This window comes from Pelophylax lessonae (assembly GCF_965119305.1).
Source record: "Pelophylax lessonae genome assembly, chromosome: 4".
Lineage (NCBI taxonomy): Eukaryota > Metazoa > Chordata > Amphibia > Anura > Ranidae > Pelophylax > Pelophylax lessonae.
Window position 1 is genome coordinate 169,388,780 of NC_138771.1, and position 72,089 is coordinate 169,460,868.

Sequence of the window (72,089 nt, forward strand, 5' to 3'; positions counted from 1 at the left end):
ACACAGCAAGAGTAAGTGTGAGGGCTTGGTTAAGGTGTTCAGGCACCACCAACAGCAAAGGCCCAATTTTTGGCACCTGAATGACAAGTACATGCGATTTAAAATTTGTATGGAATTCTTACCAGCAGGTCTCATTCCTGTTCCCAGCAAGAGTAACTGTGAGGGGTTGGTTACGGTGTTCAGGCACCACCAACAGCAAAGGCCCAATTTTTGGCACCTGTATGACAAGTACATGCGATTTCAAATTTGTATGGATTTATTAGCAGCAGGGCCTGTTCCTGCACCCAGCAAGAGCAACTGCAAGGGGTTACGGTGTTCTGGCATCACCAACAACCAAGGTCGAATTTTTCTGCACCTGTATGATAAGTACATTTGATTTTAAATTTGTAAGTATATTTGTATATGACATTTTTTGCTTTTGAAATGTCAGTATTGCTGCAGAAGGCTACATACATTACAGAGATGCACTACTTCACAGGCACATTCAGGGAACCCCCCAGGCACGATATTTGAAGGAATATTTCATTTTTATAGTTTCACTTTAAGCCTCATTAAAATCAGTAAATCACTGCTCCATTAAAAACAATTGTTTTTAAAAACATTTTTTTCATTGCTAAATGTTCTCCAGGTAAGTACCCGGAACCCCATACACTTTTTGGGGGCAATAACTTGCATTTAAGCCTTCAAAATGAGGCCGTTTGATTTTCGAAGTTAGAGTCCAATAGACTTCAATGGGGTTTGTTTATTTGAACAAACTTTTCCTCTGTTTGTGGTGTTCTGGTGCGAACCGAACCGGGGGGGGGGGGGGGGGGTTCGGCTCATCACTGGTGGTCATTCCATACTTTTTTGACAAGGGTTGTATACAGGTGAAGCATATAACTTGTTTTAAAGGTGAACTTATCTTTTAAGTATCCTTTTAAATGCATCTGGGTTAAGTACCTAAATAGGACTTGGAAATAGCTGTTGGCATTCCACTGCATAAGTAGAATAGTGTATTGCACAGTACAGCAGTAATGAGTGAAATGTAATATATAAAAAGGTACTGCGCTAACCTTGGGTGAATTTTGAGGACTTATTAAAGTGCTATAGTGATTTGAAATACTAGCACTTTGCGGTGAAACGCATGGTCGCAGAGATCACTACAGGGCCGGACTGGCCTATCGGGATAGCGGGAGATCTCCCGGTGGGCCACCGGCCCTGGGGCCGCTTTGAGACAAGGCCGCCAGCAGCGCCGCTTTAAGCATTGGCGGCCGCTGCATTGATTGGGGCCGGTCGCCGCTGATTATGGTTGGCCGTTGCAGGCCTGCGCTGCCCCGCCCCCCGCTGGGCTCCGTCTCTTCTACGTCAGCCGCTGTGAGCGGCGTGACGTCACGAGGCGGCTGCCCCTGCGCGGCGGATCGCCGGGCGGTGCTGGTGCGGTGCATGAGCTGAGGCGAGCTGACTGGCTGTGGCTGGCGCGGCTGCTAAGGAATGTCTGTCACGGCGCCGACAAGGATGGTCCCTCTTCCTGTGAAACAGACAAGACGTCATGCTCCACATGTGATGTGATCGCAGGTGAGGGGGCTTACTGAGGGGTCTGTCTGTACTGGGAGGGGGCTTACTAAGGGGTCTGTCTGTACTGGGAGGGGGCTTACTAAGGGGTCTGTAGTGGGAGGGGCTTACTAAGGGGTCTGTAGTGGGAGGGGGGCTTACTGAGGGGTCTGTTGTTGGTGGTGGGGCTTACTGAGGGGTCTGTAGTGGGAGGGGGCTTACTGAGGGGTCTGTACTGGGAGGGGGGCTTACTGATGGGTCTGTACTGGTAGGGGGGCTTACTGGGGGGTCTGTACTGGGAGGGGGGTTTACTAAGGGGTCTGTACTTGGAGGGGGCTTACTAAGGGGTCTGTCTGTACTGGGAGGGGGCTTACTAAGGGGTCTGTACTGGGAGGGGGCTTACTAAGGGGTCTGTCTGTACTGGGAGGGGGCTTACTAAGGGGTCTGTACTGGGAGGGGGCTTACTAAGGGGTCTGTCTGTACTGGGAGGGGGCTTACTAAGGGGTCTGTCTGTACTGGGAGAGGGCTTACTAAGGGGTCTGTCTGTACTGGGAGGAGGCTTACTAAGGGGTCTGTACTGGGAGGGGGGTTTACTAAGGGGTCTGTACTGGGAGGGGGGTTTACTAAGGGGTCTGTCTGTACTGGGAGGGGGCTTACTAAGGGGTCTGTACTGGGAGGGGGCTTACTAAGGGGTCTGTACTGGGAGGGGGGTTTACTAAGGGGTCTGTACTGGGAGGGGGGTTTACTAAGGGGTCTGTCTGTACTGGGAGGGGGCTTACTAAGGGGTCTGTCTGTACTGGGAGGGGGGTTTACTAAGGGGTCTGTCTGTACTGGGAGGGGGTTTACTAAGGGGTCTGTCTGTACTGGGAGGGGGGTTACTAAGGGGTCTGTACTGGGAGGGGGGTTTACTAAGGGGTCTGTACTGGGAGGGGGGTTTACTAAGGGGTCTGTCTGTACTGGGAGGGGGCTTACTAAGGGGTCTGTACTGGGAGGGGGCTTACTAAGGGGTCTGTACTGGGAGGGGGGTTTACTAAGGGGTCTGTACTGGGAGGGGGGTTTACTAAGGGGTCTGTCTGTACTGGGAGGGGGCTTACTAAGGGGTCTGTCTGTACTGGGAGGGGGTTTACTAAGGGGTCTGTCTGTACTGGGAGGGGGGTTTACTAAGGGGTCTGTCTGTACTGGGAGGGGGCTTACTAAGGGGTCTGTACTGGGAGGGGGCTTACTAAGGGGTCTGTACTGGGAGGGGGGTTTACTAAGGGGTCTGTCTGTACTGGGGCTTACTGATGGGTCTGTACTGGTAGGGGGCTTACTGATGGGTCTGTACTGGGAGGGGGGCTTACTGGGGGGTCTGTACTGAGAGGGGGGCTTGCTGAGGGGTCTGTACTGGGAGGGGGGCTTGCTGGGGGGTCTGTACTGGGAGGGGGGCTTACTGGGGGGTCTGTACTGGGAGGGGGGCTTACTGGGGGGTCTGTACTGGGAGGGGGGCTTGCTGGGGGGTCTGTACTGGGAGGGGGGCTTGCTGGGGGGTCTGTACTGAGAGGGGGGCTTGCTGGGGGGTCTGTACTGGGAGGGGGGCTTGCTGAGAGGTCTGTACTGGGAGGGGGGCTTGCTGAGGGGTCTGTACTGGGAGGGGGGCTTGCTGGGGGGTCTGTACTGAGAGGGGGGCTTGCTGGGGGGTCTGTACTGAGGGGGGCTTGCTGGGGGGTCTGTATTGTATTAGGTATAGGGGGGGAACAGCATTGTATTAGGGGGAGGGAGGGTCAGCATTGTATTAGGGGGAGGGACGTTGCGCTGGTATAATGACGCAATGCTATGGGGCTGGTATGTCATTTTTCCAGGGCTGGTTTTCATACCCAGTCCGGCCCTGGATCACTACACCAGTATTATTTGCACTTAGAAGACTTTACAGCACAATTGCACTTTTTCTTCTTTTTTTAAGCAGTATCAAGGACTTTTATTGAAGCAATTCACCATCACTTTATATTACTGCACATTGTTTATTGCACTTTTTAATCAGCATTATCACGGACTTTTATTGAAGTAATTCAACATTATTGTATATTTTAAATGTCTTAATCACTTTGTATTGGCATTATTTATGCACATATATATGCACTTTTTCATGTTTTGATGTATGTGAATTATCGCAATATTTCAAATCACTATAGCACTTTAATAAGTCCTCACAATTCACCCAAGGTTAGCGCAGTACCTTTTTATATATTACATGCTCAGTCAACTATATTTAATATAGTAGACTTGTTAACCTGCTGCTTCCCTCATTTAACACCGAAACCTAGGCGCGAGTAGAATACCCATTTAAACAATGAGTGAAATGTACCTGGGTTTGGTTTATAGGATGTTTGTTTAACTGCTTGAATGTTAGTCTGAACCGCCTTGAAGTCTATGAGAGACAAATCTTTAAAATCAAGTCTTTCAAATTTCTAAGGGTAATAGGCAAAATATATTGGCACTTACCTGTTGACATGTACTAAAGTCAAAGAAATAAATCATATCCATTCAGTTCTGAAAACAACTCCTTAAAATATATTTAAAGTAAAATATTATAAATGCTTAATTCCTTTAACCGCTTCCTACCCGCTCCCCATCAAATGATGGCGGAGCGGTGCATCCATTGTTCTGGGACGCCGTTATATGACTGCGCACCAGAATGGCCTCTCTCGCGCGCCAGCGGGGGTGCGTAGAGTGGCGATCGTGGCCATGCCGTGTTGCTAGGACACAGCGTGCCCCCGATCTTGGCAAGGAGTCAATGACATGACTCTTTACCCATGTGATTGTGTGTGTCCAATCACAGCCGGTCACATGTAAATGAGGAAGTGCCATTATTCCGCTCTCCTTGCCTCACACTGTCAGAGTGTGAGGCGAGGAGAGCTGATCAGCAGCTCCTCCTCACAGGGGAGACAAAGACAGGTAATCAGGACACTGATCATCAGTGCCCTGATTACAGAAAATTGAAATAAAGTGCCAATCATTGCCAACCATCAGTGCCCACAGTGCCCACAATCAGTGCCCATAGTGCTGCAAGTCAGTGTCCATCAGTGTCTGCTCATATAGGCACTGACTGGCAGCACTATGGGCACTGATTGTGGGCACTGATGGTGCTGCCCATCAGTGCCACCTGTCAGTGCCACCTCTTATTGCCCATCAGTGCCACCTCTCAGTGCCGCCTATCAGTGCCCATCAGTGTGGCATATTAGTACCGCCTCATCAGTGCCACCTCATCAGTGCCCATAAGTGCCACCTCACTAGTGCCCATAAGTGCCACCTCATCAGTGCCCATCAGTGCAGCCTATCAGTGCCGCCTCATCAGCGCACATCAGTGAAGGACAAAAATTATTTATTTTTAAAATTTACCCCAAATTTTTTTTTCAAAATGTTCTGTCTTTTTTTTTGTAAGAAATAAAAAACCAAGTGGTGATTAAATACCACCAAAAGAAAGCTCTATTTGTGTGAAAAAACTTATTCAAATTTCATATGGGTACAGTGTAGCATGACCACGCAATTGTCATTCAAAATGTGAGAGCGCTGAAAGCTGAAAATTGGCCTGGGCAGGAAGGGGGTGAAAGTGCACTGTATTGAAGTGGTTAAAGAACATGCTTAGGGGTTGTCCTAAATTTGCCTGTGAAGTGGAATATGTAGGATTTTGTAAGATGCACTGCAAAAAAAAATCAACGTGGATTCATGAAAGACAGAAGTTGTCAGACAAATCTGATTTTTTTTTTTATGAGGAGGTAAGCAAAACCCTAGACATTGGGGTGGCTGTGGATGTGGTATACTTTGATTTTGCAAAAGATTTTGACACAGTTTTCCACACACAGCTAATATGTAAGGTTAAGTCTACAGGCTTGGAAAAATCAGCTTGTAAATGGATAGAAAACTGGCTAAAATACCAAATTCAGAAAATAGTGGTTAATGATTCATGCTCTGAATGGTCTAAGGTTATCAGTGGTGTACCCCAAGGTTCAGTGTTGGGACACTTACTTTTTAATGAATTTATAAATGTGATAGCGTCTGGAAATAAAAGTAATATTTCAGTGTTTGCAGATGACACCAAGCTAGGCAGTGGAATAACATCCTTACAGGATGTCTCTAACTTACAAGATAACTTCAATGCATTGTTTAATTGGGCAACTATGTGGCAAATGAGGTCTAATGTTGATAAATGTAAAGGAGAACAGCTGGGGGAGTCAATGGTGGAGAAGGATCTAGGTGTTCTGGTAGATCATAAGCATTAAGAGAGGTATGGACTGTAAAGAGAAAGATATAATTTTGCTTCTGTACAAATCATGAGGAAGACCTCATATGGAATATGCAGAGGGGGGTGTGGCTTGGCACAAGGTGTGCATGGCTGCTTTCTGAAAGAGCTCCTGCGTCTATACAGTCCCCAAGATAGACAGTGACCTGCAATCTGCAAAATATAGGCAGAATTCTTAAATCTGGTGCACACAACCAATCCCAGCACATGGCATCTACCCCATCTGAAAAGCAGATCCCTGAAATGTAAAAAAAACAGTCTTTTACAAGACACAGCAGTGCTATAGACAAGATGGTGCCATCTCACAGAACAACAGAAGGGGATGATGAAGAATTTGATGATATTTCACTTCCAGCTTCAGAAGATTCGTAATTACAGTGTCTCATGTTTCAACAAACGTCTACCATTGGTTATATTTTACCCTTATTCATAATGCGTCTTTCTGCACTCCTATAGCAACAATGAACTACTCCAGAGGGTCCTCTGCAACATCAATTACCATCTCCCAATCTTCACATCATAAAGGGTAAGCAGACAGTAACAGACACATTCTCAACAAAAACTAAACATAATCACACTCCACCACTCAACCTTCCACACCCTTCTTAACTTGGAGAGAAAGGACACCACAAGAAATCGCCACAACTGTTTCTGACTTTTAAAACCCTGAGATGTGTTACATCACTGTTAGGCCACTAATGTTAATCCTTTCTCTCATATTACCCTATAGATTTAATGGTTTGGACCTCCAGGGCTAATTACATTATGTTGTTAAGGTTTATTTGACAATCTCTGATTGCCTGACTCCAACAGAGATATTTAGTCTATTGGTGATGTACAATCATTGCTTAACCACTTTCCGAGCAGCCGCCATAGTTTTACTATTGCGTGAAACTACGTACCTGTAGGTTGCTTCCTGCAATAGCCAGTGAGGGCACGCTAATTGGCCAGAGAGGTTGCCAATCTGCGGGACACCCGCAATCGCTCCCTATAGAGACAGAACAGCGGTCTGTAAACAAGGCAGACTGCCATTTTGTCACAGATAAACACATTCAGTAACACAGGTCTCTGTGTTCATCTAGTGAGTCCATCCCCAACACAGTTAGAAAGCATCCCCTAGGGACACACTTAACCCTTTCATCACCCATGGTGTTAACCCCTTCACGGCCAGTGTCATTAGCACAGTATCAGTGCAAATTTTTAGCACCGATTACTGTAGTAATGTCCTCTCAAAAGTGTCAAAAGTGTCAGTTAGGTGTCTGATCTGTCCGCCACAATGTCGCAGTCCTGTTAAAAACCACTGATCACCACCATTACTAAATGGTAAAAAAATAAATAAATAATACAAATGCCATACATCTTTCCCCTAGTTTGTAGACTTGAGAACTTTTGCGCAAACCAATCAATATATGCTTATTGGGATTTTTTTTACCAAAAATATGTGATAGATCACATATTGGCCTAAAATGATGAGAACATTTTTTTTTTTAAAAGTCACTTGCGGGACCCAAGAACATAAATGCGCCCTGTTTGCTGACGAGTGATGACCTCCTGCTGTTCATCACATCTCCTCTTACATCCACGCCTAACCTTCTCAAACTCTTACATACATTCTGCCAAATCTCGGGCCTCCACATCAACACCGCTAAATCAATGGCACTGAATATCTCCATCCCTGCTAGTTCATTAGACAATCTTCTGACTTTTTTTCCATTCACCTGGAGCTCTCATCTCATCCCCTATCTTGGGATCAACCTACCTAGCTCGATCGATAAACTTTATGAAGTAAACTATCCCAGCACCCTTAGAAAATTGGAAGAAGACCTTAAGTCTTGGTCCAAACTTTAGCTTTCCTGGATAGGGAGGATCAATACGGTCAAAATGACCCTGCTGCCACGTATCCTTTACCTATTTAGGTCTCTCCCAATCCTCCTTAAAAAATCACAACTGTCACCACTACAATCCAAAATTATTCACTACATTTGGGGCAACAAAGGTCACCGCTGCCCGCAATCCACTCTTTTTCGTAGGAAAGATAACGGGGGCTTGGGCCTCCCCTCCTTATGGTGGTACTACCAGGCGGCTTAACTCGCCCAGTTCTCAATCATATACTCCAGGGGCCAGAAACCCGATTGGGTGCATATTGAGAGACAAGCGGTCCCCCATCACACTATTGATTTCCTCCTCTGGTGTAAACCTAAGATTCGACCCCCTATCCTTTCTCCCAATCTATCACACTCCATATCTCTATGCGATAAACTGTACAAACTCTCAGCCCTGACGTCTGATCTGAAACCCTTGGCCCATCTATTTAACAACCCAGACTTCCCACCAGGACTGGATATTGGGGCCTTTAAATGGTGGCTCAACAAAGGCCTATTTAGAATAGGTCATTTTTTTAATCAAATGGGCCCCCTCACTCACGCCCACTGCACGAAACTCCTTAAGATGCCCCCCTCTGAAACCTTTCGTCACACACAGATATCTCACTTCCTTCACTCTATTTGGTCCAATACACACGAACCCCCTTGACTCACTCCGTATGAGAATTGGTGCTCTAACATTCTGGATTAGAGAGGTGGTATTTCCACTATCTATGCCTCCCTGGCGGCGCCGGGGACAAACCATCTTATGCTGCCTCCTGGGAATCAGACCTGAATGAATCGTTCTCGCATGAAATATGGACCCAATGCTTCCTCCGCTCCTATAGGGGTATTTTGAATGTTGCTCTGATAGAAGCTAACGTGAAAATCTTTACTAGGTGGTACAGGGTCCCGACCAGATTGGCCTCGATGTTTCCCAACGCTTCTCCCTTATGTTTCCGCAATTGTGGATTGACTGTTCCATACTTGGTGGTCTTGCCCACACGTTAGATCATATTGGAACAAAATCTTTCACCTAATGGGGAGAATATTGGGCCTCGCTATTCCATAAAATCCCAAAATAGCCCTCCTAAATTTTCCCATCGCACTTGCCCCTAATCACTTAACCAGACTTCTTTTTTTCATCCTGTTGGGTGCTAAAATGACTTTGGCTAGGTCTTGGAAGCGGGATACAGTCTCCTTCAATGCAGCTAAGAGGAAAATTTCCTGGCTCATGACCCAGGAGAAATTGGCTAGCATACTACTTGATAAAAAGGACACATTTGAGAAAGTTTGGGAGCCTTGGGCAGTATATAAAAACACCCCCCTTTATCCGGGTCATTTATCGTCAGATGCTGGGAATCTCTGATCTGCCTGCACTATTATAACCCCTCCTCCCTCTTTCTCTTCTCCCCTGCCTGATCTAAGATGAGCCTTTCTATCCCTCCTTTTCTTCTTTCCCCTTTCTCGCTCCCCCTTTTTTTTTCTTGTTCTCAGTATCCTGAGAACCCACTTCACATTACGGCCCTCCTTTTTTTTTTTTTTTTTTCATATTTTCTTCCCCACTTCACGGAATCTTTATGGTTGAAAGCTGGTGATAGAGGTCCCCCCTCTCTCTGGAGACAGTTAGTGATCCCAATGGGGGTCTCCTGGGGAGGGCCTTCCCCGCCCCCCTATATGATAAAAAATTTCTCCCCCTTTTTTTTTTTCCTTATGCGGTCTAACTTCTGCCTCATGATAACATTCTGGTTAAGTTACTATTTGATTGTATTGGTGTTCTCTTGTGATACCCTCATGATCTGTATTGTTCTCAAAATTGATCCTGTTTTTGTTCACTGATTAATGAAAAATAAAAACTTTTTGCAAGTAAATTGATAGCTAATAGATTATCTGATATCATACCATCCCTGATCCTACCCTCCCAGTCTGGCTTTACTAAGGGCCGCTCAGCCACTTCTAACATCAGAAAGGTATTGGCAGTCTTGCACAAGGCCCACACGGACCCCCACAACAACATGGCCATAATTACGTTAGATGCAGAGAAGGCCTTTGATAATGTCAGCTTTTCCTGGCTCCGGATGGTCCTGGAGAAATTTGGCTTCGGTGGCTCTTTTCTGCATCTAATTTCTGCCATGTACTCAGCCCCCGGGCGAATGTGGTTGCCTGCGGCCATGTTTCGGATTCTTTCCCTCTCTACAAGGGCACCAGACTTTCCCCATTGCTCTTCAATATTGCCATTGAACCCCTCTCGCGCTACCTGACATCACATCGATCCCTACATGGTATCCACATAGGAGAGCAGGAGATTCGTACGGCGCTATTCGCGGATGACATATTAATCTTCACCTCCGATCCTGCTTCGGATGTTCCCCTTATCCATGATATCTTTATGAATTTCTGTGAATGCTCGGGACTTCGCATTAACTTTACTAAAAGTGAAATTCTCCCATTGTCCCATTCCCCACACCGACCATGGTTGGAGCACTCCATATTCTCTATTGCCAAATCCCACATCAAGTATCTAGGTATAAGAATAGGTAGACTGCCATCCTCTATATACACACTGAATTTCCCTCCAGTGGTGGAAGCAATCAAGAAGCAGTTGGAGTCTTGGTCAGAATTGCCCCTCTCCCTCCTGGGCCGATGTCACTTGTTTAAAATGGTCAGCTACCCAAAATTGCTATATCCCATGCAGACCATTCCTCTTCTCTTAAAGCATAAGGACGTTCAGATTCTTTATAAAGCACTTTCCCAGTTTCTTTGGCACAACAAACGTCCCCACATCTCATTGAAGAAACTTCAGAAGCCCAGGAGGGGAGGGGCGCCAATATTCCGGATGTGAGATTGTATAACCTGTCATGTCTTTTGAGGGTGTGGATTGATTGGATATCCGAGATACCTAGATTTTCAAATGTAGCCCTTGAAACCCAAACAGTAGCACCCTACAGGCTGGGAGCAATCCTCCACTGTCCATTGTATGCCTTGCCAGCCAGCATCAGGACCAACATTCTTCTGCGAGATACCATAATAGCCTGGCGGGAAATCAGCAAGAAACTGAGTCTATCCCCATATTTCTCAAAATATCTCACCATCATGGGTCACCCCTTATTTTCCCAAACTAGACAATACCGGGCCTTCGCCCAATGGTCATCTGGCGGCCTTACACACTTTGCTCAACTCTTTGACCCACTTTCTGGGCTTCCACGCCCCCAATCGGATATCCACACGCCTTCAGCATTCCAAGGAAGCACTTCATTCATGTTCAGCAGGCGATCTCATTCGCCAAAGACCTCTGCCCACGCCAGTTCAAACGCACCGGAGATTCTTTGTTGGATGTACTACTGCTGAAACAGAAACTTACACTTTTGGACGTTTATAAGCCATTATTAAATCTTCGATCACAGCAGCCCATCTCTCCGTCCTCTTCTCCATGGAACAAAGACTTTGATATACCAAACATTGGGGAGTACAACCTACAAGGTTACAACCAGACGTGCAAATTTAATATTAACGAGTTTTGGAGGGAACAACAACTAAAAATCCTTCACAGGGCCTATTCCCCCTTTTCTTTCTCAGCGACTACGACGGCCGCCCAGTCTTGCTCTTGGTGCCTTACCCAGAGGCCCACCCTGGCCCATAGACTATGGTCCTGCCCGCACATCTCGGCAACAGCTGACTCTCTAAACCCCAGTACTGTCTCCGACAAACAATCCTCTCCTCCTGCTCTTTGGCAACTTGCATGGCCCCACACTGGCGGTCGACCGATCTCAAACTATAATCCTGAACACCCACAAGGCATGGATATCAACCTGTCTCATGATAGCACGGAGAGCTATACTTTGGAAGTGGACTGTTCCTCACCCCCCCCCCCCCCCGTTATCCAGGATGTTATGGAAGAACTTGTTAGGCTTTATACCAAAGAGCTTTTGGATTCCAAGCTTCTCTCAGGCCCCTCAGAACACCTCCTTTCTAAATGGTCCCCCTTTCTGCTGGCACACCCCCAGGCCATCCCCAACCCTACCTGAGGTATTGCGAGAATCTATGTTAGCTGTGTCCCCTTGTGAACGTCTCCAGATTAACTTCTAGGTTTCTTTCCTCTGGCCAAGGTATTCCCCCCCCCCTCATGTTGGTACTTATGATGAATACCCCTTTTTTGTTTTCTTCTGCCTTCGGGCATTATTGTTGTTATTAGCAACTTATGTCCAGACAGGATTCATCACGTGTTTCTGCTTGTATTATTCGTTGTAACACTGAAAAATCCAATAAAATTAAAAAAAAAAGAAACTTTTCTTATAATATTTATATGTTCCCCAATACATACACTGAGTTTTTGAGTGCTGCATCCCATGTATTGATACCCACAATCACATTCCAACACATAAGTTACGTGTGTTGTATTCCAAGTAATACATTTTCTAATTTCATATTATTTGCCCATCTGGTTGGATCCACATTTTTCCTCATCTTATTGTTCCTAGAGACAGATTTACAAGCAGGACATCTACCACAGCTATAAAGGGTATATTATACACCACTTTTTAACCTCAAATTGGGGGCCCTCCTGTAGATGAATTGTGGTCTCTTAGGATCTTTCCAAAAATAAGATCCCTATGCAAAATAGGCCAATTCTTTTGTATGCCCCTTCCAGTTCTTTAAACTTGTAGTTGTACCCAGTAATAAATGCCCATTCTTGATTACATTCTCTTTTATTCCTACCTAATAATAAAGTGACCCTTTACATCTCCCCTACTTGTTTTTGGACCTGTATCAGCTTACAGTATCTTTCTTATATCCTTATCCACTAGTCTTTTGATAAGGATATCTGTCTGTTCCATGTAATTTATCATTCTGTCACAATTCCTTCTAATTCTAATGAGTTTTCCTTTAGGTATCACATTTTTCCATTTAGGGTGATGACAACTATTGATGGGTATGTATGTACCCATTCCTGTCAATACCCTTAAAGTGAATTTCGGTATACAAGGATCTCTGTGACTTAAAGATTACCAGATCTAGGATATACACACACTCCTGTTGGATATTGACCATAAACCTGATGCCATATTTGTTGGAATTTATGTAGATGATAATCTTATCCAACTCCTCCCTAGAACCCTGCCATACCACTACGATCTCATCAATTAATCTTTTATATAGTGCCAATTCTGTACATGCTAATCCAAAAATGTCCCCTGCTCTTACTTGTTCATGAACACTTTAGCCACACTGGGGGCTTATTTAGCTCCCACAGTGACTTGTTTCACTTCGTTATAACAGACATGTTCAAACTGGAAACAATTACTACTCATGGCCAGGTCCAACCGTTTCACTATATACTTCTGCTGTTCTGTTTTTCTTGTAGAGTGATGCACTAGTGGCCACATAACTGATTCTAAAGCATCCTTTTGTTGGATGTTAGTATACAGTGATTCCACATCCATGGTTATGAGTAGGCTATGGTCAGCTACCTTTAGATCATTCAATAAATGATTTAGATCCCCACAATCTTTGAGATAAGCAGACCATTTACTGGCTAAAGGTTGTAAAAATATATCTAAATACTCACATAATCTGGATAACAGTGAACCAGTGAGTGCTTTATGTGAGTCCTTATGGATCTTAGAGACCTGGTACATTACTGGTAAATGTGATGCATTGAGTACTAAATATTTTTTCTCTTTAAGATTTAAAATATTTTTCTTATATCCTTTTTTCACATATTCCTTCAATTTGCTTTCATTGTGGCTGGGATTACTTATGACATGTATTGACACCTAGCACTCATTCATTTTGGCATACAAACCATGGAAATTGCCTTGACCAATCAAAAGGTGATAACCTGATTGGAAGCCTTTTTTCCCCTTACTTACACCTGCAGGCAACAAAAACAGATGGCCAGATGCTATAAAGGAAGCTATAGACTCTAGGTATGTCTGAAGGTATTTGCCCACATCTAAACTGCTAAACTGCTTACTTGCTCTGAATCAGACTAGAGAAAGGTAGGAAGGATTATGTTGTGCTTTAGTTGAAAGTCCAAAGTCAATTTGGGTGTTGATTCTAACACTGGAATTAGAACCACCCTGTCAGCAAACCTGTCAAAAAAGAAGGCAATGAAGGATACCCCTTATGACAAAAAAGGTGGTCTTCAATGTATAATGCCACACCGAAACCCTGCCTACAGGGGAACATTATTTTGAAGAGAGGAGATCCAAGACTAGTGGTCTTCTCACCACTGCCTTTAAAAATTGATTGATACATTAATTGGATGACTATTGAGTTCTTGAGAAGACCAAGATAGCTGAAACATATCCTTTTAATGTATTAAGGCTGAGGCCCATATTAATGTATTTTTTTCTAGCAACTCTAGCAAATTGTGCACTTGAGAGTCTATTCACAAGAAACCTTGAGCAGCCTCAACCAGTTAAAACTGTTTCCACAAACTGTTATAGGTTTTGCAAGTTTTTCCTGGGCTTTAGAATTGTATCCACCACCTTGACTAAATAGCTTAAGCTAAGCAACCTCAATCTATCAATATCCATGCCTTCAGGTGGAGTTTTGCTGGAGCAGGGTGACAGATGACACACTGGGCCAGGTGATTTGGAGGTATTGGTAAGAAATACTGATGCTTAGCTGTAGTAGAAGTGGATACCATGGCCATCTTAGCCAATCACAGGTTATCTCCATGACAGTACTTCCTCTCCAGTCTCCAAGTACTTTTTTCAAGGCCAATTTCAAAATTTGAAGAAATTAAGCAGAATTGGGGGGAATCAGGGAAGCAACACTCTATCCTCTATTTGGCCCACTGATTGTGGGCATGTGACTCTTGAGTCAAACTTCAGAAGCTTTGCATGTGATAGGGATGCAAAAAGATCTATCTCCAGCAAGAAGCCCCAGAGCTTCACTCTCTCTAAATTTTCTAATTGAAGTGACCTTGCGCACCCTGGATAAATAATCTGCTTGCACATTGTCTATCCCAGAATGCATATTACTGATAAATGCAGAGGATTAACTTGGACCCACTTTATTATAGTGGCAACTTCCCTCAGTAACATCCAGCTGCCAGAGTCCGCTTGTCACTTTATATAAGAAACAGCCATTGTGCTGTCAATTTCTAGCAACATTGACTGGCCCCAGATCTTCTACAGAAAAGCTAGAACAGACTGATGAGCTGTCCTCAGCTCCAGATTACTTGAACCCATCTATCTTGTGGAGAAGGTTTAAGCTACCAGGGCTGACTGTACCATATACTCAGTTCACTATCCTCTTCTACTGACTTCTGTTGTAATCACTATCCGCTGGATGGGACAAAGCAAATTGCAGCTCTACATATTTGCTTTTTCCCAACCACTATCAGACACTCTGGGGGTATGTACTAAAAAGGTGCACACAGAATCTTGTGCAGCTGTGCATGGTAGCCAATCAGCTTCTAACTTCAGCTTGTTCAATAAGGTTTGGCAATAAAACCTGGAAGCTGATTGGTTTCTATGCGGAGTTGAACCAGATTTTGTACTCTCCAGTCTTAGTAAAAAACAGGTTTCTGTCTGAAAGATGTTCCAGCTTCCATTAGTATAGAAATCGCTTCTGGAAAGGACGGGGCATCCACTGCTCCCATTTCACCATCGGTGTGAAGGACATCATTGTTCCAACAATCTTCTAGTACTGCAAAGCAAACAGAGATATTGCTTTCTCAGCTACTGAGATTCTTCCAATGATGATCTGTATCTTCACCTGAGAAGGTGAAACTGCATGTACACGTACGTAGACTGGCCTCCGGGTAGACTAAAATCTTGTAAGGGAGAAAAATATATTTTTTAGTTTATTCATCAGACAGCTAAACATTTCTAAGATTGACTGGACCAAGGCTTGTTGGACATAGACCAGCAACTGCACAGATAGACATGAATCTTTCAGGCTAATATGAATTTTAAGGAGGATGCCCACAGAAATCTCAAGAAAAAAAAGCATGAGGTTCCCCTCCCCACAAATCAGACCTTTACCTGGGCATGCAGCCTGGCGGGCCATTATTGAGCTATGCGTGTGATATCTTCCTCTCCTAAAAATTAATAGGAAGATCTCACTGACAAGGGCCTAATCGCCAAATCCCTGGCCTGATGGCTGTGGGGTTTTGACAAGTACTTTAGTAAAAAACAAAAAAAGTCTCACAATGTACATCAACCACATTGCCTTGTAAGATCCACGTCAATCACAATGCCTGCTAATCTAAAAAAAAAAAAAAAAAAAAAAGACCGTAATCTGATCCAGTTACTTCCCTCCCAGCTCTGGAGGTTAACAGCTGATAAAACCAAAGGTAGATGTCTACCAGGTGACAGCATTGACCAAAGATGGGCATGACCATATTTGGTCAATAACATCACAGGGATGCCACTCCCCTTTATTTGCATTTGAACTGTGGGGACAGGGAAATGTCATCCAATTGATGGAAGCACCAGGAACAGATGTGTTGAAGTCTGTCGGCAGGCATAGGGCATTTTTATTGACGTGAATCTACATTGCTGGACAACATGATGGATAATGTGTATAGATCACAGCACATTTGATTGTCTTGTTTGTTAAAGGTCTTGTCAAAAACTGTGTATGTGTGTTTATTCATAATTTGTTTTGCGTGTGAATGAGTAAGGGTACTATTTATTTGGGGGACTTCCCACTTGAATTTCATCCAGGGGCAGTGGAAGCTTTCAGAGGAGTGAAGGGAGTAGTCTTCCTATTCCACCTGACAGCAGTGTCCCATGGGTGCAGGCCATAGCTATCCTCAAGGCCATGCCACATATCCCAGCAGTTTGGTCCTTTTTTACACATCTGCTCCCAAGAGCACTCTAATGGTTTTCAGTGTCTGTACAAAGTGTGGTAAATCTACTAGTCATTTGGGTACCACATGCATGAGGAAACACACAATTCATCATAATAAAGCTTGCTGGGAGAAGGCTTGAATCTTACTGTAAGACTTTTAATCTTACCATGCCAACACCACTAACAACCTTCATTAGGCAAGGGTCTCTGCTGGAGTAGAAGAAAAAAAATGTCCTCCATTCACCTCCATGTCCAGTTACAGAATGCTGCTCCCATTCCAGCTGGTGGAGGTAGCCCCCTTTTGAGAATGTATGGCCAGTACTACAACCCAGTGGCAGGTACTCAAATGCCAAGAAGGCCATCCCTGCCCCTCATTAGCATGTGCAAGGTAATATCTTTTTGTCACCAGACTACGCTGTCAGTGGCAGGACCCACATGACCACAGACATGTGTTCTTGTAAGCATGGGAAAGAAAGACACATCTACTTTATTGCCCACTGGGTACCTTCTCTGTCATCTGGCATCTGGAAGATGGGCTGGAGCTGATTGTACCCCATGTCCTGCACATTATTGATGGTGACAGTGCAGTCACCTCTACCTCTTCCTTCTCAGTGGCCTAACATGGGGGCTGCTTACAACCACCAATTTCAATCAATCACCCTAGAAACTATGCAATGGCCCAGTAAAAAAAAGCCCCTATGTGATTTTGCTGCTAATTAACCTACTGTGATCTCTGTCCCCCAGGCATGAGATTTTGTGCTTTGCCTGGCCCACATCCTGAACCTGATGGTGGAGTGGTTTCTGGTTATGTGGGAGGGAATATTGACATTGATGAACGCAGAACAAAAATGGGAATTTTTCAAAAAGACTTTATGCAAACTCAGGGCAAAGTATATTCCCATGGGCGATAAGGTTAAAAGGCTAAAAATAAAACCTATATGGCTCATGGCTAGGGTTGAGCGAACACGGACTGTATTATTCGTGTTCGTACCGAATAATTGGATTTTTGTTACCCAAACACGGACCCGAAAACTTTACTGTATATTCGGGTAAAAATCCGTGTTCGGTCGTTTTATTTCCGGGTTTTGCATGCATTGGCGCGCTTTTCATGGCGGGCTTTCAACAGCCAATCAACAAGCGTTTAACTGGTGTGCCTGAGCCATCCCAGCCATGCCTACAAATGTATTAGTAGCTGTGATTGGCCATCTGAAGCATGTGACCAAGTCTTTATAAGTTCGAGGCAGCTCCGCTGCGGCGTCATTCTGCTGTTTAGTTCAGGGACAGAGCACACATCAACGTGCTGGCTGCTGATTAGGGACAGACAGGAAAAAAAAAAACATTTGTGTCCGGATAGAATTGAGGGACAGGTCGGAGTGTGTTAGGCAGGGCGAGTTGTAGGCATTTTAGGGCGAGGCTGCTGCTGATTTTTAGGGTCAGACAGTGTGTTCTACAAACTACAATCGATATTGCTGTGTGGGGTGGGGTTTGCAGTCACCCGATCTACGATCTTATCAATCCTTTTAGGGAGAGAGTCTGCTGATTTTTAGGGTCAGACAGTGTGTTCTACAAACTACAATCGATATTGCTGTGCGGGGTGGGGTTTGCAGTCACCCGATCTACGATCTTATCAATCCTTTTAGGGAGAGAGTCTGCTGATTTTTAGGGTCAGACAGTGTGTTCTACAAACTACAATCGATATTGCTGTGTGTGGGGGGGGGGGGGGGGTTTGCAGTCACCCGATCTACGATCTTATCAATCCTTTTAGGGAGAGAGTCTGCTGATTTTTAGGGTCAGACAGTGTGTTCTACAAACTACAATCGATATTGCTGTGTGGGGGGGGGGGTTTGCAGTCACCCGATCTACGATCTTATCAATCTTTTTAGGGAGAGAGTCTGCTGATTTTTAGGGTCAGACAGTGTGTTCTACAAACTACAATCGATATTGCTGTGTGGGGTGGGATAGGAGATAGGCAGGTGTCAGTGGTCCACATCCATTTTGCTGTGTGTGGGGTGCAGTGAACACAATCTTTTTGGGGTGCAGTGAACACAATCTTTTTGGGGTGCAGTGAACACAATCTTTTTTGCCCACTGAGGAGGAGGGAGAAAAGTATTTTTCTATCAGTCACTGTGTGCAGCATTTTTCCTTCAGCTGTGCTGTGCTGACTGATCATACACTGCTGTGTTCAGTTCACATGTGCTATTATTGAGTGGTTTCAAAAATCATACACTTTTTTTCTATTCCACTATTCAATATACAGCCTTGGGTTAAAAAAAAAATTAAATTGTGGCCTGCAGCAGAGCTGAATGATATTTGGGGTTTTTGGGGTTCATCTCATACTTCCGAAGATTTGAGGGTGCTGCCTGTTCCAAACTCCTCCTACTCCTCATCCTGCCTTTAGGGGTACAAACAATAGTAATTGGGGCCTAGTGTGCTTCTGTACGTGTGAGATACATACACTTTTTTTGATCATATTTTCTATTCCGCTATTCAATAAAAACCTTTGGGGATCAGTTAAATTGCGGGATAGTCTGTGTTGGTACGTGTGACATCCACCTTTCTAAGTTTTTGGGGTTCATCTCATACTTCTGAAGATTTGAGGGTGCTGCCTGTTCCAAACTCCTCCTACTCCTCATCCTGCCTTTAGGGGTACAAACAATAGTAATTGGGGCCTAGTGTGCTTCTGTACGTGTGAGATACATACACTTTTTTTGATCATATTTTCTATTCCGCTATTCAATAAAAACCTTTGGGGATCAGTTAAATTGCGGGATAGTCTGTGTTGGTACGTGTGAGATCCACCTTTCCAAGTTTTTGGGGTTCATCTCATACTTCTGAAGATTTGAGGGTGCTGCCTGTTCCAAACTCCTCCTACTCCTCATCCTGCCTTTTAGGGGTAAAAACAATAGTAATTGGGGCCTAGTGTGGTTTTGTACGTGTGAGATACATACACTTTTTTTGATCATATTTTCTATTCCGCTATTCAATAAAAACCTTTGGGGATCAGTTAAATTGCGGGATAGTCTGTGTTGGTACGTGTGAGATCCACCTTTCCAAGTTTTTGGGGTTCATCTCATACTTCTGAAGATTTGAGGGTGCTGCCTGTTCCAAACTCCTCCTACTCCTCATCCTGCCTTTAGGGGTACAAACAATAGTAATTGGGGCCTAGTGTGCTTCTGTACGTGTGAGATACATACACTTTTTTTGATCATATTTTCTATTCCGCTATTCAATAAAAACCTTTGGGGATCAGTTAAATTGCGGGATAGTCTGTGTTGGTACGTGTGAGATCCACCTTTCCAAGTTTTTGGGGTTCATCTCATACTTCTGAAGATTTGAGGGTGCTGCCTGTTCCAAACTCCTCCTACTCCTCATCCTGCCTTTTAGGGGTAAAAACAATAGTAATTGGGGCCTAGTGTGGTTTTGTACGTGTGAGATACATACACTTTTTTTGATCATATTTTCTATTCCGCTATTCAATAAAAACCTTTGGGGATCTGTTAAATTGCGGGATAGTCTGTGTTGGTACGTGTGAGATCCACCTTTCCAAGTTTTTGGGGTTCATCTCATACTTCTGAAGATTTGAGGGTGCTGACTGTTCCAAACTCCTCCTACTCCTCATCCTGCCTTTAGGGGTACAAACAATAGTAATTGGGGCCTAGTGTGCTTCTGTACGTGTGAGATACATACACTTTTTTGATCATATTTTCTATTCCGTTATTCAATAAAAACCTTTGGGGATCAGTTAAATTGCGGGATAGTCTGTGTTGGTACGTGTGAGATCCACCTTTCCAAGTTATTGGGGTTCATCTCATACTTCTGAAGATTTGAGGGTGCTGCCTGTTCCATACTCCTCCTACTCCTCATCCAGCCTTTTAGGGGTACAAACAATAGTAATTGGGGCCTAGTGTGGTTTTGTACGTGTGAGATACATACACTTTTTTTGATCATATTTTCTATTCCGCTATTCAATAAAAACCTTTGGGGATCAGTTAAATTGCGGGATAGTCTGTGTTGGTACGTGTGAGATCCACCTTTCTAAGTTTTTGGGGTTCATCTCATACTTCTGAAGATTTGAGGGTGCTGCCTGTTCCAAACTCCTCCTACTCCTCATCCTGCCTTTAGGGGTACAAACAATAGTAATTGGGGCCTAGTGTGCTTCTGTACGTGTGAGATACATACACTTTTTTTGATCATATTTTCTATTCCGCTATTCAATAAAAACCTTTGGGGATCAGTTAAATTGCGGGATAGTCTGTGTTGGTACGTGTGACATCCACCTTTCTAAGTTTTTGGGGTTCATCTCATACTTCTGAAGATTTGAGGGTGCTGCCTGTTCCAAACTCCTCCTACTCCTCATCCTGCCTTTAGGGGTACAAACAATAGTAATTGGGGCCTAGTGTGCTTCTGTACGTGTGAGATACATACACTTTTTTTGATCATATTTTCTATTCCGCTATTCAATAAAAACCTTTGGGGATCAGTTAAATTGCGGGATAGTCTGTGTTGGTACGTGTGAGATCCACCTTTCCAAGTTTTTGGGGTTCATCTCATACTTCTGAAGATTTGAGGGTGCTTCAGTCTGCCTCCTGCCTGTTCCGAACTCCTCCTCCTTTAGGGTACAAAAAATTGTAATCGGGGCCTAGATTGTGTTTGTACGTGTGAGTAAAATTTGTCCTATTCCGCTATTCAATATACACCCTGTTTGAGTGTAAAAAATTAAATTGCGGGATACTCTGTATCGGTACATGTGAGATACACCTTATTAAATTTGTTTGGCGTATCTCCTTCTACCGCCGAGGATTGCAGGGTGCTTCAGTTTGGCTCCTGTTCCCAACTCCTCCTACTCCTCTTCCTCATCCTGCCTTTAGGGTACAAAAAATTGTAATCGGGGCCTAGTCTATGTTTGTACGTGTGAGATACACCGTATTATAAAATTTTTCTGATTCCGCTATTCAATATACACCCTTTTGGAGTGTAAAAAAATGTAATTACGGCATAGTCTGTATCGGTACGTGTGAGATACACCTTTTAAATTTGTTTGGCGCATCTCCTTCCCCCCGCCAAGGATTGCAGGGCGCTTCAGTTTGCCTCCTGTTCCCAACTCCTCCTACTCCTCTTCCTCATCCTCCCTTTAGGGTACAAAAAATTTTAATTGGGGCCTAGTCTGTGTTTGTACGTGTGAGATACACCGTTTTTATCCCATTCCGCTATTCAATATACACCCTTTTGGGGTAAAAAACATTAAATTGCGGCATAGTTTGCATATTTGACTGTGAGATACACCCGTGCGATACTGTTGTTGTTTTGTTCCGCTATTCAATAAACACCTTTCTAGGGCAAGATTTTAAATTACAGAAATATGAGGAGACCGTCAAATAGGGGCCGTGGCCTGGGTCGTGGTGCTGCTGGTAGAGCTCCTGTTGCAAGGAGAGGACGTGGTCGATCTGTGCCAGCTACACGCACAAGTGAAACACCTTCCTCAAGTGTTAGTAGGCGACAGAACCTGCATCAGTATTTGGTAGGGCATCATACGCCTCTAGAAGTGATGAGGCCAGAACACAGAGAGGCGATAGTAGATTGGTTTGCTGCTGACAGTGCCTCCAGTTCCTTCACATTGTCTCCCACCCAGTCTACTGCAGAAAGGTCAGAGTTGGCACCTGCAGCTGATGTCCAACCGTCTTTCACCTCACCCCCTTGCAAATCAGGCAATCAGTCTGAGCCCCAAGCCATACAGCAGTCTCTTCTTCTTTTTGAGGACTCTGTCAGCAGGGTTTCCCAGGGTCATCCACCTAGCCCTGCCCCAGAAGTGGAAGAGATTGAGTGCAGCGATGCCCAACAACTTATTTCTCAAGATGAGTACATGCAAGGACCATCGCAGCACGTCTCCGATGATGACGAAACGCAGGTGCCAACTGCTGCGGCGTTCAGCATTGTGGAGACCGACAAGGAGGGCAGGGGTGAAGACTGGGTGGAAGATGATGTGGAGGACGATGAGGTCCTCGACCCCACATGGAATGAACATCATGCAGGTGACCTGAGTAGTTTGGAGGAAGAGGCGGTGGTCGCACAGAGCCACCAGCACAGCAGAAGAGGGAGCAGGGTGCAGAAGCGGAGCGGCCGTGCCCTAGACACTACGCCTGCTATTGCCCAACGCAGCAAGGGAATGAGCTCAAAGGAGTTCTCTAGTGTGGAAGTTCTTTAGAAAATGTGCTGATGACAGGACACGAGTGGTTTGCACCCTGTGCAATCAGAGCCTTAAGCGAGGCATAAACCTTCTCAACCTGAGCACAACCTGCATGATCAGGCATCTAAGTGCAAAGCACGAGCTGCAGTGGAGTAGACACCTTCAAAACCAAGAAACGTCTCTGGCTCATCCTGCTTCCTCTTCTGCTGCAGTCTCGGCCGCTCCAGCCACATCTGTAGTGATACCGGCACCTGCCACCCCGCAAACAGAGGATCTGTCAGCAACACCACCACCTGGGTCACCAACCATCTCCACAATGTCCCGTGGAAGCGTTCAGCTTTCCATCTCCCAAACACTTGAGAGGAAGAGGAAGTACCCCCCTACCCACCCGCGATCCCTGGCCCTGAATGCCAGCATTTCAAAATTCTTGGCCTTTGAAATGCTGTCATTCCGTCTGGTGGAGACGCACAGTTTTAAAAACCTTATGTCGGTGGCTGTCCCACAGTACGTCGTGCCCAGCCTACACTACTTTTCCAGGCAAGCCATCCCTTCCCTGCACAACCAAGTGGGGGAAAAAATCAGGTCTGCACTGTGCAACGCCATCTGTGGCAAGGTCCACCTATCTACCGATACGTGGACAAGTAAGCATGGTCAGGGGCGTTATATCTCCCTAACGGCACACTGGGTAAATGCAGTGGCGGATGGGCCTGAGGCGGATAGCAATTTGGCGCATGTCCTTCCACCACCGAGGATTGCAGGGCGCTTCAGTTTGCCTCCTGTTCCTAACTCCTCCTACTCCGCTTCCTCATCTTCTACCGCCTCCTCATCCGGACAGCGTAACACCTTCACCACCAACTTCAGCACGGCCAGGGGTAAACGACAGCAGGCAGTTTTAAAACTTGCCTGTTTGGGGGATAAACCACACACCGCGCAGGAGTTGTGGAGGAGCATGGAACAGCAGACAAATGAGTGGTTGCTGCCAGCGAGCCTCAAGCACGGCCTGGTGGTGTGCGATAACGGGCGAAATCTCATAGCAGCTCTGGGCCTAGCCGGTTTGACGCACATCCCTTGCCTGGTGCATGTGCTGAATTTAGTGGTGCAGAGGTTCCTTAAAAACTACCCCGATATGTCAGAGCTGCTGCAGAAAGTGCGGGCCGTCTGTGCGCACTTTCGGCGTTCTCACCCTGCTGCTGCTCGCCTGTCATCGCTGCAGCGTAACTTCGGCCTTCCCGCTCACCGCCTCATATGTGACATGCCCACAAGGTGGAACTCCACCTTGCACATGCTGCAAAGACTGTGCGAGCAGCAGCAGGCCATAGTGGAGTTTCAGCTGCAGCACGCACGCGTGAGTCGCTCTGTGGAACAGCACCACTTCACCACCAATAACTGGGCCTCCATGCGAGACCTGTGTGCCTTGTTGCGCTGTTTTGGGTACTCCACCAACATGGCCAGTGCCGATGACGCCGTTCTCAGCTTAACTATCCCACTTCTATGCCTCCTTGAAAAAACAATTCGGGCGATGATGGAAGAGGATGTGGCACAGGATGAGGAGGAGAAGGATGAGGAGGAGGAGGAGGAGGATGAAGAGGTAACATTTCCAAGGCTTTCAGGGCAGTCATTCGCAAGGGGCTCCGAGGGTGGGTTCCTGCACACACATACGCCAGAGACACAATTGTCCAGCAGGGGCACAGTTCTGGAGGATGAGGAGGATGAGGAGGAGGAGGAGGAGCTGGAGGAGGAGCTGGAACCATGTTCACAGCAGGGTGGCACCCAGGCCAGCTCATGGCCATCACTGGTGCGTGGCTGGGGGGATACAGAGGACACGGACGATACACCTCCCATAGAGGACAGCCTTTCGTTGCCTCTGGGCAGCCTGGCACACATGAGCGATTACATGCTGCAGTGTCTCCACAACGACCGCCGAGTTGCCCACATTCTAACTTGTGCTGATTACTGGGTGGCCACGCTGCTGGATCCCCGTTACAAGGACAACGTACCGTCCTTAATTCACTCACTGGAGCGCGATCGCAAGATGCGCGAGTACAAGCGCACGCTGGTAGACGCGATGCTGCTGGCATTCCCACCTGACAGCGGGGCCACAGTGGAAGCACAAGGCCAAGGCAGAGGAGGAGGAGGAGGAGGAGGAGGAAGAGGTCACCAACGCAACCAGGGCACCGCCAGCACCTCTGAAGGCAGGGTTAGCATGGCCGAAATGTGGAAAAGCTTTGTCAGCACGCCACAACAAACAGCAGCACCAGCAGCTCATATGGAACGTCTTAGCAGGAGGCAGCATTTCACCAACATGGTGGAGCAGTATGTGTGCACACGCCTAGACATACTGAATGAGGGGTCTGCCCCCTTCAACTTCTGGGTCTCCAAGTTGGGCACATGGCCTGAGCTTGCCCTTTACGCCTTGGAGGTTCTGGCGTGCCCTGCAGCCAGTGTATTATCTGAACGGGTATTTAGCACGGCTGGGGGCGTTATCACAGACAAGCGCAGCCGCCTGTCCAGAGACAATGTGGACAAGCTCACGTTCATTAAAATGAACCAGGCATGGATCCCATGGGACTTTTCCGTACCTTGTGCAGAATAGCGATGGATACCGACCTTACCCAGCCATTGTTCCATTTTTGCTCTTTCTCACTCTTTTGGGGTGTACCCTCATTTAAAATTTGTGAAAAGAAGCAGTGTTGGCTACCTCGTCCTCCTCAGGGCCAGATTAACGTAGGGGCTTTTGGAGCTGCAGCTCCAGGCCCCTACCTTTATATAGGCCCCGGGTTGGCCATATTCACTTTTACCGCTCTTCTGTCACTTGTAAACACAGAAGTCTGGCTTCTATGCTCGCTTCCCCAGGCAGCTCCCTCAGAACCTCCCCACACAGCACGAAGGCCGGACAAGGAGGGACAGTTGCCGATGCATGGATGTGTTTATGGGCTTCAGAGACAGCATCCCATGTTGAATTAGGCATGCATGGCTGCACCCTTCCTCCTCTGGGTGCATGCCAAGGCACGGCCCTTAAGGCCCTTCAAAATCCTCAGCACTAAGCCCATGATGCTCTTAATCCGGTCCTCCTCCACCGCCGCTTTCACCTACACCGCCCATAGGTGTGCACAGCCTATTGCATTAGGGTGTGCACCCCAAAGTTGAAATACACATGCATGTGTTTGCCTACATGTACATGGCCCCGATACATTACTCTCCCTGCTGGCAAAGAGAAATAGAGCAGAGCAGGTCCGAGGGAGATCTTTCCAATCTCCTCACTGGCAAACATAGCGATAATGCTATGTGCCCTAGGTGATTAGGGTGTGCCCAGGCACATCCTGTGCGCACGCCTATGAGACCGCCACATCCACCACCACCTCAACCTCCCTCCTACTCCATATGGGCCTCGTCCTTCAGAGATGAAGAACATTGTTTTATTTTTCTGTTTTTTTTTTTTTGTTGTTTTAAGTTATTTCCCTATCCACATTTGTTTGCAGAGCACTTGCCATGCTCTTAACAACGTTTTGCTGCCATTTGCAGCACTCTAGCCCTTTCCATTGGTGTTTTAGAGCCATTTTAGTGCTTGAAAGTTCAAGCTTCAATGGGGTTCGGTGTCCGGGAAAAGTTCGGCAAAAGTCCGGGACACGGACCCGGACTTTTTTTTAAAGTTCGGCCGAACCCGCTGAACGCGGACATCCAGGTGTCCGCTCAACTCTACTCATGGCCAAAGTTAAAAAAGCTATAAATAATAAGAAAAGAGCTTTTAAAAAATATAAAAATTAAGGAACACTATCATTGTTTAATTGTTACAAAGAATGTAACAGAATATGTAAAAAGGAAATCAAGGACGCAAAAATTGAAAATGAACAACAGATTGCAAAAGATAGTGTGAATTGTGCAGAAACTGCTCTAAATTCCACTGTATTTCTAGCTGCTCGCACTACAATGGACATGTCATTGCAATAAACAGATAATCAAAGAAAGTGCAGCGCTAAACCATATCGCAAAATAGATATCCCATAATAAACTGAACAAAAAATGTGAAGAAATATATATAATAACAGCAATAACAAAATGACAGAGCAGTCCAAGGGAATAAAGTCAGCAGAATAGAAAACATATATCCCAGTGCAGTGAATAATCACAGAACAGGGTCGTGGCATCTTCTGTGCTCCAATTCTCAATGTGAAAACCTTCTACCACTTGTAAAAATGACTGCTTACCAGAACATATGGACTCAGTTACCCATACAGGTACTGGGTTAACCACCTTTTGAATGTGTCCAGGAGTGGTCCAAGAAGACTCCAAACGTTTCCACATGTAACAACGTGATAAATCTGCTCCACATAGATTGGTGTCAAAACAGTGCGTTGGACCATAAAGATAAAGAAAGACTCCATATAGTGTAAAACTGTACTTCCAAAATGTATTTAAAAAAGTAGAAAACTTACATCATTCGCAATAAACAAGCGCTTGTAACATCATCCAGTATATAAGAACATAATGCAATGGCGAGAGGTGGAGGATGTTGTCTATTTGCTCCCAGCCATGCAAACCTCTTCATGGTCAAGTGGGAGGATGATGTTTTTTTTTGTCCTTAAGAGACCACATGTGACCTCATGTGACATCAGAAGGGGGCTGTGCCACTGGGTGATGTAACCGGGTGACCTCGCCCCTTACCTGTCAAAGCTGAAATGCGGAATACGACGGAAAACCTCAGAAGAGGTGAAGCATTATTTATTTTTGTTCTATTTTTCGGGTCGGCGGGCATTGTGATTGATGATAGATATACATCGAGGGACACTATTTTTACCCGATACACATAGGGGGGGGGGGGGATCTAGGGGTCCCTGCACCGTTTTTTTAAAAAATCCATACCAAACCCGAAAGGCCAGGTATGGACTGGGGAGAGACCCTACGATATTTTTTCATGTTTTTTATCTGTATTGCCGACAATACATTACAACCACGAGCAAGTTTATATTTCATTTTTTCCTTTAGAAATGTCAGTATTGCTGTAGCTGTCTCCATACATAGTACAAATGTGCCATTTTACAAGCACATTAAGGGGACTCCATGGGCACGATATTTAAAGGAATTTTTCATTTTTATTGTTTCACTTTAAGCATTATTAAGATCACTGCTCCTGTAAAAAACAATTGTTTTAAAAAAAAAATTGCATTGATACATGTCCCCCAGAGCAGTACCCAGGTCCTCATACACTTTTTATGGCAATAACTTGCATATAAGCCTTTAAAATGAGGAGGACTTTTGATTTTTCATGTTCGTATTCCATAGACTTTAATAGAGTTCACATGTTAGCTAGAACTTTTTCCCTGTTCGAGATGTTCTGGTGTGAACCGAACAGGGGGGTGTTTGGCCCATCACTACTTAACATAGAAGGAATCCCTTTACCCATTAGAGGTGTTGTTATTCACATACTAATAGCAGCAAAACACCTTCTGATACATAGATGGAAAACCATCAATACCACCCTGTTCTCAAATGTTTTGGACAAGTGAATTTATACTGTTCTTATGAAAAAATGCTGGCCTTCAAAAAGGACACTTTACATAAATTCTATCATGTATGGGATGCTTGGCTTAAATACCCTTACTGGGAACTGTAATATTTATCATTTTATTATTCTCTTGAAATGGCACACTCACTACTGTTGATACTTCTCTTTATGCCTATGGTACATTGTTTATATATAAGATTGTAACTCATACTCATATTATTTATTCCCCTGAAAATGTTGTTGTACTTAGTAACCATACTTGGTATTTCTCCCATTCACCTCCTTTTTCACATATGGAGGAAGTTATACTTCGTGTACAACTGTTTGTTACTGATATAACATTTAAAAAGATATATTTGAACTAAAATCTACAATAACTTCAAATTGCTTGCAAGTTAAACCCCATACAAGTCCATAGAGCCTTATTAATTTCAAAATTAAACTTCACCATCACCTATAAGTCTGGCACCAACAACTTGCGGGTGGATGCCTTCTCCATGTCTCATTCATCGTATAAATCAAATATATATATATATATATATATAAAAAATAACAATAATAATTTGTTACTGAGAAGTTGTATTGTATGCCCCTGTGGATTGATATACTATCCAATGCCATACATCAAAATATCTTTTGTTTGCATGTATATAGGAAAAGAAACAAAGCTAAACAGTTATTCAACTAAACTTGCCAATAGTACTTCCAGGAAAAGAGTAATTTTTTCATGTTCTCAGGGAAGCACCCTTCGATTCCATTACTATTTCTAACTTTAACTAAACTACCACCTGCAACTCAGGCCCTCTAGTCTATGAATTAGATTTGGTCTCAAGTCTCTGATTCTTTGCTGCAGGCCACCCAACACCAAAAAGAGTTTCCTTATTTTCACAGAGGAGCTGTCCCCTATCCTTAATCCTGGCATTTAAGTCAGGTTTCCTACAAGAAATATTTGCCTTAAGGTTCCCTCCGTCAAGTTTTCCCTCCCACTTTATTGGTCCCTATAGAGTTCTTTTAGAATTAATCCAGTTACTTAATAATTATATCTTCTCTTCTAGCTTCATATCTCTAACTCACTTCATGTTTAGTTAGTTACTGAAACCCCTAAGTGATATTTATACTTTTTTGGAAATTAAATTCGGGAACAACAAGTTCTGGGTGCAAGCATATGATGTTTCTGTCCCACACCACACCTCACTTGACAGTTTCATCAGTGCCTACACTTGAAGCTCAGTTCCAGACTGCCTCCTACAAAAAAGGGAGGTACTATCACAGATCAGCTGTAACACAAACATGTTAACAAACCGATAATTATTGTAGGCAGTGCTATGGAAAAATAAAAACTTTTTTTGGGATAGAGTAAGGGAGGGTTATAACCCCATCAGTTTTTCTTAGCCATCTGTCTCCCATTGCAAGATTGCTCCTCTATTACTTTTGTGGGGACAGCCCAAAATTTGAGATGTTCTTTTACTTTTAATGATAATGACAAACAGGACAAATATAGAGAGGGTGAATCTCCCTAATGGGGGTACAGACAACAACAAAAACCTGGTTTTAAAATCCTCTACTCTATCAAAAACTGAAAAAAAAGTTTTTTCTTTAGTTATACTTTGAGTAAATCAACTATTACCGTTGAGAGAACTGATCCAAAAAGGCAGAGACCACTCAAAATTGGCTATTATATTTTTACATTCCTTAACCTCCCTGGTGATATTCTCGAGTGTGGCTCAGGGTGGAATTTCAGTGCCATTAGCAGTAACCCCGAGTCACACTCGGGGTACTGCCAGGGAGAAGTCGCTGGATCCTGGAAGAGGTTACTTACCTTGTCCCCAGGATCCTGCGATGTATTTCCCGGCAGTGTACGGCGGCCGGATCTTCTGCCTGATGCGTCGCAGGGGGGTGGAACCCAGTGGCAAATTCAAAAAGTGAAACACACAAACACACTGATATATTGTAATCCTATTGGATTACATTACTAAATAAAATAAATTGACGTTAGTTTGCCCCCCAGTGCCCTTGCCTGCAGTTTTACTGTACTGTCTATCTATCTATCTATCTATCTATCTATCTATCTATCTATCTATCTATCTATCTATCTATCTATCTATCTATCTATCTATCTATCTATCTATCTATCTATCTATCTATCTATCTATCTATAGATACATAATATATGTATCTATATATACATATACTTATATATATAGATACATATATACATATACATATATACATATATATATACATACATATACATATATATATATATATATATATATATATATATATATATATACAGTGGAGGCTGGTGCTTAGAATTTGGGGGGGGGGCACAAACAGAAAAATTTAATAGGCATTGCTTTGCGGCAAAAAACGCTGTAAAAAATTGCGTGACTTTGAGGTCACAAAAGTGTGAAAGGGGCCTTTAGTAATTAAGGTATAGTGTGCCCCCTTCAATGCAGAGTGACCATCGCGCCCCCTTACAATGCAGAGTGACCAGCATGCCACCTTTCAATGCAGAGTGACCAGCGTGCTGTGCCCCTTTCAATGCAGAGTGACTAGCATGCCGTGCCCCTTTCAATGCAGAGTGACCAGCGTGCCCCCTTTCAATGCAGACAGACCAGCGTGCCCCCTTTCAATGCAGAGTGACCAGCTTGCCCCCTTTCAATGCAGAGTGACCAGCGTGCCTCCTTTCAATGCAGAGTGACCAGCATGCCACCTTTCAATGCAGAGTGACCAGCGTGCCGTGCCCCTTTTAATGAAGAGTGACCAGCATGCCGTGCCCCTTTCAATGCAGAGTGACCAGCATGCCCCCTTTCAATGCAGACAGACAAGCGTGCCCCCTTTCAATGCAGACAGACCAGCGTGCCCCCTTTCAATGCAGAGTGACCAGCTTGCCCCCTCTCAATGCAGAGTGACCAGCGTGCCCCCTTTCAATGCAGACAGATCAGCATGCCCCCTTTCAATGCAGACAGACCAGCGTGCCCCCTTTCAATGCAGACAGACCAGCGTGTCCCCTTTCAATGCAGACAGACCAGCGTGCCTCCTTTCAATGCAGCCAGACCAGCGTGTCCCCTTTCAATGCAGACAGACCAGCTTGCCTCCTTTCAATGCAGACAGACCAGCTTGCCCCCTTTCAATGCAGACAGACCAGCTTGTCCCCTTTCAATGCAGATAGACCAGTGTGCCCCCTTTCAATGCAGACAGACCAGCGTGCCGTGCCCTGCCCCCTTCAATGCAGACAGACCAGTGGACTTAGCTGCAGTGGCGGCTTCTCCTCAGTGCCCTGTGTCTCCTTGAATCCTCCCGCCGCCTCCTCTCGGCCAATGGCATGGTTTTTGTCTCAGACCGCTTCGATTGGCCAGGAAGAGGATCCGTGTGACAATAGCAAATTTTCATTTGCTATTGTCACACAATGGGTGGGCTCGGGGTCCACCCTTTTCTGAAGCCTATTAGAGCCTCTGGCTCTAATCAGGTATAAAAAAAGAAAACCCCATTGAGCTCCATGCGTCCGGCGCCCCGCATGCAGATTAGGGGGCCGGACGCACGGATAGTGGGGGCAGCGCCCCTGCGCCCCCCAATGCACCAGCCACCACTGTATATATATATATATATATATATATATATGTATATATACTTTAACTTATTTATAGTTATTCATTATATTATAATTTATGATTTTGTGTTTCAAACTTTATCACATCTGGGATGTCTACTAGAGTCTTGTTTGGTCAGGTTTAATTAAGTAATTGCTAAGAATTGTAGGCCTACAATACATAACACCAAATTTCCATGCAAAAAATTGTACTGCTTTTAGTACAAAATTCCTGACATAATCATACCGCCAGGGAGGTTAAAAATTGCATACCTGGACCAATAGCTTGTTATCAAATGCATTTAAATATTTGTTTCCTCCTGTGATTTTACTTACCCCTTTTTATGCGGTATTTGCTGACAGTTTTTAGTGTTTTGCGGTGAATGAATTGACAGTTGCAGGATCCCATGCAATATTTTGGGAAAATGTGTCTGGACACCTACATACCGCATGCTACCTGGTTCTGTAAATGAAGCACAGTATGTGAAATGTATTATTTGATGTTGATTGTTGAACTATAACCCTGATATGTTATGTCTATTATGTGTATTAGGATTGCCCAACTGTATTTTATTTGCTGTACAGTACTTGCATATGGCAATAAAAAATTTAGGAAAAAAAAATCAGTTTTGGACAGTGTAGAGAGGGATTAGAACATCTGTTATCATCAAAGTCTAAAGCAAAATGAAATCTCACATTTTGGTAGGACACCAGAAATGTAATAGTAGGTATATCTTCTATTGGGGGACACAAGTTCTGGAGACCCTGTTGACACTCCGAGATACCCTTACTTAGGAGGGATTTCCTCCCTTTTCCTGTTTTGACTCTGAAAGAAGTGAAGGGAAATCTCCCCAATGTGACATATATGGTAAAAAAAATACGGGGGGCGTGGCTTGGCGCGCACGGGAGATGGCCGCTTGATCAAGGAGCTCTGAGAGCGATCCGGTCTCCTTTGCCTCATCGGACTTCTCAGCACTAAAATATGGGCAGAATTACTAAACCTGGACACAGCACCAAGACTCCCAGATCCAGAACCAGCGGCTCGGCGAAACACATCCCCGATTTCTTCATCTCCCAGGGCTCAGGCAGAAAGGGCTCACAGGGACACAAGATGGCGCGGGCTGCATCTCATGATGAAGAGAGAGAATACGAAACCGATTCGGTGGCGGATACAGAGGACACGGTAGGCGAGCCTGAAATATCTGATCTACCTCTCACATATAAAGGCATGACTGCAATTGCTGCTGATATAAAAAACTCATTTGCAGCTGCAATTATCGACCTAAAGGCAGACATAACCAGACTCTCAGACCAGATGTCTGCTGTGGAGAAGGCGGGAAGGAGCAGGGACAGAGCTATTAAAAAGCTAGAAGATGTCTCCTTATCACACTCCACACACCTCATAGCCATGAATAGGCAGATTGAGGATCTTGATAACAGGGGTCGTAGGAATAATGTCCGTATCAGGGGGGGAATAATGTCCTGAATCATCCTGAATCCTGAATCATCCTGCTTTATCTGCTCTCTATCCTGAATCAGTGGATAGAGAGCAGATAAAGCAGATAAAGCCAGCTCTAAGGTCCATCTTTAACAATTTACTGGAAAGACCCGAGGAATCCCCCATTGACTTTGAGAGGGCACATAGGGCACTCCGTCCCAAGGCACCAGATGATGCCCCACCCAGGGATATAATATGTTGCCTCTCTAGCCACCCATTGAAGGAGGAAATTTTATTGAAAGCTCGGCAAAATGAACGTATACTGTTTAATGAACACAATATACAATTATTTCAAGACCTCTCTCCTATTACATTGAAGAATAGAAGGGCACTCAGACCCCTGCTGGAGACTCTCAGACAAAAGGAATTACAGTACAGGTGGAAATTCCCCTTTGCCTTGCAGGTCACACAAGGGGGGAGACAACATTTGCTCCGCACGCCTGCTGACCTCCCTGACTTCTGCTCCAATTTGAAACTGGGAGAAGTGGAATTGCCGGACTGATACGCTGAATTCCTGCTGCCTCACTCACAAGGCCCCCCACAGGAAGGTAATGAGTTTTCACCACTTCGCTCCCCACATAACACACGTGGGAAACACCTGATGAAACGTGAATTGATCTCTTTATTTGGGGCTTCCCCAAAAACACATAAAACCTCTAAATCCAGAGACCGCCCTTAAAGGAATTGTGTCTTTTTTTCTTTTTTTTTCCTCCTCCTGCGAGGAATATGTTTTCTGGTTCTCTTACCCTTTTCATAAAGTTACACTGTTGTTCACTGATGGATTTTACTAAAAACGTTTGCAGACCGCCCATGTCTGACTTGACTGTTCTTTTCTTTTTTTTTTTTTTTCTCTTCTTCAGAAGTCCGAGAATACTCTCTCACTTATGTTTGCTAAGTTTCTCGATTTGGCCACTAGATGGCAGCAAATACTTAACAGTCTTCAGAACCTGTTCAGCTATGTGAACAATGAATAAGTTGCAGTTTTCCACCACTTTTGTTTATACCTTATGCTTCTACCCTCTATCAGGACTACAACCATGCACGGATATGATCGTAAGTACTTCTCCCCAGCCAAAGAGACCTTTTTTTTTTTTTTGAAAAACATTTTATTAGAGTTCAACTCTGTACAACAACAATAAACAACATGACCACACGAGAATATACAGCGGGTGTGGTGCATACAACATGGTATAACAGAGTGCATAACGGTCATAACAGTTAACCTGAGAAAACTTTTGAGGAACTGCACGGGAGGGCGTTATTGAAAGGGGGGCATGGGTGACTGCGGTAGCAGAGTTCCCAGTTTCCTGTATAGTAACAAGGGGAGTATGGTAGAGGGTAGTAGGAGGGAGGGGAAATATGGGAGTGGAAAGGTGGATCTGGGTAGGGGGAGGGGGGGGGAAGGACAGGGAGGGAAGAGGGCAGGGAGAGGGAGGAGGGAGGGAGAAGGGTGAAGCTAGGGAAATTATTACGCAAAATCAGTAAAAGCAAAAGAGGCGGGTTCAGAGCCCGCCTTGAGAAGCATACAATGACATGCATGCAAGTAGTAAACATTGTAGGTCACCGTCTCATTTACCCTTTATGACAAGAATACCTGAGATCACCTTTCTAGATGCTGGCGAAGAGTGATGACGCTCGGTTCCCATATAGATCAGCGTGAGTGTGAGAGCGGAGCGTGATCAGCCTAAGGAAAAAAGTAAACCATCAAACATTTCGTGTCATAACATTCTGGGTCAGGTCAGATCACAGAGGGGGTGCTGTCCCCCAGGGGGGGGGGAAGCAGACCATTTTCTGAGCAGGCGGTTATGTCCACTGGAGGAGGAATATTGCAAGCCCACCAGCTCCCTATCCCTGAGAATAGATAAGTCATTATGTAATTCGCGGACGGTGGGAGGTTCGGAGGTCATCCAATGCTTTAGTATTAATCTGCGTGTTACCATGAGGCAGGTTAGTATCCACAGTTTGTAGTCCAGTAGGGGTTTCCTTGAGTGTTTGGGCAGTGGCAGTATTTGCAGTGAGAGGTCACCAAACAGCAGGAGATAGATGTCTTTTGGTAGGGAAATCCCCGTGTATCTGGCTATGTATCGTAGCACTTTGTCCCAGTAGGCGGATATAGGAGGACATTGCCAGAACTTGTGAAGCAGAGAGGGGAATTGTATCTTGCACAGTGTGCAGAAGTGATGAGAAATGTCCGAAGACCATCTTAAATGAGGGAGATATGCTCGGTGCATGATCTTAAATTGCTGCTCCCTCCAAAACTCATTGGTTATAAAGCGGCATGTGGTCAGGTACCCTGACAGGATGCGGAGGTGGGCGTCGTCGGACTGAAGCTGAGCATTCCATGCCCTAGCAACCTGGGTGGAGGTCCCCTGATAGAGTTCAGAGTGCAACGGTTTATACATGTGGGATATTTTGTGCTTGTGTTGTTGTATCCAAGTATCCAGGACGGAAGTTCTAAAGCGGTTCAAAGGTGTGTGGCAGAGAGAGTCCACAAAGCTTACACACTGATGGAAGTATAAAAAATGGTCAGACGTAAGGTTGAACTTTGCCATGAATGCTACAAAGGGAAGAGGTTTACCAGTTAAGGTATCATACAACTGCGCAAATTTAGTGATCCCTCGCCTTGCCCACTCCTCATAAGCCGAGCACTGCTGTGCCTGCGGGAACATGGGGTGGTTACGGATAGGTAGATAGCTGGAGAGACGCTGGGGCAACTTAAAGCGTTTCCGCAGCTCCCTCCATGCCATCACAGTGTCCCTGAGCAGAAGATTGCGTCCCAGAGACACAGGCAAGTCCGCGATCCCGCAGTGCAGCAGTGCTGTGAGATCATAAGGGGCAGCCAACTGCGATTTCAGGGAGAAGTTGGTGTATCTCGATTCGCGGCTCAACCAATCCATACATGATCGTAGCAAGCAGACCACATTATATATGCGGGTGTTCGGAAGGTCCACACCCCCCTCTCGCGTAGATAAGTGTAGCTTAGACATTGAGATTCTGGCCCGTTTCCCCTTCCATAAGAAGAGAGATACAGCTCTATGTAACTTTTTGACGTCAGTATGTTTTAGGAGAAGTGGCAGTGTTTGAAGAGGGTAAAGCAATTTAGGGAAGGTAGCCATTTTGTATAGGTGGCATCTGCCCTTGAACGATAGCGGGAGATCTGCCCAATTCTTCAGTTCGGCTATCATCTTGTCTATAACAGGAGTGAAGTTTAGCCTGTATAAAGAGGACGAGAAGGGCCCTATGTTAACTCCCAAGTAGGTGATGTGGCTTGTGGTGATGCGAAGTGGAGAAGAAGACGCCCATTGTGGGGTTTGCGTGGTGTTCAGGGGGAGTACCTCGCTTTTAGTGAAATTGATGCGGAGGCCCGAGCAATGCCGGTAGTCCGCAAAAATTTGTTGTATGATAGGCAGGTCGTGGCCAGGGTCTGCAGTAAATATCAACACATCATCGGCGAACATCGCCGTACGTAGCTCTTCCTGTCCCACCTCAATACCCCGGAGCTCAGGGTGCGTCAGCATAAATCTGGATAGTGTTTCCAGAGCCAAGTTAAACAGCAGGGGTGACAATGGGCACCCCTGCCTAGTACCTTTAAACAGTTGAAAGGGTTGCGAGGCGTGGCCGGCTACTACCACCTGAGCTGCGGGGGAGGCGTACATGGTCCTGATCATGTGTAGGAAGGGGCCCGAGAAGCCGAAGCAGGACAACACCTTATCTAGCCATTGTATATTAACATTATCAAAAGCCTTTTCGGCATCTAGGGTGATAATGGCTGCCTGGTTGTTTGGGTTCAGTCTTGAGACCTCAAGTGCCAGTAGGACCTTCCTTATATTAGATGTTGCTGACCTGCCTTTGGTGAATCCTGCTTGGGCAGGATGTATGAGCGTAGGAAGTATGAGCGCCAGTCTACCTGCGATAATCTTGGAGAGCAGTTTGGAGTCTATGTTCAATAGGGAAATAGGCCTATATGATCCCGGGTCTCTGGGGTCCTTACCCTTTTTATATATCAGCTTGATATGGGCTTGGTAGCCCGTGGGCAGATAGGGGTGACCAGTCAAAATGTGGTGGAAGACTGACTGGAGGGTAGGTGCGAGTAGGTCCCTAGCCAGTTTGTAGAACTCGGGAGTGTAGCCATCAGGCCCAGGAGATTTCCCGGGTGACAGCCCTTGAATGGTGTCGCGCACTTCCTCCAATGTTATCGGAGCGTTCAGAGATGCCAGTTGATCAGTAGTTACCTTGGGGAGGTCAACCGAGGACAGCCAGCGAGAGGCCACGGCCTCGTCGCAGGGTTCGTGGCTATACAGTGAGGTGTAGAAGTCCGCAAATACCCTATTGATGTCTGAAGGGGAGTCAACCAGGTTGCCGTCTGAGTCTCTCAGGGAGGTGACGTGGGTAGGTGTAAAGGGGGCCCGGCATAGGGAGGCTAGTAGCTTTCCCGGTTTGTTCCCAAAGGAGTGATATTTCCACTCCTGCTGGGTTCTATAGAGGCGTTCCCTGGTGTCGGCCCATTTGCCAAAAGCTTCCTTCGCTTTACGCCACGCCTCTCTGTGTTCAGGGGTGTTAGTGTGATATAGGGTCGCCTGAGCTTCCCTGAGGGAAGTGCTGGCAGTCACATAGGCTTGTGCAATGCGTTTCTTGTAAGCTGACGCGTAGGAGATGATGCGGCCCCGAAGAACCGCTTTGCCCGTTTCCCATAATAGGGTAGGGGATATAGAGGAGGAGGCATTGGTGTCCATGAATTCCGACCACGCGTCCTGGATGAGCGTGACCACCCCTGGGTCTTTGGCTAGATATGAGGGGAATCGCCAGTGTTTGAAGGAAGGTGCGTGGGCGAATATGGAGATGTCTATCGAGATGGGGGCGTGGTCCGAGATGGCAATGTCGTGTATTTTAGGTGCGCCAGTGTATGGGAGCAGTTTGTCATTCGTCAATGTGTAATCAATCCCCGAGAGTGTACGGTGGGGGTGGGAGAAAAAAGTGAACTCTCTGCCCGTAGGGTTAGACAGACGCCAGGCATCCGTCAAGTGTAGGCTTTCCGTCATATGGAGTAACAGGGGGGAGTGATAGTGGCGTGAGGCAGGTGAAGAGCCTATTGCATGAGACCTATCTTCTGATGGGGACATAAGTTGGTTAAAGTCACCTGCCACCAGTAATGGCAGGTGCAGAAAGGGGGCCAAGTCATGAGACAGTGTCTGAAAAAACGTCGTTGAGGGGGTCGTAGGAGCGTACACCCCAGCCACCACCCAGTCTTGATGAGAGTCGGTGAGATGTAGTAGAGCTATACGTCCTTCCTTGTCAAAGTGGGCGTGTTTTACCGTGGCAGTATAGTTCTTATGAATAAGAATTAAGACTCCCGATTTACCCTTAACTGCCGGTGAACCATATACCTGCCCTACCCAAAGTTTTTTCATTCTACAGAAGTCGCTCTCCTCCAGATGGGATTCCTGTAATATGGCTATGTCCGCCCGTAGACGCTTCAGGTGTCTAAGGACGGCCATCCGCTTATGAGGCGACCTGAGACCCTTAACGTTCCATGAGACTACGGTCATGGGGGATCATGTGGGTAGGATTGAGCCGCGAAGCAGTACAGAGCAACAAGGGTAGTGAGACGGTGCCATGTGTAGTATACCAAGGTAGGCAAGTGACCTATACACCATGGGAATGAGTCATTGGATCCTAGCTTACAGGTAGGTACAGGGAAGGGGTAACTTGACCCAACATGGGTCAGAGGAAGGAGGTAAAGGGTGGAAAACCAAAAACATCGGGACTTCACTTTTTTCCTCATGTAGGGAGACATGCTTATGGACAGCGTTACCGGAATCCCTATGATCTACGTCTGGGTCAAACCAAAAGCGTATAGGTTGGATCGACCGCTTAAGCCGGATGGAAGCGATGATCATAGATGCCAAGGGCTAGGGCAAGGCTGGATAACTGTAAGGCTGTGCATAATCGTAACAAAAAGGAATGAATAGCGTCAGAGCAGATAACATAACATTTCATCAAAGATGAAGGAACCAATGCAGTAGAACATCTCAAATATCATACGACCTTATGTAGATCCGCAAAGGTGAACGTGAGTGTACAGTTCCGTGTAGTGCGGATCACAAAAGAAATATTGCTGAGAGCATGCAGGTCAGCAATATAGCGTCCCAAACCGTAGGGTGCAGTGGCAGTCGTGGTGTTTGAAGAGCAAACCATTGCCAGCGCTGGTGCCAGCAATGTCCCAAACAACGGTACTAAAGGATAGGATAGAAAAAAGGCATCCAATACTTGGAAAGGGTGTCGTCACATCAAAGGAAGATCAAGGCGCTCAGCGTTGTCTTTGGCGGGACGCAGATCCATTGGTGCGACGCTTTTTCGACGGGTCTTTCCTCGGGCTGCGTTGTTCTCTAGCCCCCTGCGGGCGTTGGGGAGAAGGCGTTGCAGGCATATCCACCTGGATGTTGAAGTGGCGCTCGAGAAAATGCATGGCTTCCTCAGGATACGTGAACGATTTTTGTTCCCCTGACAAGTCCGAGAAACGTAAAGTAGCAGGGTATGCCAAGGTGAATTTAATAGATTTTCGGTATAGTGCTTGGCAAAGCGGCTGAAATGCTTTTCTACGCCTTGTTACCTCCTGCGAGTAGTCTGCAAAGACCAACAACTTGTGGCCATCAACTTGGAACGTTTTTGCGTTGCGGAATGATTTGAGGATGTTTTGCCGATCCATATAGTTCAGATATCTCACTATAACAGGGCGAGGTGTCTTCCTGTCATTGGACGGGGCCCCCAAACGGTGGGCCCTCTCAGCCGTGCATGTGGTATGGATCCCCAGGGCCAAAGGGAGACGAGTAGTGACTATGTCCATGAGGGTATCAGCCCCATAGGTTTCAGGGAGGCCTATTATCCGGAGGTTGTTCCTTCGAGAACGGTTCTCTAAATCGTCCAATTTGTCTAACAAGTATCTCTGGGTCTGTCTGGCTTGTTGGTCCATGGAGAAAGAGCCCTGTAGCTCGTCCTCCACATCAGACAACCTGTGCTCCAATTCCTGCAGTCTGTGGGAGTGATCCCCCAGTTCCTTGCGGATCTGAGCCATTCCTGAGGCTATTGCTTTGTCCACAGCCTCGGTGATTGTGGGCGACAATAGTGCGGCGACAGCCTGGGCTAATGAGGCAATTTGGGTGTCAGGCAGTGGGGATGGAGACTGACCTTGCCGGGCCGTTGAAGATAAAGGCGCCGCATCCGCCATGACGGCCTCGTTGCAGGCCGGAGTTGAAGCCGCGGTCTCGATTGGCGGCGGTGCGGCGGAGCCGTTCGGGCGAAGGTATCGATCCATCCTGCGGTGACACCAGAGGTCCGGGAGTGGGTTGTGCAGTCGAGAGGTTCGTCCAGACTCTTGGGGAGGGTTAAATGTGCGGGTTAGTGCCGGAGCCGGTGTCCCTCACAGCCTCTTACATGGGCGCCGGAACCGGAAGTCAAAGAGACCTTTTTACAGGCGGGCAGATGCAATGGCTGACGAAATTCCGATAAAAACCACGGATGTGTTCGCATCCTATGTACTGCTGATGAGAGTATAGTTTACGAATGATTCTGATCTTACAACTGACTGTATCGCTGTATTTAAGAGGACACATTGAGCCACTTTTCTTACAGATACATAAGAACTTTTCTGCTTAGCCTCTCCTTAACCTAGGGCCCTAGGTAGGAGGTCCTAGGACTGGGGCCCAGAGCCCGCTCTATGCCATAGAGGTGAACATTGGCTCCACATGTCCTTTTTCCCTGTCACTAAATACGTGATTGCTGATCACTATGCAAACGATGCATGCTATACTCAGTTAATTTGCATTTTACTTGGCTCCTGAGCTGATACATCCGGAGACATAGTAAAGGTGCTCTAAATGTTTCCTTGTTTATAGATTATCATAAGTTCAACTTATTCAAATACTCTAAGTGGTAGATTAAAAAGGTTAAGGAGCTACTGTTGGATCCCATTTTTGCATAGGCAACCACTATCTCCTTCTGCTTATTTATATGGAGACACGGACCACTCTTTGCTCAATTGTTGAGTGTTTTTTGGTTTATTTGACTATTGGCTGCCTCTTGGTCCGCCTTTCACGACCTCACCAGGAAATTCACAGATTTTTCTATTGATATATCATTTTACTGTATCCTACATACTAGCGATCTCGACGAGACCTCCATTTGGGTCTAGATTGACATTGCACCACCTCGAGTCTTTCTCTCTTTCTATTTCTTTCTTTCTATTTTTTCTTACCTTATGTGTCACTTCCTCCCCCCCTGGCTCTCCTCCTTCCTTTTTTTTTTTTTTTTTTCCAAAAAATTTTTTTATTATTGAAAAAAAAAACAATCATAGAAATGTAAGGAATACATACAGTCTCTCAAGAAACAACGTATAAACAGTACGTTCAATTTACAGCAACATAGCGTATTTGAGAAACATTACAGAAAAGAACTATGCATAAACAAATGTGTATGCGAAACACGCAGCGAAAAGTTCGACCTTTTTAACAGACGAGAGACTCAACAGGAGTGGCCTTCAAAACTGAGTCAATAATGAGATTCAAAACAAATGACAACTTGAGGCATCTTTGTAACAAAGTTAGAAGTATTATTCAAATCATATTACGATACAATATGGAATTGTAGTAACCTCTCGGCGTATGAGACTTTAAAGTAAGGCACAGGGAGTATGTTGCATGTTAACAACTATAGTGTTATAAAAAGGTTGATATGAAAATAAGTAAGGGACAGTGCGAATATGTAAGACTATATGTATGAGTGAGACGGTCTGGTAAGAGGTGTCCAATGTGGGGAAAAGAGGTCACCTACTTAACAAATTCGTGAGAAAAAAAAAAAAAAAAAAGAAAAAAGGGAAAAGAAAAAGGAAAGATCAGGGGGTGAGGGGTATGAAGGGGGGAAGGAGGAAGGGAAGAGAAGAGGGTAGAGAAGGGTGAGGGGTCATTGGCCTCCGCCTCGCAAGTCTGGGGGGTTAGGAACGCTGTGGAGACCGGTAATAAATGATGGTAATATGAGGGAGTAGCGTTTTAGGCTTATCGCATTGTGTTCTGTAAACCCCTCTCACTCACAGCCCTTGTTTAGGGGTGAGAGGAGCTCGCCGATATGCTAACAATCTTGGTATGTGCGCGAGAAGCTAAAGATTCACATGATGTGTGGGGCAAAGTATTTGAGAGAGAGACAATTATGGGGTAGAGACTTAGGGTTCTCGAAATAATTTCCAAGGGGCCCAGGTGTGAGCATAGGAGATAGTCCTATCTCGAGCGATCGCCACTAGTTCTTCTAATCTCGAAATTTTGTCCATTTTGTTAAGCCATTCCCGTTTATGTGGAATTACGTCCGATTTCCAATGGATTGGTATGCATGCTTTGGCTGCATTGAGTAGGTGTGGGGTGAGAGATTTGCAGTACCGGTGTGGTGGGATACAAGTGTAGTTTAGTAGATATTGGGCAGGAGAAAAAGGGATGTCAATATTTAGGTCCTTCGTGATAATGTCATGAATAGATAACCAGAACGGTTGTATTTTTGGGCAGGACCAATAGACATGGATGAGAGTTCCTATATCAGAATGACATCTCCAGCAAATATCAGTGATGTCTGAATTATATTTGTGTAGGAGAGCAGGGGTTCTGTACCATCTAGTCAGCAGCTTGTAGCAATTTTCTTGTGTGGATACATTGAGGGAACTCTTATGGGCAATATGGCAAAGATTTTGCCATTCTTTTTCAGAAAAGGAGAGGTCGAGATCTGATTCCCATCTGGGCTTAGCTTTGTTGGTGTGTTCTCGGGTCTCAGAAGCTAGAAGATTGTATGTTACCGAAATAAGGTGGCGTTGTGATGTATCGCATAAACAAAGTTTCTCGAATGGGGTAAGGTCTCTTGATAGGGCGCCGTTAGGATTTAGAGATTTAAGGAAGTGTCTAATTTGGAAGTAAGTCCAATTGGGTATTAGGGAGGACGTGGTTGGTGATTTAATCTGGGGACGTTCTAAAAGGGAACCTTTGTCAAAGAAGCGGAAAGCTCCGATGGAGTCATCGTTCCAGAATTCTCGTAGGAAGGAAGGGGACATGCCCGGAGGAAAATCTGGGTTGTATTTAATTGGGGTCAGGGGGCCTGGGTTTGAAGAGATAGATGTTTGTTTGCAGGCATCCCTAAAGGAGGCTAGGGTGGTATTCAAGAGGGGATGATTCTTTACGGATAGAGGTGTATACTCAGTATTAAGCCATAGTAAGGTCTTGAGGGGAATATTGCAGAAGGCTTTTTCAAGTGACACCCAATCCTTATTAGGTTCGTGGAGAAACCAATCTAAAGTTCTAGTTAGGTGGCAAGCCCAGTAATATTTTTGTAAATCTGGTAGACCAATACCTCCATCTAATTTGGGTTTGGAAAGTAATGCAAAAGAAAGCCTGGGTTTCTTTTGACACCAAAGAAATTTGGAACACAGAGATTTAAACGAGTTAAAGAAGGATTTTGGGATTTTAATGGGGATAGCTTGCAGGAGGAATAACAAACGTGGTAAGACATTCATTTTAAGGATGGCAGCTCGCCCAAACCAAGAAAAATGTGGTCTGGACCATTTCTTGATGTCATCTTTGATTGTTTGTAGCACTGGAAGAAAGTTGGTGGAGAACAGTTCGTTTAGATTGTTCGTGAGGTGAATGCCTAGGTACTTGATGGAGGATTGGGCCCATTGGAATGGAAAGTTAGACTTACACTGGTCTACTATTCTTTTGGGTAAGGTAATGTTGAGGGCGTTTGACTTTGAGAAATTTATTTTAAAATTAGACAATTTCTGGAAAAGTTTGAATTCCTGCAAAAGTGACGGGATGGAGAGGAGAGGGTCACTGAGAAACAGTAATATGTCGTCGGCAAATGCCGCTATCTTATAAGTACGATGGGAGATGGTTATCCCAGAAATGTTTGGATTTAGGTCAAGTGTACGCAAAAAAGGTTCTAAGGTAAGAACAAAAAGAATTGGGGATAGGGGGCATCCCTGTCTGGTCCCGTTTCCTATGGTGAAGGCGTCTGATAGGCTCCCATTGACTCTGACACATGCCGTAGGCGTGGAATATAGAGACAAAATTAGAGTGAGTAGTCGATCCGGTATACCAATATGTTGCAGGACCCTTCTCATGTAATTCCAGTCGAGCCTATCAAACGCCTTTTCGGCGTCGAGGGAAAGCATAAAGCCCTTCATTTTGTGAGAGGTCATCCAATGATGGATATTGATAGCTTTTACCGTGTTGTCACGAGCTTCGCGGCCGGGGACGAATCCCACCTGGTCTTTGTTTATTAATATCGGGACTAGGGGCAGTAATCTATTTGCAATGATTTTGGCAAAAAGTTTGATGTCTACATTGAGTAGAGAGATGGGTCTATAATTAATTACTGAGGTTGAATCTTTATTCTCCTTCGGTATTACTGATATATGGGCGTCGAGCAGTCTGTGATGTGGATAAGGAGGAGAGGCCAGCGAGTTAAAGGCTTCTAGTAACGGAGAGGCTAGAAGGTCTGAGAAGGTTTTGTAATATGGGGCTGTGAGACCATCTGGGCCCGGGCTTTTGCCCGCTTTTAGTTGAGAAATGGCTAATTTGAGCTCTTCTCCCGACAGGGGCTGTTCCAAGTTCTGGGATTGGGAGTTATTAAGGGTTTTGGTACAGGATTTCTGTAGGAAGTCTTGAATGAGAGAGTTCTGGGTTTGAATCGGGAGTGAGTGATCTAGATTGTAGAGTTGGGAATAGTACTTCTCAAATTGGGTTGCGATGTCTGGGGTTTTGACAAAGATGTTTCCTAGGGTATCTTTGATCGAATGTATGGAGGACTTCGCTCTTTTTTCTTGGAGGGCTTTAGCAAGAAATTTACTAGATTTGTTACCGAACTCATAGAACAATTTTTGTTGGAGTATAAATTTACGTTTAATCTTGATGTGAAGCTCGTCTAGCAAGAGTTGTCTGTTATGTGTAAGTTCAAGGTAAGTGAGATGTGCTCTGGTGCTTTTGTGAGTTTTTGCTAGATTTTGGATTTTGTTAATTATTGCTTGAGTACGTGCTTGGTGTTCTTTCTTCTTTGAGGATTTGAGGGAAATAAGGACTCCTCTCAGTGCGCATTTATGTGCTTCCCATATCGTGATGGGAGAGACATCACTAGTGGTATTTTCAGAAAAATATTCCGTAATCTTTTTCCGTAAATATTGGATGTCGGGTTCGTGGGTGAGAAGGGATGAGTCTAGTCTCCAGAACTTATTATACGAGAATTCTCCGGGGATTGAAATTGTCAGGGAGACTGGGTGGTGATCGGAGAGTAGCATTGATTCAATTGTGGCCTTCTTGATCAGGGGTAAGTCTTTTTGTGATAGGAAGATGTAGTCTAGCCTGGAATATCTTTGGTGGGGAGGGGAGAAAAATGTGAAGTCTTTTGTGGAGGGGTTTAACGTGCGCCATGTGTCGTGTAGGAGTAGGTCTTGGAGGGATTGACGAATTTGTTTCAGGGCTCTGTACGGGAGGGATGAAGTGCCTGAGGAGGAGTCTAGGATAGGGTATAGAGCTACATTGAAGTCACCTCCCAGGATTGTAATGCCCTGTTGGTGTTCAGCGAGTATGGAAGAAATTTTTCTAAAAAACGGTACCTGTGCAGTGTTCGGGGAATATATGTTAGCTAGAGTGACGGGTCTCTGAGCTAAGAATCCTTTCAGAATAACGTATCGTCCGTCAGGGTCAATAAGGGAGTCAGTGCATTTCCAATCCAGGTTTTGAGATATGAGGATTGCTACTCCCTTTGTTTTCCCTAAAGGATTGGTGGCTAAGTAACCTGTTGGGTATCGGAAATTGCTAAGTTTCGGGATGTTTTGTGAATGAAAGTGAGTCTCTTGAAGGTATATAATATCCGCCTTAGCTTTGTGCATAATTTCGAGCACTTGGCTGCGTTTTTCGGGAATATTTAAACCTTTTACATTTAGTGATACAACCTTAACTTGGAGGGAGCTGGGGGGAGTTTGGGGATAAGTCATCATGAAGTTGGATTAGGTAGCTACTACTTAGGAGATTTGTGGGAGAGGTCTATTATAGAAGGCTTAGCGTGACTAGGCGGCAGAGACCGATGGGGGCAGGGGGCGGGGGGAGAGAGATGAGGGTGGGAAGGGAGGTCGGAGGGGAAGGGGGAGAGGGGAGGAGTAGTTAGGTGGAGGGGGAAAACCGAGATATAGAGTGTGAAGAACAGTCACACCTATCCGTATATACAGATATCGGAAGTGGTGACAGGTGAGACGATCGGGTCGACTCTGTCTGTCTTGTGGGGTAGGTGGTTGGCAAATGGTCGAGGTAAACTAAAAACGAAGGAGTCATGAGCCGGCCGGCCCGAGAGAAAAGGGAGAAGGAGAAATTAAAGATCTTTTGTGATATCAGGAGTAGAGGGGTTGGAAAAGAGAATGGGGTTAGCCATGGGGCCATCCCTGTTTAAACAATCCCATAGGGTGAGGGTAAGGAAAGGTGTAGGAGTCATATGGGTAGGAGGTAACATTGTACGTTTAAAATGGGACTTGAGAGTGAGGTATCGATAAGAGGTAGAGGTAGGGTGGCAACAACCTTTTAATATTACAAAATTGAATACACATTGATGCCCTGAAATATATATTTATCTTCCCTCTTTCTTTTCCTTGTCCCATTGAAATATAATGAGATAATCTGTATCGAGAGTACCAAGAGGAGGCATTGTGGGAATATCCCCAAATTCGTGGGTTGGGCGAGTGAGAGAGAGAGAGAGGGGAATGGTGTGGCCCGGTCCTTGCTGCTTAGGAGAAAATATAGATGGGCTTTTGGGATTAAAACCATGAGTGTTACGTGTAAGGGGCATAATAACCCAAGAGAATTTGTATAAGGACACCAATCTAACATAGGTTGGGGCAATTTTAAAGGTGTATGTGTAGTTTGTTCATGATGTCCGTTCCCTCATCATTTTGAGGGTCTCCTCTTTTGTTTTTGGGGTTTTTTTTCTTTTTTTTTTTTTTTTTTTTTTTTAACCTTCCCCTCTCTCTCCCACGGAACACACTCTGAAAATAGGATCTAATAGCAGGGTATACATCTACCAGGGTATAGTACGAGTGTATCGAGTAAGAAAATAAATTGATCCTCCAAGACTTAATACATAGATCCCTAACAGTATAGGGGAAAAAAAAAAAAAAGAAAAGGGGACTAGAAAAATATTCTAAAATAGGGTGGATGGAGGCGTGGCAGTCTCTGTTGTGTGGATTACAGAGTAGGATGATGGATAAGTCCATTTGCTGAGTTTGATCGTGTGGTGCAAAGTACATTACCCATCCTTGGTTACGGTCATGAGATGTAAGCGTCTGGTAGTTGTAGGTCCAGGTGGTTCCACTGGTGTAGATCTAGACCTCCGTTCCTGTGTTAAGCAAAATCTGTTGGGAAGAGCAAACGGGGGGGGGGGGGTATAGGGAAAGTGCACATGGATAGTTGGAGAAAGCGGAAAAGTAAGAGAAAAGTTAAGGTGGGGCGAGGAAAGGTACTGGAGGGCCCATCAAATCAGGTAGCGGTGCTTCACTCTTGTCTTGGTCGACGATGCACTGGGGAAGCCGTGGGGCTCAGGAAAACTTGGCTCCTTTGGCGGTTGGAAGATTCGCTGCCCGGTGATGAAGCTCTGGTACGTCTAATGAGGAAGTCATCCCTCTCAGGAACTGCATCCATTGAGGTCGCTCTTCGTAGCCTTTGAGTGCTGAGAGGTCTGTACCAATCGGGCAGATCAATGAACGGTATGTTCAGCGTACTACAAAAATTTGCAAGTTCCTCCGGAACCCTGAGGTTGGCTGTACGTCCGTTTGCCGAAGCGGACAGGCAGAACGGGAATTTCCAACGGTACTGGATATTTCTAGATCTGAGAGAGTCCAGTAAAGGCCGTAGGTCTCTTCTGCGTTGCAGGGTTATCGGAGAAAGATCCTGGAAAATCTTTATTTCCGTGCCGTGGTACAGGAGAGAGCGTCTATCTCTTGTCCTCCTAAGGACGTCTTCCTTTAGTTTGAAATTGATCACGCAGCAGATGATGTCTCTTGGGGGGTCAGCGTCCCTTGGTTTGGGTCTTAGGGCTCTGTGAAGACGCTCGAATTCAATAGGGGTTTCAGGAGGTCTTCCCAGGACATCATTAAAGATGGCGGCGGTGGCTCTCGTGATTTGGGTTTGATCTACCGACTCGGGGAGGCCTCTTACCCTTAAGTTATGGCGCCGCCCTCTGTTGTCGAGGTCCTCCAGTTGTCTCTGCATGTCTCTGAATTGTGCATCATGGGAATGCATCGTGTCGGTCAGGGTTTGAATGGATCCTTCTTGCACTGAGACTTTTTCTTCAACCTCTGTCACTCTTAGATTGATAGAGGATATTTCACCTTTTAATTCAATCACTGCCATGGCTAGGGAGGCCTTCAGCTCGTCTGCGATGGCGCGGAGATCCGGGAGGGTGACATAAGGTGGCGGAGGAGGAGGGGTATTAGTCGGTGCCTGGGTGTCCATGGCTGAGGGTGCAGGTGATGCTTGCTCTCTTGTATTGGGGGGAGAGGGGGTTCCTCGGGTCACATCCGCGTAGGCCCGATCTGGAGCCGGGGCCTCGCGTAGTGTCTGCGGCTGGCGGAACAGTTCCGGTATGCTGCGGGTGCGTCCGGGCGTCAAATCTCTCGGCGAGCGGGATCGGGAGGGGGAGGAATGGGTGCTGGATCTACTCATCCCTCCAGGGTGTGTGACAGGGGAAAGATCGCTCTTCTTGAGGCTAATTTCTCTCGAGCCGGCCGGGAGCTAGGAGATTAGGCGGCCATCCACGATCAGCGCCAAGCCACGCCCCCCCTCCTTCCTAACCCAACCCAATTTTAATCAGAGCTTTATTCACTCCCCTATATTAGACCTTTCTAGGAGCGGACTCACGATTGCTGGGGACCTTCAGACAGACCACCATGGTGTACTCACACTTAGGTAAGAACCCTTTTTTAATCTCTCGTAACGTAAATGGACTAAATACTCCGGAGAAAAGGAAAAAAATTTTAGTTGAGCTTAAAAAATGCAAACCACAGATAGTTTACCTCCAGGAAACACACTTTAAAGGCTCAGATCACCCACAAATGACGAACAGATTTTACCCCACGGCTTATTATGCCACAAATGATCTTGCTAAGACAAAAGGAGTGGCCATCCTGCTACATAAAGACACTCCTTTTGTATATGAAAAACATCTCGCTGATCCAAATGGGAGATACATATTTGTATCTGGCACATTGAATGACAAACCGATCACCTTGGCGAATGTGTACTTCCTGAATAGAGCACATTTAACTTTTTGTTCACAAATGATTACGGAACTAAAAAGCTTTGCTCGGGGATGCATAGTTCTAGGTGGGGACTTCAATATCCCTTTAAATCCCCTAAATGACACTTCCTCGGGTAAATCTAGCATTTCGTACAACATACTCAAGAAAATCAAACTCATACTACAATCTGTTACACTAATTGATGTATGGAGAACATTACACCCTTCCACAAAAGACTTTACATACTACTCAGCTCCACACAAGACATATACAAGGATAGATTCCATCTTCATCACTCAAAGAGATCTGGCGGATGCAGTAATATCTGAGATAGGTGTGATTTCCATCAGGGACCATGCGCCAGTCTCTCTTCACTGGCAGATTTCCTCTGTGCGGAAATGCGATCGCTCCTGGCGACTTAACCCATCACTGCTACTAGACATTCCCACTCAAAAACATATTCAATCTGTACTGACGAATTATTTTGCAGAAAACGCCTCAGACGAGATTTCCGCTTTGACTATTTGGGAAGCCGAGGGGAGCTGATCCGTATAGGCGCGCAGAGAAAAAAAGAAAAGGAAGATACCAAGACTAAATTGATCACTAAAATTAAAGACCTTGAGATAACACATAAGCATTCTCTAGCGCAACAGGTGGAAGAAGAACTTCTCCAATTGAGAAAAGACCTACGTGAACTACTAGACATTAACACAAAACTAATTCTTTTCTTCAAAAAATCTCTCTACTATGAGCAGGGTGACAAATCTGGAAAAATCTTAGCCAAGGCCCTCAAAGAGTCACAATACGTGAATAACATATATGGGATTGAAAATACACAAGGCCGTCTCCTTCAGGACTCTAAGGAGATAGCTAATACATTTAGAGACTTCTATGCCAAGCTATATAATATCCCCACCCAAAATAAATCCACGAATGTCACTACTCACAGAACACAAGCCATTAAAGAATATTTGATAAAAAGCGGTTTACCAACATTAGACCTAGAAAGCCTTACAGTCTTGGAAAAAGAGATCTCCATAGATGAAATTAAAATAGCGGTCAAATCACTGAAACCGGGGAAGAGCCCAGGCCCTGATGGCTTCACCTCACAATATTATAAGACATACTTTGATATACTGGCTCCCTCCCTCTCCAAAGCCTTAAATTCCATTAAGAACAATCATACCCCTTCAAATGAGTTCCTGCTTGCCCACATAACTGTGATCCCCAAACCAGATAAGGATGAAACCATGTGCGCCAATTATAGGCCAATTTCATTACTCAATACAGATTTGAAACTTTTAGCCAAAATTCTAGCGGACAGAATTAGACCTCTGCTTGAAAAAATTATTGGTCCTGATCAGGTAGGCTTCATGCCTGGCAGAGAAGCCAGAGATAATGTAATAAAGGCCATCAACTTGATACATGGGGCAATCAGGGCGGTTTTCGAGGGCCTTCTCCTGTCCACGGATGCGGAGAAGGCCTTCGATCGAGTTGCATGGGACTACCTGTTTGCAGCATGCGAACATGTGGGCTTCGGTACCAGTGTGATGGCTTGGATAAGAGCCCTCTACTCATCTCCTAGGGCTAAGGTAAAGGTAAACGGGGTCTTCTCTGATCCGCTTGAGTTGCAAAATGGCACGAGGCAGGGTTGTCCTCTATCCCCTCTACTCTTTATTCTATCCCTTGAACCTCTCATACGCTCCATTAACCAAGACACATCCATCCAAGGAATTAAGATCTCACAAAAAAGAATTCAAAGTAGCTGCCTATGCAGACGATCTACTCTTTTTTATCGCACAACTTTACATATCTATCCCCAACCTCAATTTACAATTCAGATAGATACTTGTCCAACTTCAAGATCAATAACTCCAAATCAGAAGCAATGAACCTGACCCTCCCCTCTCACATGATTGATCTCACCAAAGCCAATTGCCCATATAAGTGGGAACGGCATTCACTGAAATATCTAGGGATTAAACTTACCCCTAACACAACGGATCTATTCGAAGCCAATTTCACTCCTCTATTAAAAAATTTAACTGAAGATCTCAGGAGGTGGGACAGAGGCAGGTTCTCATGGTTCGGGAGAGCAGCAATTATTAAAATGGCGGTCCTGCCTAGATTGCTTTATCTTTTCCATGCTCTCCCGATCCATTTGCCGAATTCCTTCTTCCGGAGACTCACTAATATTCAAAGAAAATTAATCTGGGCTAACAAGCATCCAAGAATTAATTTTAGTTACCTACAACGAAATAGAGAAGATGGAGGGATGGGTATACCCAATTTCTACAAGTATTATATGGCCACTCACCTTACAAGGATTATCGATTGGCATTGCCACGATAAGACCAAAGATTGGGTTAATATTGAAAAACACTGGACCCAGTTCCATACACAACATTTACTATGGTCTAATCATTTGACTTACCCAAAAGAGATCAAAGCACACCCACTGATAAGCACTACACTCAATATTTTTCGTAAAGACATGATAAAATACAACCTCTCTTCTTACCCAGGCCCACTTACTTGTCTATATAACAATCCGGACTTTCCACCAGGGTTACAGAATAACTCTCTGATTAGATGGGCAAATGGGAAATTGTCACCCTTAATAGCTGCCAAATGCTTTTGCAATGGGAAAATCCTAAGCTTTGAGACTTTAAAATCTAAATGCTCTCCTGGACATCCACTGACGTACTGGAATTACATGCAAATACATGACTTCCTCCAAAACCACAAAAACAGGGCCCTCCTGTATAGAGAACCAACTGAATTTGAAAGATATTGTTTACTCCAAATTCCTCTAAGGAGAGTTACCTCCTTGGCCTATAAATGGCTGAATGCCGCTATTGGGAATGCATCTGACCCATACAAATGCAGTTGGGAAAAGGCTCTTGGTAAAAAAATCACGGATACTCAATGGAGGAGGTCATGTGTTTTCTCGTACAAATGCTCTATTAGCACTAAATTACAAGAGAACGCGTTCAAAGTTAGAACGCAATGGTATAGAACTCCGGTAACACTTAAAAAATGGTACTCTAGTGCATCTGACAAATGCTGGAGATGCAATGCAGACCAGGGGAGTTTTCTACATATCTGGTGGTCTTGCCCTAAAATTAAACCCTTTTGGGAGTCAATCTCCCACTGGATTAAGCACATAACAGGGCTTGATCTAGATCACGATGCTCCCACGTTCCTACACCACATCAATGCATTCTCCTACAAGAAATACAAGTCTTCCTTGGTAAGACACATGTTGAATAGCACTAAGAGCCTAATCCCTCTACAGTGGAATTCCTCGACTGCTCCCTCCCTCAGAGATTGGATCACAAAACTTGATCAGTTGTATGAAATGGAAAGGACAGTAGCCATGAAAACTGAGAGAAATGAACCATTTCACAAACTGTGGGCTAATTGGTCCCTATTTACAACCTCCCAAGAATACCTCGCACTGAAATCTAACACGTGAAGTATTATGGGGGAAGGGGGTTGGGACTTTAAATGAGACTCCTGACCACCGGAGTCTCCATCCCTGTTTGCATGAAAGCAAGAAAATAGAAGCAAAGTTGGGACTTTAAATGGGGTGGGACCAGACCATAATAGATATATATGTAATGAAAGGGACACAGGATAATGTAAAATCGTATGTTTATTGCAAGTCTATAGACCAGATACTAATATAGCCAAATGTTCACTGAAACCGTGTAGCCCATGGTAATGGGGTACACCTAAATGAAACAAAGGTAAGTATACAAGGTCCAAGACAGAGGTACATGGTAATACATTATTATCCTGGTACATACAAATAGGTACATAGAGCATAAACAAGGGGTCATAAATACACAGTATAACAACAATAACTTTTAAAAGCTGACATAGCCTGTGTTGAACTCAACGCGTTTCGTGAAAAAATATCACTTCGTCAGGAGTAGGCATGTTGCAAGGTCTAAAGAGAATATACATGAATAAGTAAAATGAAATAAAATGGAAATAAAAATAATAAGCGAGTAGAACCACATAACCCTGTTAGGGGGGTAGAGCTTACACTGGGGTGGCGTGAAGTCCAGGGGATAGGTCTCACCCGGGAACTGAGGGGGCAAAGCCTGCGTGCGCCGCACAGTCATACCAATAAGTGCTAAGTGAAGTGAGATCCTCCAGAAGGGGTCGTAATATAGCCTCCACTGATGGTAAAGTATCCATCTGTAGGATAAATAGGGGTAATATAGATGTAAGAAAGTAATACTAATAATAATAGTAATGGTTGTACAAGGGAGCTGTTAATGAGATCCAGAGGAGCCAAGAGAACAAGGAAAGTGTAGCCAGTGATGATTACAAAGTAATGCAGAGAGCCACCAAGTAATATGGGAATATATAAGTAAACCACCTATGGTGTTAAGAATAGTATATATCATAGTGGACCACCAGATAATAAAGGGTGTGATAAAGAAAAAGTGGGAGCAAATAAGATAATAATGAAAGGGAGATATCCAATGTAAGATCCCCAAAGAGTATCCATGTGAGATTGTAGATGGGCAAAACCAAGGAAGTATGCCAAAAGGGTGTACAAAGAGATAAGTGTAGGAAACCAAAATAGAGTGATAGGTACCTGGGCAGGCGCAAAGGCAGGGATTGCACCCAGCGTCACACTGCTGCACAATAGTATGAAGCCACCAAACCGACAGAGACGTCAGTGGAGCCTCCGCATTTATGCGCAAGATGGACAGCCACGTGACAGGACCTGGGCGCCACATTGTGACGTCATATCCCGCACGGGAATGCGTGGCGCCGATGAGCTGCGGCCGCCACCTGGCCTCCCAGCCTAGACCCCGCCCAACAAGGTCGGGGGGAGGGAAGGAAAGGAGGCGGAACAGGAAGCGGACGGAGCCCATCGCAGTTCCCGGGGAAGACACAACCCCGGAACACACATAAATCCAGAGGGCTTGTACATAACATAGTCATAGTAATATTGGTAATTTTGTAAGGAAAAAATAAAAATAATTAAATTGACAAAACGTGTATATAGGACCAAATTATAAGACCAGATATTGAAGGTATGCATGCAGCTAACAAAAATTGTTGTAATTAAACATAAAAATAGCGCTGGTAAACCACACCTCCATCCCTAAATCAATTGTTATGGGGGAAGGGGGTTGGGACTTTAAATGAGACTCCTGACCACCGGAGTCTCCATCCCTGTTTGCATGAAAGCAAGAAAATAGAAGCAAAGTTGGGACTTTAAATGGGGTGGGACCAGACCATAATAGATATATATGTAATGAAAGGGACACAGGATAATGTAAAATCGTATGTTTATTGCAAGTCTATAGACCAGATACTAATATAGCCAAATGTTCACTGAAACCGTGTAGCCCATGGTAATGGGGTACACCTAAATGAAACAAAGGTAAGTATACAAGGTCCAAGACAGAGGTACATGGTAATACATTATTATCCTGGTACATACAAATAGGTACATAGAGCATAAACAAGGGGTCATAAATACACAGTATAACAACAATAACTTTTAAAAGCTGACATAGCCTGTGTTGAACTCAACGCGTTTCGTGAAAAAATATCACTTCGTCAGGAGTAGGCATGTTGCAAGGTCTAAAGAGAATATACATGAATAAGTAAAATGAAATAAAATGGAAATAAAAATAATAAGCGAGTAGAACCACATAACCCTGTTAGGGGGGTAGAGCTTACACTGGGGTGGCGTGAAGTCCAGGGGATAGGTCTCACCCGGGAACTGAGGGGGCAAAGCCTGCGTGCGCCGCACAGTCATACCAATAAGTGCTAAGTGAAGTGAGATCCTCCAGAAGGGGTCGTAATATAGCCTCCACTGATGGTAAAGTATCCATCTGTAGGATAAATAGGGGTAATATAGATGTAAGAAAGTAATACTAATAATAATAGTAATGGTTGTACAAGGGAGCTGTTAATGGGATCCAGAGGAGCCAAGAGAACAAGGAAAGTGTAGCCAGTGATGATTACAAAGTAATGCAGAGAGCCACCAAGTAATATGGGAATATATAAGTAAACCACCTATGGTGTTAAGAATAGTATATATCATAGTGGACCACCAGATAATAAAGGGTGTGATAAAGAAAAAGTGGGAGCAAATAAGATAATAATGAAAGGGAGATATCCAATGTAAGATCCCCAAAGAGTATCCATGTGAGATTGTAGATGGGCAAAACCAAGGAAGTATGCCAAAAGGGTGTACAGAGAGATAAGTGTAGGAAACCAAAATAGAGTGATAGGTACCTGGGCAGGCGCAAAGGCAGGGATTGCACCCAGCGTCACACTGCTGCACAATAGTATGAAGCCGCCAAACCGACAGAGACGTCAGTGGAGCCTCCGCATTTATGCGCAAGATGGACAGCCACGTGACAGGACCTGGGCGCCACATTGTGACGTCATATCCCGCACGGGAATGCGTGGCGCCGATGAGCTGCGGCCGCCACCCGGCCTCCCAGCCTAGACCCCGCCCAACAAGGTCGGGGGGAGGGAAGGAAAGGAGGCGGAACAGGAAGCGGACGGAGCCCATCGCAGTTCCCGGGGAAGACACAACCCCGGAACACACATAAATCCAGAGGGCTTGTACATAACATAGTCATAGTAATATTGGTAATTTTGTAAGGAAAAAATAAAAATAATTAAATTGACAAAACGTGTATATAGGACCAAATTATAAGACCAGATATTGAAGGTATGCATGCAGCTAACAAAAATTGTTGTAATAAAACATAAAAATAGCGCTGGTAAACCACACCTCCATCCCTAAATCAATTGTTATGGGGGAAGGGGGTTGGGACTTTAAATGAGACTCCTGACCACCGGAGTCTCCATCCCTGTTTGCATGAAAGCAAGAAAATAGAAGCAAAGTTGGGACTTTAAATGGGGTGGGACCAGACCATAATAGATATATATGTAATGAAAGGGACACAGGATAATGTAAAATCGTATGTTTATTGCAAGTCTATAGACCAGATACTAATATAGCCAAATGTTCACTGAAACCGTGTAGCCCATGGTAATGGGGTACACCTAAATGAAACAAAGGTAAGTATACAAGGTCCAAGACAGAGGTACATGGTAATACATTATTATCCTGGTACATACAAATAGGTACATAGAGCATAAACAAGGGGTCATAAATACACAGTATAACAACAATAACTTTTAAAAGCTGACATAGCCTGTGTTGAACTCAACGCGTTTCGTGAAAAAATATCACTTCGTCAGGAGTAGGCATGTTGCAAGGTCTAAAGAGAATATACATGAATAAGTAAAATGAAATAAAATGGAAATAAAAATAATAAGCGAGTAGAACCACATAACCCTGTTAGGGGGGTAGAGCTTACACTGGGGTGGCGTGAAGTCCAGGGGATAGGTCTCACCCGGGAACTGAGGGGGCAAAGCCTGCGTGCGCCGCACAGTCATACCAATAAGTGCTAAGTGAAGTGAGATCCTCCAGAAGGGGTCGTAATATAGCCTCCACTGATGGTAAAGTATCCATCTGTAGGATAAATAGGGGTAATATAGATGTAAGAAAGTAATACTAATAATAATAGTAATGGTTGTACAAGGGAGCTGTTAATGAGATCCAGAGGAGCCAAGAGAACAAGGAAAGTGTAGCCAGTGATGATTACAAAGTAATGCAGAGAGCCACCAAGTAATATGGGAATATATAAGTAAACCACCTATGGTGTTAAGAATAGTATATATCATAGTGGACCACCAGATAATAAAGGGTGTGATAAAGAAAAAGTGGGAGCAAATAAGATAATAATGAAAGGGAGATATCCAATGTAAGATCCCCAAAGAGTATCCATGTGAGATTGTAGATGGGCAAAACCAAGGAAGTATGCCAAAAGGGTGTACAAAGAGATAAGTGTAGGAAACCAAAATAGAGTGATAGGTACCTGGGCAGGCGCAAAGGCTCCTCTGGATCTCATTAACAGCTCCCTTGTACAACCATTACTATTATTATTAGTATTACTTTCTTACATCTATATTACCCCTATTTATCCTACAGATGGATACTTTACCATCAGTGGAGGCTATATTACGACCCCTTCTGGAGGATCTCACTTCACTTAGCACTTATTGGTATGACTGTGCGGCGCACGCAGGCTTTGCCCCCTCAGTTCCCGGGTGAGACCTATCCCCTGGACTTCACGCCACCCCAGTGTAAGCTCTACCCCCCTAACAGGGTTATGTGGTTCTACTCGCTTATTATTTTTATTTCCATTTTATTTCATTTTACTTATTCATGTATATTCTCTTTAGACCTTGCAACATGCCTACTCCTGACGAAGTGATATTTTTTCACGAAACGCGTTGAGTTCAACACAGGCTATGTCAGCTTTTAAAAGTTATTGTTGTTATACTGTGTATTTATGACCCCTTGTTTATGCTCTATGTACCTATTTGTATGTACCAGGATAATAATGTATTACCATGTACCTCTGTCTTGGACCTTGTATACTTACCTTTGTTTCATTTAGGTGTACCCCATTACCATGGGCTACACGGTTTCAGTGAACATTTGGCTATATTAGTATCTGGTCTATAGACTTGCAATAAACATACGATTTTACATTATCCTGTGTCCCTTTCATTACATATATATCTATTATGGTCTGGTCCCACCCCATTTAAAGTCCCAACTTTGCTTCTATTTTCTTGCTAACACGTGAAGTACTCCACTCAAGATCTTATCCCTTTCTACCACCCTCTAGACTGCACTAACACGACCTATTCCCCTGAGCTCCTAGGTTTGACGTGGGAATTTTCAGATCATTATCCACTCCCCCCATTACCCTCCACCCCCTTCCCCCTCCCCCCCCCATCCCCTTCCCATTATCCCCTTCCCTTTCATATGTTCGTTCAACTGTTTTTTCCTCCTTCCTTCTTCTCTTCATACCCCGGCGTCGCCTCCTTGATGGGCTCTCTTCTATCCTCTTTCCCGTCAAGGAGTCGAAGCCTATTTGCAGTAATGTGACTGTTATATGTAATATCTAATAGTTTTCTTATGACTAGATATTATCTTTTGACTATAATGCTTGTTGTAACGTATTAAGATATTTGGCTGTGAATTTTTTGCCCCTCTTCGGCATTTAACTTCCGGGGATTGCCTACACAATATATTTCTATGTCCCAGGTGTTATCTTACTACCGGATTACCTTCAATCACTTTGTATTGCACTCTGTACGTTTACAACTGTTGTTGATGTTTTCTATGCCCTGTTTTAATTATTTCAATAAAGCACCTTTTTGTGTTAAAAAAATAAATAAATAAATTACAATACAAAAAAATGACAGGGATTATAACCCTCCCTTAAGCTGGGTACACACTATCCAACTTTTGTTGGTAGATTTCCTTCAGATTTACCTTTTCTATGTAGTGCAAGGGCCTGCCAGATTGCATACAAATTGAAAGTGTTTAGGTTTGACCTTATATTATATGGTTTTGGTAAGTCTAAAGGAAAAAGTCTTCAGAAAATCTTATAGTGTGTATGGCCCATTACTCTTTCCAAAATGGGAAAATGTTTTGCCTATTTACACTTTAAATGGAGTGTAATAAAAGCCACATGACAATCTTTTTAAATGTTTTTTCAACAGTTGCTCTGAAAGAGTAATGAGTTCAATGCGCCCTCTTTAGCCTTTACCTAAACTAACCCTAGTTATAATATTGCACCTTCTTATTTCCTTTATGAGTTGTATAAAAGTGTGTGTACATGAGCAGGTACAGGGTAGCTAAATTGCTAATTAGGTGGATTTTTAAAATTGTTCACCCTTCCCAATGATAAACTTTTTAAAAGTGTTTATAGGCAAAACTTCTTTCAAACTAGATTTAAATTGAGTATGGAAGGTTTTAAAGTTATTTTTTACTGTCTGTGTCACATTGTCCCTTTACGTCCTGTAACTGAATCTCAAAATGAAGTTGGATATAATCTGCCAAAGTTAAAAGAATTATTCAGAACAAGAGAAGCAAAAGAAAAAAAAAAGCACTAGTGGGTGTGCCCTAACTAAAATAATGACACTAAATGACTTCAATTTGATCTGCTATTCTACTTTGTGCTTAACGTTAATATACATAGTTGGAAATTGTTCTGTAATGAGAATTCAAAGCTAATCACTTGCAATGAAACATTTAATGACTTCAATTTTAAAATGAGACTTTCAGCGTTTGCTGTAAAACATGAGAGAGCCACATAGACAGCACGGGGCACTAAGACATCTTATATGCTGATTTCAAGCATCACTTGCCTTACAGCAGTGTGAGCCCCAGGCACTCAGAGTCACTTGTTATGACACAGGGTCATTTTTCAACTTGATTAATATCTCCCTAGAAGATGTTCCTGATCTTTTTGCTCTTTTACTGAGCAGAATAAAGGGTCAAATTCAAAAGTACAGCATGCACCTACTGTCAGCATTTATTTTAGTCATGTGAGAGCAGGAAGATATATACCCCTTCCTGTTATTTCATGGTAAGCCCTACAACAACAATGTATGTTCAAGTGACTCATTATTAAAACCAATAATGGTGTTTTGTACATATCAGCTTTGTCAATAATATATTTTTCATTTTTACATTATTTTCACTATTCTCCAGTGTAGTTAAAATTAACCTTATCATAACATTTTTGCATATTCCATTATTGTCAACTGCTGGTCAAGTTTCTGTAATGGTAAAGAAAGAGGGCCATTTGTTTTAAAGTAAATCTATTTTGTGCTCTATAACTTTAGATGGTAAATTACATGAAAGAGAAAAGGAGGCACAAACACCTAGTGCATTACCCGTGGACACCTTTAAAAAGTTTATTAAAAAGACGTAGACATACTCACAGACATAAACAAGCAAAAAATTTGGGGGAGCATACCCATGTGTCCACTATCAAGTGGATATAGGAGGAGTCCCCTGTAGTGCATTTGCACATCTTTCCCAGCAAGGAGTGTTGTCTCCAAGGGTTAGAAAGGCTGGATTCATCTCTTTTTCATGGATAGTGTAGGACCCACTGATAATGGGGTACTTTGACGTAGTGGTGGGCTTGAGCACTATATGGCCATATGGTGGGACCAAATCCCCATTTTTATTTATGGATAGTCTTCAAATTTGGTAATTTCTTTTGCATGTGTGCGCTATTCTTTTTTAATATACTCACAGACATGAAGAGTAAAAATCGCATATAGAGAGTCCACCACCTGTGGAAATGAACATGTCACTGTAATTGGACCGCTGATGTGTTTCAGGAGTCACACTCCCTTCATCGGAGCTCTGAGGAAGGGAGCGTGACTCCCGGAATGCGTCAGAGGTCAAATTACAGGGACATGCTCATTTCCACATGTGGTGGACTCTCTATATGTGATTTTTACTCTTCATGTCTGTGAGTATGTCTACTGCATTTTAATAAACTTTTTAAAGGTGTCCACGGGTAATGCACTAGGTGTCCGTGCCTCCTTTTCTCTTTCATGTGCTTATGTTTGGAGTTCCCTGCCTGAGGAGAGTGGCACTCCTGTCATCCCCATCGGAGTGAGCACTTGGGTGATTCAGTTGTTTAGATGGTATATTAACCTCCTTACAGTTGGAGGCTTTAGGCATTCAGACTTACAGGTAGGGATGAGCTTCGAGTTCGAGTCGAATGTAAGTTCGACTTGAACATAAGCTGTTTGTGTGTTCGCTGAATACACAAAAAAATGGGGTGCTTGGCGGGAAGTTCGCCTGCTGATGAGGGCCCCATAATGCACTGTGCTGGTGTAGTGAATAAATTACTGATGATCTGATGTTTGGCCAAAGCATGCACATGACCTGTATGCTTTGGCCAATCACAGCACAGTGTCCTGTCAGAGGCATTAATTTGCCAAAGGCAGGCTGCCTTTAGCCAAGCATGACTCAGGGGCTAAGTCCATGCCCCACACTATATAAGGCTGCTGCTTACACGGCAGCTGTGTATAGTGTATGATAATAGAGGTTAGGCAGGTAGTTAGTGGATAGTGAGTTGAGTTAGTTTAGTTCAGTCAGTGTAGTGAACAGGCATAGCCCACTTTAATATGTATAGATATGTTGTAGTCATGGGTCCCCTCTCAGTGCTCCCCAAGTTTTGTGTCCCTGTCACTTAAATTTCCCATAGATGCCAATGTTGGAAAGGGAACAGTGCGATGCCAAGCTAACTTAGATTTCCCATAGATGCCAATGTTAAAGAGAGGGAGCTGTGCCATGTTAAGCTGACCGAGATTTCCTATGGACGCCAATGAGCACTGAAAGCTAAAAATTGGTCTAGGCAATAAGGGGGTGAAAGTGCCCTGCATTTAAGTGGTTAAGGGGAACCCTATGACAGAATTAAAAAAAAGAAAATGGTGTGGGGTCCCCCCAAGATCCATACCAGACCCTTATCCGAGCAAGCAGCCTGGCTGGCCAGGATGGGGGGGGCAAGCGAGTGGCCCCTCCTCCTGAACCATACCAGGCCGCTTGCCCTCAACATGGGGAGGGTGCTTTGGGGTGCCCCCCAAAGCACCTTGTCCCCATGTTGATGGGGACAAGAGCCTCTTCCGGACAACCCTGAGCTGTGGTTGACGGGGTCTGCGGGTGGGAGTGCTTATCGGAATCTGGAAGACCCCTTTAACAAGGGGACCCCCAGATCCCGGCCCCCCCATGTGAATGGATATCGGGTACATCATACCCCTACCCATTCACCAAAAAAGTGTACAAAAAAATAAAGACAAAAGCCAGTTTTTGTTTTTTCAGTTCAAGTCCTTTATAAAAGTAAAAATAAAAAATAGTGTTCCCCGATGTAAATCCAATGTCAATCACGTCGCCTGCCGCTCCCGAAAAATAGAAAAAAAAAGACGCTCCCGCCTCTTCACACACCTCCCGCGTAATGAGCTTTTTGAGCTGTGACAGCTCTTTTATAGGAAAGAGGCGGGGACAACCCGCCCCCTTCTGACGTCACGGGCGCCCCATAATGCACTGCACTGGTGTAGTGAATAAATTACTGATGGTATAAGATAAACCTCACGCTTATGGTGTAAGTGCACAAAATGCAATAAATGTGTACTAAATAAATAAATGTGTAGCTGCTGCTGACAATAAAGTGCAAGTGCCTTTAAAGTGAATCTGAAGATGTGTCAGCGCTGCTAATCAAATGTTACCACTGATGCTAAATGAATAAATAAAACAAATAAATAAATAGAATGTCACAAATACATATAAATACTAAAGTGGCAGGTGCATAAAGTGAAAAATACATAAATGTCCCTCAAATGCAAATAACTGTCCTCCAATTACTGGAAAAAAAGTGACAGAAGTGCTTTGTGCTTCCCTACTCACTAGAAACCAAATACTCATGGATCAATAGATACATTCAGATCACTCTGCGATATGAAACTCTCCTATATGGCAAAAAAAATGGGTCCCAAAAGTGGTCCTGTGTGGGTCTGCAAGGAGCTGCTGGAGAATGGTGCCAGTCTTGTTGTCCCTCAGTAAAAGAAAAGGCCCGCCATAGTGAAGTATATCAAATATATGGGCTTTATAACGCATAAAAACACACAAAAAAATAGTAAAAAGATGGCAGTGACCGGTCCGGTGGTCCGGTGGTTGCAGCTCCTACAGCGTGCGTTCCACTGGCCAGATATGACGTATCTTGCTCTGTCCCCGCGATACATACGTTTCACCCTCCCCTTGGGCGTCTTCTTCCTCGTCGGACAGAAGACCCCCAAGGGGAGGGCGAAACGCACGTGCCCTCATGATATTTTAAGGAATTTTTCATTTTTATTGTTTCACTTTAAGCATTATTAAAATCACTGATCCTGTAAAAACAATCTTTTTAAATTTTTTTTTTTTGCATTCATGCATGTCCCCCAGGGTAGTACCCAGGTCCCCATACACTTTTTATGGTAATTACTTGCATATAAGCCTTTAAAATGAGGACTTTTGGTTTTTCATGTACGTATCCCATAGACTTTAATAGAGTTCGCATGTTCACCAGAACTGGTTCCCTGTTCGAGATTTTCTGGTGCGAACCGAACAGGGAGGTGTTTGGCCCATCACTACTTACAGGTACCAATACAGGAACTAACCTGGTAGCCATACAACATTAGACAGTTTCAAGAAGAACTTCCCTCTCAAAGTATAAGCCTCACTCTTCCATACCTCCAATGCCTCAGTAGGAGGTCCAGGTAATGTGAAAGGCTTATAAGAAATTACCACTACACTTTTAAATAACTGCACCAATTAACAATAATGTCATGAGAACTAGACTATAAATTCAATAGATCTAATATTATAATTTTCTGGTACTGAGGTTGATTTACTGACAGGCTAACCCCCCACCCCTTCAACCTCTGCAACAATGCTGGCAACACTCATACGTCTATTTCCCAAAGACAACCTCTGGATATGACGCTGAGCATGTATGGACTTGACAACTGTGCTGCAGCTCAGTTTCAGGGTCTTATCAATCTTCTTATAGCCTAGGCCATCTTTATGTAGAGCAACAATTCTTTTTTTCAGATCCTCAGAGAGTTCTTTGTCGTGAGGTACTGTGTTGAACTTCCAGTGACCAGTATGAGAGAGTGAGAGCAATAACACCAAATTTAACACACATGCTGCCCATTCACACATGAGACCTTGTAACACTAACGAGTCACATGACACCGGGGAGGGAAAATGGCTAATTGGGCCCAATTTGGACATTTTCACTTAGGGGGCCAGCGGTTTAGATATTAACCACTTGCCGACCGCTCACGTTGAGGGTACTGCAGCAAAGTGGCTCATTATCGTCCAGCGAGGCTCGCTCCTGCTGTATTCAGACACAGCAGGAGTCGGGCCAGGGGAGGAGTGGTGGTGATCACCGCCGCTCTTCCCCGATCGTCGGGGATCGAGTGAGGAAATCCGCCCCCTTGTGTAAACAAAGCGGGCGGATCTCCTCTGTGACAGACAGTCACAGATTACAGGATTCAATAAAATGATAAAAGAGTGATGTATCAGCGCTGCTCGGTGTAATATATTAAATTATTTTTAAATTATCAAAGGGTATCTCTACCATACTATTATTATACTGTGCTAATAAATAATAAATAATGTGTTAAATAACTATCATAAATTAATATCCAAAAACTATACATTTCAAATTCATATAAATGTGCTGCACTCAAACTACATTAAAAATATTAAAGCTTATTAAAAATTACTTATAAAACAATTAAAATCCAACTCTACATTAAGGCCTGCAGGTACCATACCTTTAAGCTGCTGTATCCACCATGTTTCATTTTGGGACACAGCCCTTTTCATGTGTGTCCCTCTCCAATGTGGACTCATTTTGTCAATACCACAAAAAATCATATTTGAAGGATCTTTATTATGGAACAATCTGAAATGATTTGACAAGCTGTGCTTGCGAAAGACCTTCTTTATGTTACTTATGTGTTCCCTCAATCTTACTCTCAATTCTCTGGTTGTGCAACCCACGTATTGCGGGCCGCATTCGCATTGTAACAAGTAAGTAACATGTGTGCTCCTACAAGAAATAAACTGGGATATTTCATACTTCTTTTTCGTGGTCCATGAATCAAAACTTTTAATACTTCTTCTCTTGTCTCTATAACAGGTTTTACAAGCCACACATCTGCCAAATTTGTAAAAACCTGTTTGGTCCAAAAAAGTTACCAATTTTTTGGGGGGGTTGGGTATGCTTTTTAATTGAATGAATTTAGGTTTACCTGGCAAAATTTCCTTATATACGGGGTCTCTTAATAAGATGCCCCAATGTTTCTTAATGCTCTTTTCCACCTGTCGGTATTGTTGGTTGAATTCAGTACAGAAGGCAATATCAAATGTCTTTACTGATTTAGGTTAACTGGCCAATAGTCCTGCTCTGTCTATATTTTTAACCTGACTTTTTACTTTTTCTAATTGGGATTTCTTATAACCTTTTTCTATGAATCTCTTAATTAGTACCTCCGATTGTTCTTCATAATCAATTTCTTGGTTGCAATTTCTTTTAATTCTTAGCAGTTGGCCCTTCGGGACCGCTGAGATCCATTGTGGGTGGTGCCCACTGCTAGTAGGAATATAACTATTCAGATCAGTACTTTTAAAATAAGTTTTAGTAAATAAATAAGGGCCATTTTTAAAAATTGTTAAGTCCAAGTAATTTACCTCAGTTTTACTAAAATTCTCTGTAAAAGTGATCCCATAAATATTGTTATTAAATAAATTAAATAAATAAATGTAAATTAAATAAAAATATCATCAATGTATCTTTTGTACATAATAAGGGAGGGGTGGGGCCTGTTAAAAATGGATTCCTCTTCCCATTTACTCATAAACAAGTTTGCTACTGTGGGGGCATATTTAGCCCCCATGGCAACTCCATTTTTTGTTTGATTAAAATACTGTCCATCATGCCAAAAATAGTTGTTTTGCATGGCCATATTTAAAATATCTAATAAAAAATAGATTTGCTGTTGCGGAAGTTTATCATTCTTTTTAAGGCCCATTCTACTGCTTTGCTGGCGTCTCTCTGTTTAATATTCGTGTATAGAGAGTTAACATCTATACTGGCCAGTATTGTGCTCTCTGATACTTTGATATTAGTAATCTGGTTCATGAGATCTCTGCTATCTTTCAGGTATGCCGGGCAACCCTGTGCCAATGGTTGGAGATAATAGTCCACATATTCCCCCACTCTGGAATATAGGGACTCCACTCCATTGATAATGGGACGCCCTGGTGGGTTATTCACACTTTTATGTATTTTAGGATTATAATAGATTATTGGCTTTTTAGGTACATCCGGTATTAAATATCTGGCCTCTTTTTTATCTAAAATCCCTTCTTTTTGTGCCTTCTTTATCTCTTTTGTCAGCATTGCCTTTGATTTTTTGACAGGGTCACCTTTAAGCTTAGTATAAGTCTCCTTATCTCCAACTAGGCGGTTTAATTCTGCAATGTAGTCACTTTTGTCCATTACCACTATTCCTCCGCCTTTATTTGCCGGCCTGATGATGATATCATTAGCTTTTTCTAATTGCTTAATACCTTGTTTAACTTCCTTACTCCCTTTAACAGGGTGTATTGAGATGTTATCAAGATCCTGTTCCATTATCCTCTTGAATACCTCCAAGCATTGATTACTTGTATTTTTGGGTTTGAAGGTGGATTTATTTCTTAGGCCACTATGTATAAAAACATCCTCTTGTAAAGTACTAGTTACTGTTTTTTAAAAAAAAAATGTTTTTTAATGTTTAAAACTCTAATAAAGTTATGTCTTAAATTTATTTAATTGTTTTGGCAGTGCATATTTCAGTCCTTTATCTAAAATCTTTAATTCCTCTTCATTAAAAACCTTACTACTTAAATTAAAAATGCCTGTACCTATGCTTCTCTTTTCCTTTTTCCTCTGCCCCCTCTACATCCTATCTTCTTACCTCTCCTCCTGTGGGTTGATGAGTAGGTTGGCCCCTGTATTGTCCTCTGTAGGGACCCCTCGGTCTCCAAAAATACTGTCCCCTCGGGGGCCCCAATATTGGCCCCTCCCTCTGTGACCACCTCGTCCTCTTCCTGGGGGTCTCCCACGTTCTCGTTCCCAAAAATCCCCCCTGTGTGGGGATCTGTAATGTTGGTTATTTTCATAGTACCTGTAATTTTGGGGGTATTCTCTGGGTGTTGGGCTTACAGGTGAAATGGGATCATACCTATTGTGGATAGGGACATTGTATCTAGGAGACTGGTGATAAGGTTGTCCATTCCTATTGTCCCTGTTTGGTATCTGCGGGTTACTCATAGGTGTTCTAGTAGGGGTTTCTGTTGGGAAGGTAAATGCTACTTCCCTCTCCGGTGTAGATTCTCTAGATTCTCCATTGGTTTCCACATTTACCTCTTGCCCCTTATAAACATTGCCTTGTTTATAGTCATTGCAATCTCTATGAAACTTTTTTCTTTTGCGTGTCCTTATCTAGTTTAGCGATATAATCCTGGATAGTCTTAATTTTTTTCTTTTTTTTTTTATATTCATTATTATCTAAGAAAGGCTCTAATACTTCTTTCAACCCTTTTATTTTACTCTCTAGCATTTCTAGTTTAGTTTTCCTTAGTGAGATAATTAGACCTAGGAGTTTCTGTTCACAACCATTAAAAAAGTTATACCAACTTTCATCTAATTCCTTGGTATCAAGGCCATCATTGGGGGCTATATCCCAGCGAAGCCTTCCAGGTGTGATACCTTTCTTCATATATTGGCTCAAGGTTGTGATATCTGAATAGCTGAACCTGCGATCTGTGTCACACAATCCCCTCCCCCCACACACGTCAGTAAGCATGAGGCATACATTTAACCCCTTGATCACCAATAAAGTTAACTCCTTCCCTGCCAGTGTCATTATTACAGTAACAGTGCATATTTATAGCACTGATTACTGTAGTAATGTCACTGGTACCCCCAAAAGTGTCAAAAATGTCAGTTAGGGGTCCAATCTGTCCACCGCAATGTCGCAGTCCCGCAAAAAAATCGCAGTTTGCCGCCATTACTAGTAAAAAAAAATAAACAATAAAAATGACAAATCTTTCCCGTAGTTAGTAAACGCGATAACTTTTGCGCAAACCAATCAAAATACGCTTATTATGATTTTTTTTGCCAAAAGTATATAGCAGAAAACAAATTGCCCTAAATTGTTTAAAAATTTTGATTTTTAAATTTTTTTGGGGGAATTAAATATATCAAAATGTAAAAAATAGTTTTTTTTTTTCAAAATTGTCGCTCTTTTTTTCAAAAATTATAAATCGCACAGGTGATCAAATGCCACCAAAAGAAAGCTCTATTTGTGGGGGAAAAAAGTACATAAATTTAATTTGGGTATAGCTTTGCATGACCGCGCAATTGTCCGTTAAAATAACGCAGTGCCGAATTGGAAATATAGCCTGTCAGGAATGGGGTAAAATCTTCCGGTCTTAAAGCGGTTAAAAATACGCTCATTGAGGATTTTTTTGTCAAAGACATATAGCTAAATACATTTTGGCCTAAATATATGACAAAAATTTAATATATTGGATATTTTTTAACTGTCTAATTAGAAAATGTCAATTTTTTTGCAAAATTTTTGCTCTTTTTTTATTAATATCGCAAAAAATGAAAAGCGCAGAGGTGATCAAATACCACCAAAAGGAAGCACTGTTTGTGGGAAAAAAAGATCGTAAATTTTGTTTGGGTACAGGGTTGCATGACCGCGCAATTGTCAGTTAAAGTTGCGCAGTGCCAAGTTGCAAAAAGTGGCCTGGACGTAAAGCAGGAAAATCCTCCGGTGTTAAAGTGGTTAATGGCTGTGTGTTGGGTTATTTTGAGGGGACAGGAAATTTACACTGTTATACCTGCTGTACACTCAGTCACTACTTTACATTGTAGCAAAGTTTCATTTCTTTAATGTTGTTACATGAAAAGATATAATAACATATTTACAAAAGTGTGAGGGGTGTACTATCTTTTGTGAGATACTGTATATATATACATATATACATATATAGAAATGTAAAAGATTCATATGGGAAAGTGTATGTGTTTGTGTGTATTTGGGGGGGGGGGGGTGTAGGGGGGTATTGAGGGAATAAAAATTGTATATTAACTGCTTTTTCAATTTTAACTAGTGTCACTTGAGACTCTGGTGGTTATTTACTAAAACTGCATGGTGCAAAATCTGGTGCAGCTATGCATAAAAGCCAATCATCTTTCAGGTTTTATTGCCAAAACGTATTTGAACAAGCTTAATTTAGAAGTTTGATTGGCTATTATGCACAGCTGCATCCGATTTTGAGTGCTCCTGTTTTAGTAAATCTCCCCCAAAAATACAAGTTCAATTCAGACAACTAATTATTAGTTACACATGTGTATTTTTATAATTTTTTTTATTATGGATCTGCAAATATGCCCAGTAGGATAACCTTAGACATAATGTCAAATAAACAAATTATTTTCCTAACAGTAATACTTTTCTCACTTGGAAAAAAAGTGATTTAATCATATATTTTACAGAGGATTTGCAAGTATACAGAGGATTTGCACATTTACAAGTTAAATGTACAGTCAAGCAGTGGTTATCAATATGATAATATGATATAGTGCACGTTAACTAGTGGGAAACTTTCTTGCACTTAAAAGGAAACTGCTTTGAAAGACATTGAACAAAGATGTTATCAGCGGGAAGTTACATTCTTAAGTAAAATTGTATGCTTAGCCTTCAATTAAGTCATAAGGGTAAAAATTGTACTTCTAAGCAGCGTTTCTGTACTGTATAATAGTACATGTTCCATTACAGAAACAATAAAAGTGTTTTAATTTTGTACTTGATGACATTTAGCATATTTTTATTTTTTAATTTTAAATAAATAATTTTTATATACAATAGTGTTTTGTCTTTTAAAGGGAGACTTCCATGTTTCAAAATGTATGCTCATGTTGAGTGGGTAGGTAAACTAAATCCCAATACATTAGTCAGGTGTATATGCTTTTTTTTTTTTTAATATAAAGTGGTTAGTAGAGCTAGGTTTTGAATTCCAGCAAGGACAGGCTTAGCGTGGAATTTGCATGTGTTAGCATAGGCTTCTATTAGATACTTCACTTTTCCCAAAAACATACTAGTAGTTAAATTGGCATCTAACCATACTGACTACTAGACTATGGGGGAGATTCACTAAAATGTGAGTGTGCAAAATCTGGTGCAGCTCTGCATAGAAACCAATCAGCTTCCAGGGTTTATTGTCACAAGCTGAAGTTAGAAGTTGATTGGCTACCATGCACAGCTGCACTAGATTCTAATTGTACCAGTTTTAGTAAATTGTTTAGTTTTAGTAGAGACATTAGACTGTAAAGTATGATGAAGTATTTATTTGTGTAAATGGCCCTATGTACTCAGTAAAGCACTGCTGGCAAATTTCAGAAGAGTGTCAATGGAAGCACATGGCTTCTGTTTTCAGTGACTGCCAAGTAACCTCTAGTACACACCAACAGCTTTGCTGGGCAGCATTCAATGGATGCAGCCCCCTCCAATAAGAAGAATATTCTCAGCGTGGATGAAGTGGAGCCTACGTAACAAAGGAGCTATACGCTCTTACGTATCCAGCATGCAAATAAAATAATTGTAACATCCGGATCAAACTTAGACAGAATTTTTTAAAAGCTTCCTTACACAAAATATGATCAGGTATGATCAGGCATATTTTGTAGCAAAGCTGAGGATGAAATGCTTGCGGGCTCCTCCTCTTAATTGATATTAGCATATTGACTTTTTCTAACACTGTGCAGTCGTTGTACCACTATTACAACTACCATGCTAAGGATTGCAAATAATGTGACAGAGATCATTTAAAGATAATCATTATCATCATATGCATTTGATCATGTCACTCTATCAATGGCTATACTGTACATTGAATTTGTACTTCTATATTTTTTCCCATACATGAGCAAAACAAAAGAACTATGCAGTATTTTAGTTCTGTTTCTTATACATCAATGACCTCTTGTGGCCATATTTGTGCACACTTGTATAAAAAAATATAGTAACATAAGGTTTTACCACCTCTGTGCTATATCAGATCAGAGCTGTCTGAGTGTAATTTTTGCATCAGAACTACTAGCCATGTTAAATGTGTTTTTTTTTCTAGATCCTGTAGATTTACTAATGTACAATAGAAAATACAAGCTATGTTGTTTTGAATACAGATGTAAGCTTTTATTTCTTGAAAAAAATATTATCCTCTAAGAAATAATCAAAGCACCTTTGTAGTTCCTACACATTTTTGTTATAATGCATGTTGACAATCATTATCATTTACATACAAGCTTGGCACAAAAAGCCCCCGGGGGACATTTAGCCATTCTGTCTCATAGCAAAGCAATGCTAAGTAGGAGCAGTGGGATGCATGATGAGACAGATTTAGTACAAGGTTACATTCAGAGTCATAAAGTCTTCCTTTGGCTGCTCTAAAATCACATTGCAGACTTTATGAAACCTGCCCTTTACCACTTCCTAATTATTCATCAGTTTATCATTAAAGTTTTTCTCATCTTCAGTAATAAATCGGTTTCCTAACTTTGCAAAGTGATGCATTAGGCTGCCCAGGAATACAGATACACAGATCTATAAACATGTCATAGAGATTTTGCTGAAAGCAAGAGATGTAACTTTATTTGTGATCAATTGTGTTGCTAATTTGCTTGATACTTATCCCCTCTTTGTAAGAACATTGCACTGCCAATCATTTTTAGTTGCCCCAAACTTCCAAAAAAAGGAATGTGCCATGCATGAGTTCCCTTTTGATGCCCTGGAAAAATAAAATGCAGTTTTGGCAAAGCACCACGCGTTGAGGACCTGTTAAAAATGAATGGCCCTATACTTTAAAGCAATTCTCAATAAATTTGAACTCTTGAATGCATCTCCCAAACCCCTATGGTTGAGCAACAATCTTCATTAAAATATCCAGAAATAAAAATCCCAATGGATTAATCCTAATAAATCCAC